Source organism: Xyrauchen texanus, chromosome 27, assembly GCF_025860055.1.
Source record: "Xyrauchen texanus isolate HMW12.3.18 chromosome 27, RBS_HiC_50CHRs, whole genome shotgun sequence".
NCBI lineage: Eukaryota > Metazoa > Chordata > Actinopteri > Cypriniformes > Catostomidae > Xyrauchen > Xyrauchen texanus.
In genome coordinates this window covers 33,432,303-33,504,391 of record NC_068302.1, presented here as the reverse complement: position 1 = coordinate 33,504,391, position 72,089 = coordinate 33,432,303, and the positions used below count along the sequence as shown (strand labels likewise).

General features: G+C 38.8%; 2 protein-coding genes across 2 annotated transcripts; one reads left to right on the top strand and one right to left on the bottom strand.

Annotated features, from left to right (window-relative positions):
• Positions 1-22,717: 22,717 nt before the first annotated feature.
• lonrf1l (LON peptidase N-terminal domain and ring finger 1, like) lies at positions 22,718-37,611 on the top strand. The gene is made up of 12 exons (XM_052094930.1): positions 22,718-23,479; positions 24,901-25,016; positions 26,722-26,844; positions 30,008-30,193; positions 30,903-31,128; positions 31,570-31,678; positions 32,904-33,018; positions 33,208-33,329; positions 34,231-34,389; positions 34,488-34,650; positions 34,887-35,039; positions 35,860-37,611. The coding sequence occupies exons 1-12, from the start codon at positions 22,867-22,869 to the stop codon at positions 36,016-36,018; spliced, it is 2,244 nt and encodes a 747-aa protein (XP_051950890.1). The 5' UTR covers positions 22,718-22,866; the 3' UTR covers positions 36,019-37,611.
• Positions 37,612-40,094: 2,483 nt separating this feature from the next.
• cabp4 (calcium binding protein 4) lies at positions 40,095-56,979 on the bottom strand. The gene is made up of 8 exons (XM_052094931.1): positions 56,856-56,979; positions 48,954-48,989; positions 48,641-48,839; positions 46,350-46,380; positions 45,422-45,565; positions 45,023-45,132; positions 44,702-44,849; positions 40,095-40,495 (listed from the first exon to the last, which is right to left on the bottom strand). Exons 2-8 carry the CDS (start codon positions 48,986-48,988, stop codon positions 40,467-40,469), a joined length of 696 nt encoding a protein of 231 aa, XP_051950891.1. The 5' UTR covers position 48,989; positions 56,856-56,979; the 3' UTR covers positions 40,095-40,466.
• Positions 56,980-72,089: the final 15,110 nt, after the last annotated feature.

Here is a 72,089-nt window from a genome sequence, read left to right as displayed (position 1 = left end):
ATTCTAGGAACTATTAACAGGCCAGACTTTTGCGATCGTAATGAGTGTGATGGAATATAGCATGGTAGAAGGTCACTTAAGTACTGCGGAGCTAGACCATTCAAAGCTTTGTACGTAGTTAACAGAATTTTAAAATTAATACAGAAGATCTCTTTTTGACATTTAATGGAGCAATAATATTTAAAACAGATGGCAAAGTATTGATAAAAGTTTCAGCCACTGTATTTAAAGAACAGACATTACTATAGTTATCAGACAATCTTACTATATCAATAAAAGTTACCACAGCCTCATCTTTTAAGATTCACTGATTCCTCTATAGCCTGTATTAAAATTGCATTAACACTAAAGAACACAAAATAATTATCTGAAATGGGTAACCGAGAAACAGATATATTCTCGATATTTAATCATGTTGTTATTTCAATGTCTAATGTGTTACCATGTTGATGAGTGGCTCAATGATCAATGTCATTACATACAAACTGCGAGGAAAAAATAAGAACTAACCCACCACCCTTCCTGTTTTGTCTAGCAGAATGATAAAAATGTAAATTAGGAGGTCAAACTTCATTTAGCGTTGCTGCGCCAGTAGTGTTATTAAGCCACGTTTCAACTAAAAGCATACAATCCAAATTCTTTTAAGTTATCAGATTATAACTGATCGTTATCAGAAAAGATCAGATCGTTAATTAGAAAAGATTTCTAATTAATGTATTAGGCAATGATCGAACATTAAAAAGAGCTAACTTTAATCATAGAGATTTCAAATCAGGAAGAATAACTGAAGATGACTGAACCTTGACATGTTCAAGATTGTTAGTACACAAATGGTGATTTATTGTGCCACCTACTACTTGAAATCAGCAGTATATTTGTGGAGATGCATGGGATCTGCCTCATCTCTGGTGAACTCTCTGTGTCAGGCACAGTAGCAGTGATCCTCGCTCAGTCCCATGGCGGAACATATAGACCAGTGGCATACTTGTCAAAAACTTTAGATGCAGTTGCCAAAGGCCTCCCTGCATGTTTGCGAGCAGTGGCTGCTGCGGCGTTGATGGTACAACATGCAGAATGCATTGTACTCTCACATCCATTAGTTGTGCTCACCTCTCACCAGATAGGAGCAATCATGCACAACATTAACACACAACACATGACAGCACAACGTCGATTGGAGTATGCTATTTTATTGGCTATTGCTAATCTGACCATTAAACCAACCTTCGTTGTACACGGCCCGACTTTATCTTTACACAAATTGTTAACTAAATTTGAATTTTCCAACGATTCACATGATTGTCTCGATCACCTGAAAACATGTACTTCCTGCTGGATGATTCATCATCCGCCCTGGAGGAGTGGGACCATTGGTACATTGATTGGTCCTGTTCCAAGCCAAATGATTCCATATACTGGTGTGGTTATGCTGTAACAGAACATCCAAACCGAATTATTGAAGTTTATTCACTCCCATATAAATCTGCACAAGCTGCTGAATTATTTGCGTTGATCAGAGCATGTCAATTGGCTAAAGTTAAATCAATCAATTTATACACAGACTCGAAGTGTGCTGATGAAGTAGCAAAGTGGGATGCAAAGGAAGTTGTGGTAAGCCCAGATCTGAATCAAGCTGAAGAGACAGTTTCCATGAAGCAATCAAGTCTGGTAAGAGACATTGACATAAAACTGTTGCAGGCAAATCCATCTGAAACTGACATACAACATTGGGCCTCAAACTAAGTGAAAACCGACCAGAATATTTTGTTAAGGGATAAACAAGGGCATCTGGCTCTGCCCAAAACAGCACTAGTAATACTTTGTCGACATTATCACATTATATTGCACGTTTCAAAAGAAAATGTTAATTTTTTAAATGTTAAAGTCAATAAATCAAACTTATTGCATAAATGGGGTACAAAATGCAGTCAAATTAATCCTGGACGCATGTCTAATGTGTGCACAGAATAACAGACACAAGTCTACGAAGCACGACTCATTACCACACCCAGAATTGCCGTTCTAACACCTGCAAATAGATTTGACACATATGCCGCCATGCAGGAATGACAAATGATTGCTCATGACCATTTGTAAATGGACAGAAGCTTTCCCATGTGAGGGACAATATTAAAACAGTGGTAAAAATTCTGGATAAATAAATAATACAGAGATTCGGCATTCCAACTGTTATTGAGATTGACAATGGCGCTCTGATTACATCCAAAGTTATGTAACTACTCATGAAGGAATTGAACATAAATTGTCATTTCAACATTCTGTATCACCTGCAGTCTGAAGGCATGGTTGAACGGACAAATCAAACATTAAAAGAACTCTTAATCAAAGCCTGCACCAAAACCGGAAGAACATGGGTTGATGTTCTACTGGCTGTGTTCTACCATCCTCTGTTGTTAAACTCTCTCCACTTGGAATACAAATAGTTAGGCCTTTCCCGACCCCTTGGGTCAAAGGCTGATATTATTGTCTTAACCCAACAGTGGGTGAAGCCAGCCCAGCTGATGAAACAGAACCAAGTGTATGAGACACCTGAAGTATGCTGCCATTGTGTTTGTCTGCACTACAAGTAGAGTTGGCTAATTGGTCACAGTACACCCGACTCTGCAAAAGAACATAGCTGACTTCAACTGACCAAAACTTAATAGCAGTCCAAAAAATCTGACTGAAAGGCAGATTCATGGATCTTGTCTGACATCAGCTCAGCTAGACTTACCATTTGAAATAATACGTTTCAGAGGTAAATTTTGTCTTGTTAATGTTACACAAAATCTCTTGATAAAAGGGGTAGTTCACCCAAAAATACTCACCCTCATGCCATTCTACATGTATATGATTTTCATTCTTCTGCTGAACACAAAAAGATTTTTAGAAGAATGGCTGTGTCTCATTTGGAAGGCTGCGTCCCCCAGAGGTCGCATTTTCAGCCGCATAGCCTACGTCATTGAGCCCTCGAAATGCAACCTTCTTTCATGGAAAATCGGAGGATGCTTGAGGTGTATCCTTCGTGGGCACTCACAACCCAAAATTCTTTGCTTCAACGAAAATGTCTAAAAAACTATTTGCCCCTAAATATGACGTTCAAATGCACGGAGTGTTAATTCCCAAGTTGAAGTACCTCAGTAGATGGGTGCAGAGTATATAATATGTAAAATATATTAATATATAATGAAAAATACAGTATTAGACTAAAAGTACACCTGTAAAATCTATTTTCTTTTCTCTGTACATCATTATAACTCTACTAAAATGTACCTCATACATTCCCTTCCAGAGGGACTTTGTTCCCTTCTCACTCAAAGTGCTGTTAAAGAGTGGCGTGCTGTCATAGCAACCATGTTGCGTTACATTTCCGTTTGTCCATCGAAGGCCATCTTGATTATTAAGGCTTGTTTAAGGAGGACACTCTGTATACTGCAGCCTTTAAAGGATGCATCCTACCTAGCATAAAGCCTTCCCAACGAGACACAGCCAATATTTGAGCTCTATAGGTTTTCACAACGCAAGTGAATGGTACCAACATTTTGAGAGTTCAAAAAAGGCAGCAAAAAGTAATCCATGCAACTTCAGTGGTTAAATATATGGGTGCTTCTCAATTGGAAGGCTGCAGCCTAGTTAGGCTGTGTCCTTCCTAGACCAGTCGTTCTGAGGCTGCAGGCTAGGCTTCTCCTCAGTATTTAGCGCTAGAAAGAGACGGTCTAGTAAGTGTGCATTGCAAATCATATGCTTAGAACCATGTGATATTTTACTTTTAAAAAACCCATATACTTAATTAGAAAACCATAAACGAGAAAGATGTCCTTAATCTCTCAATTATTAGCAAAAATTTATATTCACAAAGCTAGTCACACAAAAAAAGCCTTTATATACTGTATTTTGCAACACTGATCTTAGAATTTATATTGAAACCCTTTCAAATATGAAAATACAGAACCGTGGATTATAAAAACTATAAACCTTTTAAAGCTTTTACAAATTCTTGTATTTATAATTTTTTGTGCTTTGTATCTTTTAATTTGTTTTGTCTAATTAAACTTACTTACTTACTCTACTTGCTCTTTTTATTTTTCTACATATTGCCATTGCAACAAATGCAAACAAAAAATTTAAGAGAGAAAAAAATGGCTGCATCGTACGCACATTTTTTAAAGAATTTGGGACATGTGCAAGGGATTGTGGGTGATTGAAGGTGACAAAGGATGCACTTGATGCTTCCTCCAAAACATTGGAGATGAAGGCTGCGGAACAACGTTGCCTTCCAAGGGTCCACACAATTGAGATGGCCTTAATGGTGCTTGATGATGTGGCAGCTGAGATATCCAGCCAAACGAGGACGCAGCCTTCCGATTGAAAAGCACAAGCACCGATATCTTCAGAAGCGATAGGATAGGTGTGGGTAAGAAACAGATCATTATTTAAGTCCTTTTCACTATAAATTCTGTTCCCATCTATCTATCTGTCTATCTGAGGGTAAAAATCTATCTAATTCTGTTCCCAGATGAATGTGAAAGTGAAGGTTGATAGTTGATAGTTTATATTTGTATTCTTATTTTAGTAATTTATATATATTTATTAAAAAAATGTATTTTTCGCACATTCCCTTGCACATTTCTTGCACATAACGTCTACCTCCTGATGCTACTTGCACTGTTATGGCCACCGGCCAAATACATATATTTACACATTCACATACTTATACCTCATTCTGTACAATGCACCTTCAGTTTATGCTTCTTCATTTGCACCTTGTACTGTATTATAGATATTTGCATTGAGCTGGTCTCTGCTTCTCTACATCATATCTTTGCACTCAAAAACCCATATTGTCTATACTTACATATTTCTCTCTCTCTCTCTCTCTCTCTCTCTCTCTCTCTCTCTCTATATATATATATATATACTATATAGCCTACATATTGCTATTTGCACTTCTGGTTAGATGCTAACTGCATTTCATTGGCTCTGTACTTATATTTTGCACAATGACAATAAAGTTGAATCTAAAAAATACTTAAATGTTTATCTGTTTTCGAACCCACACATATTACACCCACACACTATTGTTTTATTAAAATTTAAAGATCCATATGGATGAACTAGAATGTGAGCCTCTAGCGCAAGGTGTGAATTAGTTTCCACTAGATGACCCAGTCAGATGCATATTAAAATAACTGATTGATGTACCTCTCCAATGACCAACAATATCTCATGACCGACAGTAGCAGATGTAGAGCTGAATGGACTACTTGCACAACTGTTCCATGTTCCAAGTAGTGTGGCTCATTCATTTCCGGTTACAATGTTCAGCGTGCCTTCATGCAGAGATTTATTCATGAGAAGGCAGATAATTTTTTTTTTTTTAGGGCTGTCAGTAGATTAAATCTCAATTTTATAATTTGCTGAAATTTGCCCTAAATATATTTTTTCCTTTGCAAATGTAGCTATACTCAACTGCTGAATAATAAATCAAACATATATAACCTACAGCAGTCTGGTCGTCTCATTTAAAGGCGTTTCATTCATTGATGATACTTCATACCAGTTGAGATTCAACAATAAATTCCACCATACAATTATTGAAAATTACTTTTCTTTGGATAAATGTCCCAGATGAATGCAGGGGCGTAGCACCAAATTTTGGGCCCTGGGTACAAACCATCTTGCTGGGCCCCCGTACCAAATATGTATGTATAGAAAACTGACTTCTAAGGGGCCCCCCCTGCCTCGGGCCCTGGGTACTCGGTACCCTTTACCCCCCCAGTCCGACGCCCCTGGATGAATGTATTTATAAAAACTTCAGAATCAGAATGAGCTTTTTTGCCAAGTGTGCTTACACATACAAGGAATTTGTCTTGGTGACAGAAGCTTCCAGTGCACAAACAATACAAAAAGACAGAGATAATAAAAAAATAGAATACAAATAAAATGTGAATGTATAAGTATATATAGAAATACACAATAAGACAAAACATATAGCAAAAACTTTATACACTGATCAGCCACAACATTATAACTACCTGCCTTATATTGTGTAGGTCCCCCACATGCTGCCAAAACAGCACCAATCTGCATCTCAGAATAGCATTCTGAGATGATATTGTTCTCGCCACAATTGTACAGAGTGGTTATCTGAGTTACCATAGACTTTGTCAGTTCTAACCAGTCTGGCCATTCTCTGTTGACCTCTCTCATAAAACAAGGCATTTCCATCTGCAGAACTGCCGCTTACTGGATGTTTTTTTTTTTTTTTTTTACACCATTCTGAGTACATTTTAGAGACTGTATTAGGCAGGTGGTTTTAATGTTGTGGCTAATCGGTGTATATATGTATATATATGTATGTACAAATACATATCTGTTATATACAGATAGTGCAAGGGAATGTAATGGTAGAAGAGGTAGGATATGTTGGATAAATATAAATAGACTAAGCTGTGTATTGCACATAATTATTGCTCAAAGGGACAGTTTTAACTGTTCATGAGATGGATAGCCTGAGGGGAAAAAACTGTTCTTGTGCCTGTTGATTCTGGTGCTCCGTGCTATGTAGTGCCAGCCAGAAGGCAACAGTTCAAAAAGGTAATGGGCTGGGTGAGTGGGGTCCAGAGTGATTGTTCCTGCACTTTTCCTCACTCTGCAAGTGTACAGTTCTTGAAGGGTGTGCAAGGGGCAACCAATAATCCGCTCAGCAGTCCGAACTGTCCTTTGTAGTCTTCTGATGTCCGATTTCGTAGCTGAACCAAACCAGACAGTTACTGAAGTGCAGAGGAGAGACTCAATAACTGCTGAGTAGGACTGCATCAGCAGTGCCTGTGGCAGGTTGATCTTCCTCAGCTGCCGAAGGAAGTACAACCTTTGTTGGGCCTTTTTCACAATGGAGTCAATGTGGGTCTGCTGTTCAGAATGGTGAGCTGGGTCAGTGATGAGGTGTTCCTCCTAAAGCTCATATCCACTGTTTTGAGAGTGTTCTTCTCCAGGTTGTTTTGACTGCACCATACAACCAGCTTTTCATCCTCCCTTTTGTATGCAGAATGATACATTAGCTGTTATCTTACACTGACCATGCTTTAGAAATCAACCAAAACTGAATGAAGCAGTTGTATTATCAAATTAAATAAACATATTAAAATAAAATATATTTAACCACACCAAATATATTTAATCTATATCAAAAGTTACAGCTCATTATCATTAGCAGCTCTTACTTATGAATTTACGTTTGAACTTTTATCGAAAAATTTATCGGAAATTAGTTTCGTCATGGTTTTTTCATCTGTCATTAGCTGCTTTTGCATTATTCCTGTATTGAAAAGTGCCCGTTCTCATAGACACGGGTCGCTCTCTCTACTGTGCACACACAAACATACATCAGAAAGAGTGAAGCTACATACAGTAAAGATGTTTTACATCTGTCATAAAGTTGCTAACATCATCTCACCTGTGATTGTTTAAGCGATTGTACTATAATTATAAAGTAGCTGCTATTTTAAACATACAATTATGTCTAATGTAATCGCCTATCCACCTTTTTGCCTATCCATAAAGGCTCTATCCATGTTTTGATTATGAATTACAGCAACGTGCTGGCCTACAGATTTGTTCTCCGCAGATCCATCAGGTAAGCTCTGAAAACTGTTTGTTAGGCACCTCAGATGGCTACTTTGTTGTGGAGCTCTCTAGCAATTTTGTTACTTTCGTTTGTATGTCATGTTTTTTTGTAACTCCTTCCCGATCAGTTTCACAAGGGATAAACTGCTAAATATTTGGTAGGGTATGTGTGGAGACCCAGCTGTACTCTAGAAGCGATCAAAAAGACACATGTGAGGGAAGTGAGACGGCGCGCTTGTGAAGTTTCATCAACACGGCTTCAGGACTCTGCTGCCGAGTATTCATCTGGCGAATGTCCACACCCTCGCCAACAAAAAGGACTAACTGCTTCTGTTCACTCAAACAAATAAGGACTTTTCTAATTCCGCTGCTCTGTGTTTCACAGAAACCTGGCTGAATGAAGCCATCATGGACAGTGAGTTTCATCTGCCGGACTTCCAGATGTTCAGAGCAGATCATCAGGGAAAATGAGAGGTGGTGGAACATGCTTTTACATCAACGAATGTTGGTGTACATGTAACGGGGGTGTGTGATCAGGTTATGTGAAGGACGACTCATAAGATGACTTCTTTCCTTTTCACAATTTATTGGCTCCTGTAGAACACAATGCATATTAATTGCCTTCTGGCTTCCTTTTACTGCACCTCTGCTTCCCTCAGCAGTGTAAAACGAGACTGCGCACTTATGTATTTAAAATACATTACAAATGCATTAATTCAACATTACGTGAGGTATTTTGCACATTACTCATAGAAAGCCATTAACACTGTACAGAAAATATTAAACATTAAATGCAACAAATACATAAACACAGTACATGTTTCCTTAAAGAAAATAACAGCAACACATGTTAGGCTGAATAAAAAGTGTGTGTAAAGTCATAGAGAAACGAAAATTACACTAATAAACAAAAAGAGAAAAACGCATACCTGTAGAACACAATGCACACTAATTGCCTTCTGGCTTCCTTTTACTGCACCTCTGCTTCCTAAACATACAAAAATACAGCGTTTACTCTACACAAAAGGGGCGCTGAAATCTCCGACGAGCTACATTGTTCACATGGCGACCCGCCTGTCGCGGGTAAAATGGCGGCTAGAAAGTGGATATGAAAACACTGCTAAAACGTATTTGTGCGATTAAACTAACACAAGACTGCTACATAGCATTATTGTATTAACATAAGACATTAAAAGTAACTTAAATTATTCAATTTCCGAAGAAAACAATACTTTAGCCCAGCAGCACATTTCCACACAACTTAACTTCATCAGTGTAAAACGAGACTGAGGGAGATAGAGCACTATGGAAGCTTAGGAGGTACAGAAGGGATAGTGTGCAGGTAGGGTCATTTCCACAGGCACAATCGCAAAAATAAAGATAAATAAAAATAACTCAATGAGATAAAATTCACAGATATTCAATAAAATCATTAAATGGTAAATAAAATTCACAGATGCTAATTTAAAAATAAGAATTATTAAAGTGCATTTTTAACTCCGTTACACCCACCCCCACTGAATTTTATCGAACTTGGGCACCTAGTACACATCCACTGAAGAAAACACTACAAAATTACAAATTTACCGAGGGTCATCATCAAGAAAACCAACACCAAATGTATCCCGTAAGGATGAAGTGGTATGAGGGCAGCGCTAAACCCTCAATCCAGCAACTGGCAACAGGGGTGCCTTGTACACCCCACAAGACCCTCATGCAGTGCAATGTAGGCCTGTGATAGTAAAAAAAAACTTTTACAGTTTAAAAGGATACCAAACTCCAATACAAAGAAACTACAGCCAAAAACATAAGCTATATGGTAATACTTTAGTCAGTAAAAGCCCGGAACATGGACTTGCAAATAGTCTTAACATTAAACTTTTCCTGAACAACGTCCTGCCTGGACATAGTTTGTATAAGTCTGTTTACAGGTTTGACTAAGCGTCCAAATCTTGATCTAACCTGTGTGAGTGCACTAGAGTCACTAGAGTGCATGGATGAGGTCTGAACAGTAGTGTGTAAAGTGTCTGACAAATTGTCTGTCTGTGTCACAGTGTCATGAATGTGGTCTGATTGTCTCAGGATGTCCACAGCAGTCACAGGTCTAGAGTCATAAGTTTGGTTGTCCTCAGACAAGACTAGGGAATCGTGAGGGTCACGGGTCACACTTGTTACATCAGCAACATCCACTTCTGACTGACTAGGTGCAGACAACTGCGTGATCCATTCTATGGTTCTTTTCTCAGCGTCCACAGGCTCTGGAACCGTCAAGGGGCTCTGTCCCTCTACCACAGTCATAGCTGAGTGTCCATCACTGCCATCAACAAGGCTGTCACTAGCAGTGCAAAGAGTCCTGCTCGCTGTCTCAGAAGAGGTCTCTCCTGCCTCTCTCACATCATCAGGTATTGGGGCTGAGGATACTGCAACAGACACAGATGAAGCGTGGTCAGACAGTCCAGATGAGTCACCCACAGGGAGGAAATTGACAAGCATCAGCAGGTTCCTGTGAATCACTTTCTCCTGTCCAGTGATTGTGTCGCGGATCCTGTATTTGTGAGTCTCTGCGTTCATGTCCACCACAGTGTAGATTGTTGATTCCCAGCGGTCAGCAAGTTTCTTTTTACCCCTCTCTTTCCTGTTGGCCATAAGCACCCTGTCACCAATGTCAATTTTGGAGCCCTTCACTCTCTTGTTGTACAGCTGAGCATGTCTACACTGCTTTTTTGCAGCATGGTCTTGTGCAATAACCATTGCTTCTTTCAGATCATCGGCGAGACATGCCACGTACTTGTCGTAGTTTGTCACAGCAGGGTCATGAAGGACACTCCGGAAGAGGATGTCAACAGGTAGGCGAGGGATATGACCAAACATGAGGTAAAAAGGGGGGTAGCCAGTCGTCTCATGGGCTGTGCAGTTGTACATAAAAGTCAGAGTCTGTAAGCGTTGCGGCCAGTCAGCTTTATCTTCAGGAGAAAGTGCGCGAATCATGCCACCCAAGGTTCTATTGAAACGTTCCACACTGCCGTTTCCCATAGGGTGGTAAGGGGTTGTGTGTGACTTCCTCACACCTGAGACTTTTAGGAGCTCACTGATCAGCGGACTCTCAAAATTTGCACCCTGATCACTGTGGATCCTCTCTGGGAATCCAAAGACACAGAAGTACCGGTTCCAGAGAACTCTTGCCACCTGCTTAGCCATCTGGTCTTTACATGGAAACGCCTGAGCCATCCATGTAAAATGGTCTGTTATTACCAAGACATCAATAGACTTGTTTCTGGAATCTTCTGCTGACCAAAAATCTATACAGACAAGCTCCAGTGGCCTGGTCGACATTATACTTTCCAAGGGGGCCCGTCCCTCAGGCTCAACAGTCTTGCTGACAATGCATCGCTGACAATGACGAACATAGTCTCTCACATCTCTGTCGAGGTTTGGCCAGAAAAATCTCTGTTTTGCCAAGCTGAGGCTCCTTGACTGAGCTTGATGTCCAGCTCTATCATGAACTCCTCACAGAATATCAGTCTTTAGTGAGTCAGGAACCACATATTGGAAACGCTTTGCCTTGGTTTTCTGGTCTCTTGAAACCCTGTACAGCACGCCATTGCTCACAGTGAGCCTGTCCCAATGCTTCAAGTACCTAGTGACATACACTGACTCTTTGAACCTTTCTCTCCTAGAAGGCCTCCTACGTCTCTCAACATAGGACAGAACACGAGAGAGAGTTCCATCCTCCAACTGCTTATCACGGAGTTCCTTTTCAGTGTAAGCTGGTAAGCTATATTGTCCAGGTGGAACCAACTGAGGTAGGTGTTGCAACATTGAAACAGCACGAGCCCTCGGGCCAGCATCCCACTCAATGTGCGACTGTAGCACAGCGGACACATCCTCCACTTCAACAGATTGGGCGTGCATGCGAAGTGGGCTGCATGCGGACTGGGAGTTGTTACTGACTGGATAAGGTTTCCTGTGACCACTGGATGACCGGAAGGCATTTTGGACAGAAGTACTTGACATGTCTTTGACCTCGTTCAAGAGGCTAGCATAAGGTTCAGCAAGCAGCCTGCAGCCAACATTCTCCTTGACAAATGGCACACGGCTCAGGGCATCAGCAACAATGTTCTGCTGACCAGGGACATACTTGATATCGAAGTCGTAACTCGCCAACTTGGCAACCCAGCATTGCTCACAGCAGTCTAGCTTTGGCTTAGTCAGAATATGAGTCAGTAGGTTATTATCTGTCCAGATTGTGAATTTGTGGCCTTTTAGCCAGTGGCTGACCTTGTCACAGACTGACCATTTCAAAGCCAGAAACTCCAACCGGTGGGCTGGATAGTTCTTTTGGGACTGAGATAACGACTTGCTGGCGAAAGCGATGGGCCTGGCACGTGTTTCACCTTCTTGAACTTGAGACAGAACAGCACCTATTCCCTCCAGAGATGCATCAGTCGACAGCATAAAGGGACGGGTGAAGTCAGGATGAGCCAAAACAACACTGTGAACTAGTGAAGCCTTCAGGCTTGCAAAAGCCTCTTCTTGCTCCTGTGTCCAGTCAGATGCACACAACTTCCTGCTTGAAAGTTTGTTTTTATGCTGCTTGCCTTTCCTTTTTTCACCTTTCAGTAGTTGAAACAGAGGTTGGGCGATGGCAGAATATTTGGGCACGAAATGCTGATAGTAATTAATCATCCCCAAAAATGATCTTATCCGCTTCTGTGACGGAGTAACACCATCAGTCTCCATGAGGTCAGAGCTCATCATTTTTGTGATGTTCTCAACCTTACTGGGGTCCGTTGACACTCCAGTCTCATCAATTATGTGACCGAGAAACTTAACAGACCTCCTGAGGAAAAAGCACTTCTTGGGGGCCAACTTTAAGTTGTGGCTGCACAGTCTGTCAAACACCATCTTCAGGCGCAACAAGGCAGTCTCCTCATCAGGAGCAAACACCAACAGATCATCCAAGTAGCACAGTAGACTTAGGTAGTTTTGGTCTCCAAAGATGCTGGTCATCATTCGCATGAAACTGCCAGGGCTGTTGCAAAGGCCCTGTGGCAGACGATTATACTCATACAGGCCTATGGGAGTGGTGAAGGCAGAGTATTTCCTGTTGTCCTCATGCAGTAGCATGTTATAGAAACCAGAAGTCAAATCCATTGTGCTGAAGAAACAGTTGCCTCCCAGCGCTGCCAAACAATTTGCCTGGTGAGGGAGGGGATGAGCATCCTTGAAGGTCCTCTTGTTCAACCAGTGAAAGTTTGTACAGATGCGGAGATCTCCGTTCTTTTTCCACACAAGCACCAATGGTGATGCATATTCACTTGTCGATTTCCTGATGATTTCTTTCTCCTCCATCTCGCTCAGTACCTGGCGAAGTTTCTGGTACTGGCCAGGGGTCACTCTCCTGTATGGAAGCCTGAATGGTCTGCTGTCAGACAGGTGTATGCGGTGTATAAAGCCCTTCGCCTCCCCACAGTCCAGGTGGTGGCGTGAAAAGACATCTTCATACTGTAAAACAAGGTTTGACATCCTCCTCTTACAGTCCTCTGAAACTTCACATGATTCAGTGTCGACAGTACTGAGCCCAACCGACCTGAGCTTGTCTATGGCGGCGTTTCCATCAGCATTACATGATGCAGCTGATTGGGTGCAGCTGACCAGTGGAGCCTCTGAACGCTCAGCAACGTCCAGGTCTTCAATAGACACACAGGAATAGACATCTGCCAGCTTAGCCTTGCGTCTCAACAGCACCGGCCTGTCAGATGTGTTGATGAGCTTTAGAGGGACCCACCTGTCTCCCCACAGGGAAGTCACAATCTTCGCAACCAAAACACCTCTTGGAGCTGAGCGGGATAACGTGAGCTCTGTCACGATGGTACTGCCTGGGGAAACAGCGGTGTTTTTGGGTAGTTTGCCCCAGATGAGATACTCACGGCCAGGCTCAAGGCATGTAGCTGAGTTACACCTAACTGTCCCGATTTTGACCGGAGCATCCTCACCTCTCCAGGGGTGCAGGCCAGACAGCATAGACAGGAAATGTTCAGCTTCTGGGACTCTGGCAGAGCAGGGGCCGGACACTGTCTCCCAATAGGACTCACATAGCTTAGACTGATGCAGGATGTGCTTTATAACATTGGTTCCTAGTATTAACTTATCGTGTTGTCCTGGAACTACAAGCGTGGGGACTAACACTTTACAGCCATACACTTCCATTTCCACTTCAAAAGCACACTTTGGCATAACACGAAGTCCACCACATCCAACAAGTACAACATTCACATCCATCAGCTTTTTGTCTGTTATCACCCCGGCATCTCTCAGTTTTGTCTCAGCTGCCTCACTAATGCTGCAAGCCATTGAACCGCTGTCCAACATTCTGCCCATTTTCACTGAATCACCCATTATCACAGATGTGTAGAAAAGACTGTCACTGTTGCCAACTCTGTGAATGTGCTGATAAATAACAACAACTTCAGATTCATTACATGAGTCTTTCACAGACGTGTAAATTATCTCAGCATCAAACATCATCGGTGTGGGAGTCTAAAGAATGACCTGTACTAACTCCCTCTGGATACAGGTCCTCTAGTTTCCCTCAGACTGGGATTGGGCGGAGTTGTTAGCGGGGCAATTCTGTCTGGTATGGCCTGGAGCAAGGCATACAAAACACAGTCTCTCCGACATGCAGTGGGAAATGGTGGTGTGACTGGACCCATTACAAACTCTACAAGCAGCTTCTCTGGGATGCCTGTCTCGCGCTGTGCGCTGAAATCTCCCACCTCGGATGGGCTGGGAAATATTGCGCTGCTGAATTTTATCCATCATCTCCTGAAATATGTCGACCATTCGAGTGAGAAGTCTATCCTCTGACTGTTAGAGGTTTTGAGCAACAACTGGTACAGAGGCATGGCTTGGAGTACGTTGGGACTCACCTTGAAATGGGACAGGTGCTGAAGAAGAACAAGGAGGGTGACACCCAGGGTGCTGAGCATGGAGAGAGGAAAGTGAGGGGCTTGAATCGGTGCGCTGCCCTGGCAACGTCAGACTTGAAGGTGGTAGAGAGGCCTGCTCAGAGGTGATGGTAGTGATGTGGCTTTTCAGCTGAGCAGTGCCAGTTGATCTGTAATTAGCCCTCAGCTCTCTCTGATAATCATCTATCCTCAGCTGACCATCACGTGAGGTCCACTCATGAATTGGCTTACACTTTAAGGTGCAGGACAGCTCTGGGTCGGGGCAGTGTTTGACAAACATGAGGGCCACGTCATCATTCATATTCTCTGTCTGTTTCCCTTGTCTGTGTAACCCTTCAAGAGCTAGGTCTGCTGCCTTGTTCAGTCTAATCCAGTAGTCGACTGGGTTTTCCTTGTGTTTAGGTAGAGTTGCATAAAAGTCTGCGAGTGGGAGACACGAGGGAGCCTCACTGAAATAGTGGAGAAGCACATTGTATATCAGTTCAGGTTTTCATTTAACATCAAGTGCAGGATCACTACGCAGGGCAATCTTCACAACATCTCTGGCCTTGCCCATTAAATGGCTCATAATTTCTTCTGCTTGGTCATGCACAGGAATCTCTTGTTTTCTGAGATGATTTTTAGTCATGTCAATCCAGTCCTGGACTGAGTTTTTGTCAGTGTCGTCACCTCTATAAGACTGAAGTCCTTTATCAGATTTAAGATGTAATGTCACATGTGGGAGGTCACGTCTATTAACATCACAGTGTGTTTTCTGGTCGGGAGAATTAGTCTGATGGTCACCAGTCATGTTCACAACACCAGCTGATATCAGCTTTGCAACAATGGATTCACCTATTTGAGCACCTAGCTGCCCTACCATATCTGTGAGATGGTGAATGACATCAGCATCACTGCCAGGTGTGGAAGTGTGGGGAACATCCCTAAAATACCCACTAACAGGAGTACATCACAGGCTCTGACCTAGCCCTGTATCTGCATTATCAACATTTATACACTTGGAATGTCCCACATCCCTACTGATAGTACTATCATTGAGCCAAGCACCCCTACCTTTTGGCAAACTAGGACTAGCAAATGTATACATAGTTATTTTAGCATCTGCTTACAATTTATCAATATACTTGCGTTGTGTGTATTCATAAAGAAACAGAATAGTAATAGCAGATTAATCTGAAGAACAAAATGATGTATACAACATTAACAAAAGTCACCAAAAACTGATTCGGAGCACTACACCCTAACCCACAGTTTTGTCGTTTTTTTGTTTGTCCGTTTCACTTTGTCGTTTCAACCTGACCACACAGTAATCTTGATTGCAGAACAGGACGACAGCATCCACGGCAATGAGCATCAAGCTGATCTGTAGATCCGACAGGTCACGGCACCAGTGTAACGGGGGTGTGTGATCAGGTTATGTGAAGGACGACTCATAAGATGACTTCTTTCCTTTTCACAATTTATTGGCTCCTGTAGAACACAATGCACATTAATTGCCTTCTGGCTTCCTCTTACTGCACCTCTGCTTCCCTCAGCAGTGTAAAACGAGACTGCGCACTTATGTATTTAAAATACATTACAAATGCATTAATTCAACATTACATGAGGTATTTTGCACATTACACATAGAAAGCCATTAACACTGTACAGAAAATATTAAACATTAAATGCAACAAATACATAAACACAGTACATGTTTCCTTAAAGAAAATAACAGCAACACATGTTAGGCTGAATAAAAAGTGTGTGTAAAGTCATAGAGAAACGAAAATTACATTAATAAACAAAAAGAGAAAAACGCATACCTGTAGAACACAATGCACATTAATTGCCTTCTGGCTTCCTTTTACTGCACCTCTGCTTCCTAAACATACAAAAATACAGCGTTTACTCTACACAAAAGAGGCGCTGAAATCTCCGACGAGCTACATTGTTCACATGGCGACCCGCCTGTCGCGGGTAAAATGGCGACTAGAAAGTGGATATGAAAACACTGCTAAAACGTATTTGTGCAATTAAACTAACACAAGACTGCTACATAGCATTATTGTATTAACATAAGATGTTAAAAGTAACTTAAATTATTCAATTTCCGAAGAAAACAATACTTTAGCCCAGCAGCACATTTCCACACAACTTAACCTCAGCAGTGTAAAACGAGACTGAGGGAGATAGAGCACTATGGAAGCTTAGGAGGTACAGAAGGGATAGTGTGCAGGTAGGGTCATTTCCACAGGCACAATCGCAAAAATAAAGATAAATAAAAATAACTCAATGAGATAAAATTCACAGATATTCAATAAAATCATTAAATGGTAAATAAAATTCACAGATGCTAATTTAAAAATAAGAATTATTAAAGTGCATTTTTAACTCCGTTACATACAGATGTAACAGCGTTGAAGAAGATGTGCTGTCCTAATTTAAAAGCTGCAAGCCTTTCTACTTGCTACAAGCATGCGTGAAAGCAATATTGCAACCACTGACTGATCACATCACAGACACGGAGCAACAACACCCAGACTCACTTATTATTATTCTGGGAGATTTTAATAAATCTAACCTCACCTGTGAACTGCCAAAATACAAAATACAAACAACACATCACATGCTCCACCAGAGACAGAAATATACTGAACCACTGGTACACCACTGTAAAGGATGCATATCACTCATGTCTCATGAGAGTTTTGGACTCTCTGATCACTGTCTGGTTCATCTTCTCCTGACCTACAAGCAGAAACTAAAATCAGCTGAGCCTGTAGTAAGGACTGTAAAGTGACTAATGAAGCAGAGCTTGAACTACAAGCCTGCTTTGTCTGCACTGACTAGAGTGTTTTTGAAGCTGCAGCCACAGACCTGGACGAGCTCACAGATGCTGTGACATCATATTTCAGTATCTGTGAAGATATGTGCATCCCTACTAGGACATTTTTATCATTCAATAATGATAAACCATTGTTTACAGGAAAACTCAAGACAGCTTTGTCATGCCAAAGAGGATGCTTACAGAAATGGGAATAAAATATTGTACAACCAGGCCAGAAACACACTGACTAAGGAAATAAAAGTGGCTAAAAGAAGCTACTCTGAAAAGCTGAAAAACAGTTTTCAGCCAACGATCCTGCATCTGTGTGGAAAGGCCTGAAAACATCACCAAGTACAAGACGTCTCCCCCTGGCTCTGTAGAAAGTAATCTAATGGCTGATGAACTGAATGTGTTTTAATGCAAATTTGAAAAGCCCAGTCCCTCCCCTCCCCCGCTATGATCTTCACATCACACAAAACACCAATACCTCCTGAAACCCCCCTCCTGCTACTCAATCTGCACTTATGATCTGTGAGGAAGATATGTGCCAGGTCTTTCGGAAACAAAAGGCTAGGAAAGATTCAGGCCCAAACGGTGTTTCACCTGCCTGTCGGAATGTCTGCATTGACCAACTGGCCCCCATCTTCACACAGATCTTCAATAGATCAATGGAGTAGTGTGAAGTTCCCTGCTGCTTCAAACACTCCACCGTCATTCTAGTCCCCAAAAAACCCAAATCACAGGACTTAATGACTGCAGACCTGTTGCTTTCACGTCTGTGGTCATGAAGAGGGACTGGTTTTGGCCTACCTGAAGGTAATCACTGGACCCCCTTCAGTTTGATTACTGAGCAAACAGGTCTGTGGATGATGCTGTCAATATGGGACTGCATTATATCCTGCAACACCTCCACAGACCTGGGACTTATGCAAGGATCCTATTTGTGGAATTCAGTTCAGCCTTCAATACCATCATGCCTGATCTTCTCTCAATCAAACTTACCCAGCTCTCCGTGCCCACCCCAATCTGTTGATGAATCACCAGCTTTTTGATAGATAGGCAGCAGCTAGTGAGCCTGGGTAAACTCACATCCGGGACCCTCACGGTTAGCACTGGTGCTCCTCAGGGATGTGTTCTCTCTCCACTGCTCTTCTTCCTGTACACGAATAACTGCGCTGCAAAGGACCCCACTGTCAAGCTCCAGAAGTTTGGAGATGACACCACGATCATCGGCCTCATCTATGATGGTGATGAGTCTGCATACAGATGGGAGGCTCAACCATCTCTCAGGACCTGAAGTAGGACTCCATTGTGAAGAAGGCTCAGCAGAGGTTGTACTTCCTTAGCCAGTTGAGGAATTTCCTTAGCCAGTTGAGGAATTTCATCTTCACAGGAGATGCTGACACAGTTCTACTCGGCCGTCATGGAGTCTGTTCTGTGTACATCTATAACTGTCTGATTTGGTAGAGCCACCAAATTCAGCAGCTTTGCAGCGTTTAGCATCAGGTCTGTGTGAATAGGACTCTCTCTCCCTCACTGGCATTCTCAGCGGCCTTTTCAAGTCTGTCTCCTGTCACTGTAACGAGACAAAGGTGTTATGTATCTTTAATCACCAGGTGATGGCCCTTACTTCTTCCTCTCTCCCCTGTGACAGACACATGACCATGTCCCGCTCCACAATGTCCCAGCTGGTATGATGCCATTCATTCATAATTTAATACATCACGTTATAAAACAATAAGATGGAGAGTTTTGATTTCTAAAGCAGGAGATTCGGGTTGATGATAAGCTATTGAGGGAGATTGATTTTTTTTTTGATAAGATGTCCTTTGATTTTGTTTCGAAATATAGGATAAGTTATATAAGAAAAACGATCGTAATGAACACATATGAAAATGGTGGTCTTAATTTCCTGAACTTCGCTACATTAAACAATACATTTAAAATCAACTGGATTAAACAAATTGTTAAGTATCCAATATCTATTTGGAATATTATTCCCCTCCATATTTTATCTAGTTTGGGTGCCATAAATTTCTTCCTTGTTTGCAATTTTGATATTAACAAAATACCTGTGAAACTTAACTTTAATTGAAAAACATTGAAACTTTTCACCTCACCAATACTTTATCTGGAATAATAAGGACATTCTTTTTAAACTAAAGTCTATTTTCTTTGAAAATTGGTTTCGAAATAATATTGTTTTGGTGGACCAATTATTTAACACAGATGGCATTCTTTTTACTTATATGGAATTCATGGCAAAATACAATATTCCCATACCACCAAGGGAATTCTCAACTATCTTTGGTGCGATTTCTCCTAAAATATGTATGTTGTTTAAACAGCAAAAAAGATTAGATTACCAGCAACTCCCAACCCTCTCACCAAATAACTCCCTTGTTGGTAAAATATGTTTCTCATGTCATTACAATAATTATAACAGATCAATAAGAGACCTTTTCCAGCAGTATGTTGTTTCAAGACCAAATGTAATTGCATATTGGAGTCAATTTTTGAGGGATGTTGACTGGAAAAATGTCTGGCTTCTGCCCAATCGCTATCTCTTAACAAACAAGGTTAAAGAAGTGTCTTTTAAACTCCTTCACAGAATATACCCTATTACAAATTATTTAACCAAGTTTAAAAAAGATATAGATGAAAGTTTTAGCTTTTGCCAGCAGAAGCCAGAGACAGCTGTTAGTTTATTTTGGCATTGCCCTTATGTGTTATATTTATTGGCAAATTGTACTTGATTTTATTGTTGGAAATGTTGATGAAAATGTTACATTACAGTGGAAAGATGTTCTTTAAGGTATTATTGTAAACTCCAAAGATAAACAAACCCACACTTATTTTATAACTTGTTTTATTTTAATGGCTAAATGGCTAAAAAAAAATTTATAGTATTTAAAAATGAAGTGAAGCTTTATATTTAGTCAATATTGCCCTCGAAGAAACAAAAAGCTATTAGAATTTTACATTATGTACACTTTTTAAAATATTCTTATAATATTATTTATACCTCCCCTTAGCATTTGAATGTTGCATTGTATTTGTATTGTTTGTTTTGAAATTTTCTTCAATAAAAAAACATTATTAAACAATATTTTGATAATTGGTTATTTTCTGTTGATTAATTATTTGATTAACCAAATGAGAAAGACAAATTTAATTTCCTGTATTAAAAAATAAAAGATTCCACATCTTGCCAAATATTGTCCTCAAACAATATGCAAATTAAAGGCTACAAATATCGAATGCAAAATCTTTTCACGTTATAAAAACAAAATTCCTCCACATTTTTAATGTAGAAGGATGATTTAAATCACAAAATGAAATGATAATAAAACAAACTGTTGTAATCCCATTACAACTACATGTAAAATTTGATGTTTAACATATCAACAATATTTTATTGTAGTAGCCTACTCAATTTGGTTAAGTGGCATTGGCGTGCACTCCATGAAGTAAGCCTATTTTTATTGTTTTATTTTATTTTGTATTTTATTTTTTGGCCTATTTGGAATAATAATGACTTGCTTGCTGTTTTGGAAAATGGATATGGAAACTTGCATGACTGAGTTTATATTATTTACAAATAAGAATATATCAGTAAAATGTAAGTTATGAGCTGGGGTTAAGCGTCTCACAAGCACATTAAACTGCAGAAGGAATCTGTCAAAGCACCTGACACTCCACACAAATCTATGAGCTTATGAAGTGTTTTAAAAAGTGTTTGGTTTTGGGCTTTTTTCAGATGCAGCTCTGCACCATTTTTTTAATATCTTTTTTCACTACTGTAAAATGGTGTCAATGATGGAGGTTACAGTGCAAAAATATTCAACTAATCATAATTGAATTTATTTTTGATTATTTTCATCATTGTATTTTATGATTTAATTGAAATTTAGTTTTTTTTAATTAGTTGTTGCAGCCCAGTTAAAGTTTAGGCCCATGGCATTTTTCAAATGCTAAATTCACAATGAGTTTCAATGTATTAATTCAATGAAAAAATGTGCTGCAATTAAAAAAAATGATATTGATGGATTTATTTTTCCTCAACTTCAAAACACATTTGCCCAAATTCCTATATATAAGTGCAACATGTTTCTTTGTTGTAGAGTGTGTTGTCTCCGCAGACAATAGTCACTGTGCAACTCCTATCTAGGTTAGGATACCTCTTTAGCACTCTTAAACAATCTAGGAGCTGAGACTAAGTCTAAACACTTATGAACCTTTACGAATCACACTCATTCGTAAGTCTAGGAATAAGAGTAAAATTATGTAATTCTTAGAATTTTGTCACACTTAAAACTTAAATTTTACTCTTAAGTGGCTTTATGCATACGGCCCCTGGTTTAGCTACTGCCTCTCTTATATAGTTTGTTTCCATCTTGGTGGCCTGAATTGTTTTTCAGCTTTCTTTTGATATGTAACTATTACAAAACAGAACATTCTGGTCACTGATCATGTGACACCATTGTGTAATAATGTGATACAATATATGCATTGTGAATACAGCAAAATAAAAAAGTCCCCTTAGTGCATGAGGTGTTATATATACATATATGTACTACAATAATTCCTGCATTCAAATCTACTTTTGCACATATATATTTGATAAGAATATACATCACAACAGTGTCAAAAGTCTGTCAGTTATATTTAGGCTATATTTATTTATGTTTATTGAATAGCACCACATTATGATAAACCACATTGCACGGTTTCATATCATTCATTTGTGGATCTAGGCTATTAATGTTGTGCAAATAATAATAAAAAATTCTATCACACTTATTGCTTGTGTAAGATGTAATTACGTATGTGCGTTGACCTATATGTTACATGACTACAGACATTCCATCGAGTAAATTTAACCCAGGAATTCAGCCCATAGAGACTGTAGCATTACACCTATCAATACAAAAGGACGTGTATTGGTAGAGTGACTGACGAAAAGTTTAATATTTGACGAAGGAATTATTATTTCCCCTTAACTCATAACAATTACACAACAATCAAACAGCAGAATCATTTCAATTTCAGACAAGGAATCTCACTCAATTCCTACCACATGCATCATAAAAGTACACAATATATGACAGTTTTATCTGACGGATGACACACGGGCATATTTGGTTTAAAAATCCATCCATTCGTTTATATCATTGCTTTATCGTTGTCCCAGACCCATGTTACGAAACCCTGACGGGTTTGTGTTTTGTAATGCGTCTCACCGGCCAATAGACGCGCTAGCTTATAGTCACGTGATGGTATTTTTATATAACACATGGGCAAAAAGACCGGATCTGCTGGAGCGCGAAACACTACGTTGACTTGTACTGTGAATTTTGAAAATGCTTTGACGTTAAAAAAAAGATATATATATATATATATATATATATATATATATATATATATTTGTATAAATTGGTGGCTTATCTGCCATTCGTAAGCATGGCGATGCAAAGGCTAGAACAAGAATATGCTTTGAATGAAAGAGGAAGGTTTTTCATAGCATCTGAAACGCAAGACGACTGGGACGAGAATGATCATGTGGATCACCATCAACTTATTTTATTCAAAGCTGAAGCTTTAGCGTCAGAAAACCGTCTCAAAGAGGCTGTCGATATGTTTGCCATGGCTCTCCGGTATGGCCCTGTTCGACCGGACCAACTGAGCACTTTAGTGGGATGCGTTCTGCGCAACTTCAAGACGAAATCTGGGGAAGAGTCTCCTAGAAAGAGTGAGCCAGAATGGACAAAAGAGGGGGAATTCGACTGCCCCGGTTGTCATAGTTTTATAGGCGAGCCTGTGACGGTGACCTGTGGACATTCGTATTGTAGAAGATGTTTACAACAAAACCATTTCTCCAAATGTAAACTTTGCAGTGAGGACATCACGATGAGGCCCGGGGAACTCCGAGTCAACGTGATCTTATGTGGACTTATAGAGAAGTGGTTTCCCGAAGACGTTAAAAGAACGAGATGCGTAGGGGAAGCCGAAAGCCTATTGAGGAGTAAACAGTACGACAAGGCTATTGCACTAACGAGTAAATTATTAGAATCTGGTAAGTTCCCATTTCTAAATCGGATATGTCAGTTGTGTAAATGTTATTTATTTTCTCTTGCATGAAAATACTGCCATGCCATACATGCAAGGATACTGGATGTCAACGCCTTCGCCAAGTCTTATTATTCATTGAAAAGATTACCAGGTGGACAGAGATCTATGGACCAACATTTGTTTTGGGAATTCACGCATTACTGAATTAACCCCGCCCACCACATCATGTGACCGACCAGCGACGTTACAAAAGGCATGTGAAGGGCGCGTGCGCAGTCTGCGCACTCAGCTCATGTTGCGTAATGGAGGTCGTGACACAATTTATTTTAGAATCTCAGGGGAAGTGAGTTTTACACTAACAAAGTGTACGCAATAATAATCATGTTTAAGAGTATATGCAATATGAGGGATGTCTGGCCGAGTCTTGTAGCCAAAATGTTCAATATTAATTTGTTCAGAAATTATCAAGTAATATTAATGGAATAAAAAGAGATTACAACGTCAAGTTGATATTTGGAAATAATATTGTGTTGCGACCAAATAAATGGTCACTTTAATATATGTGTAATTAGTTTAAGTAACTATTATAACTAACTTAGAATATATTTATAAATTATATATCAGTTTGCCTTTCAGCAAATATAAGCAGTGGTTCTTGGTCCACTAAGGATACACATAAGATATATGGGAACAATATTCGAAAAAAACTTAATACAAATTCAAAAAGCAACTAAAAATCAAGATGGAAACCTACAGCGAACTAATATAAGTAACTTGCATCACTGTGACTGAACAATGTTTTGCTTATTTGTGTGGCTTAAAGCCATTAGGCCATCTGCATATGGAAGTGTACTCCTCAAAGTTAAAGAATATTCCGGGTTTAATACAAGATAAGCTTTTTTGACAGTTTTTGTGGTATAATGTTAATCACACAAAAAAGAAGCAATAACCGGATTCAACACTGTTGAATCCGCTTCAACAGTGTTCTTCTTTAGTAATCTTTGCCACACTGTGTTCAGGACATATATCTTGATAAAACTGTCGGCTTCAGAGTTGTAACGTCACTTAACATATCACAGACAGCGTAAGCAGAGTGCTTCAGTCTGGCCTCATTTTGTGTGTCCTTAATTGCTCTTGTGAAGAGCTAGCAGTTCTGCTGGTTACATTGAGCTTTGTCAATTACACACTCACTCTCTCTCTCTCCCCCCTATTTATTCATGCAGCATTTCAATGCACATTTGCCCTCTCTTTTAAGAAGAAAACACTCTTCTGATCTTACAGATTTAATGTGTGGTATCAGAAGTATTGTGATAATTGTTTTAAGGCCTGTTATTCAGACAAAACTGCATTGTAAAAAATTATTTGCAATGTGAATAATCCAGTATTCCAGTGATTCATTGATATTTTGCTTTTTCTCTTTCTAAGACATTAGTAATGTGTGGGCGCGGGCGTGCCATGCTGAGGCTCACAGAGGACTGAAGCATTACCCTCAGGCTTTGAAAGACTGGGAGTCTTGCCTCAGTGCTGCTCCATCCCCAGAGGTATGTCTGTGCATGTTCCTAACACGGACATCCTTGGTGTATCAGCATGCTTGTACAAATATTATAATAGTTTGATTGCTGCTTTTAAAAACAGTTACCAAACTCCATAACTAAGAGGTTAGATGCTTTCTGTTGCTGCTTGACTTTTTGTAGATTCTTGCCCATAAAGAATATTGAAGTTTTTGTGGTTATATGATACTGGTTATTGCTATTAATTTGAAATGGGATTTTCAGCATTGCTGCATCCAAATAATATTGGCTGAAGTAACTGAAGTTTCTTGAAATTTGGTACAGATTGGTAAACATATAACACGTCAATTAACTTTTTCACATAGAAAGGACATTCACATAGTTGTCCCTAAGCTACTTGCGTTGTCTCGTCTGTGTGCTTGGGGTCATTGTCCCGTTGGAAGTTGAACCTTCAGTCTGAGGTCTTGAGCACTGTGGACCATGTTTTCATTAAGGACATATCTGTATTTTGCTGCATTCAGCTTTCTTTCGACCCTGACTAGTCCCCCAGTCCCTGCTGTAGAAAAACACCTCATCATTGGGATGGTATTGTGCAGATGATGAGTGGTGCCTGGCTTCCTCCAAATATGACACTTGCAATTGAGGCCAAACAGTTCAGTCTTCATTTCATCATACCAGAGAATTTTGGTTTCTCACTGTCTGAGAGTCCTTTAGGTGCTTTTTTGCAAGTTCTTGCACTGAGGAGATGCTTCCATCTGGCCACTCTGCCATAAAGCCCAGATCAGTGGAGTGTTGCAGTGATGGTTGTCCTTCTGCAATTTCTCCCATCTCCACACATGATCTCCGGAGCTCAAATAGAGTGACCAGCGGGTTCTTGGTCACCTCTCTTACAAGGCCTTTATCCCTAGATTTCTGAGTTTGGCCGGTTTTTCCAAACTTTAAAAAAAAAAATTATGGACACTTCTGTGCTCTTGGGAACCTTCAATGCATTTATTTAGTTTTTGCTCTGATATATACTTTCATCTGTGAAACCTTATATAGACAGGTGTGTGCCTTTCCAAATCATGTCCAATCAATTGAATTTGCCACAGGTGGACTCCAATCAAAGTGTAGAAACATCTCAAAGATGATCCAGAGAAATGGGATGCACCGGAGCTAAATTTCAAGTGCCATAGAAAAAGGGTCTGAATACTAATGTCAATGTGATATATCTGTTTTTTCTTTTGAATAAATTTGCGAAGTTATCAAAAATCTGGTTTTTGCATTGTCATTATGGGGTCTGGAGTGTAGATTGATGTGAATTTTTAATTTTTTATTATTTAAAGCATTTTAGCATAAGGCTGCAACATAACAAAATGTGAAAAAATTAAGGGGTTTGAAATAGTTCTTAGATTATATTAACCACATGTGGAGGGCACTACTGAAACTGCTTGACATTTTAAAGCCCTGTAAAGGCATGCTGTTGTGTTAATCACATAATTAAGCAATTTGTCAAGCTGACAAGTGATATAAGGAGATACAGACAGCCAGGTGGGGATAAGGAGATAAAATGTGGGTCACTTGTGTGGTTGTCTATTTATATGCCTGCTGTGTGTTACAGAGGACGTAAGAGTGTCTAGTTCTGTCATTAGAGTCAGGCCAGTTTACAGGGCTAAACTTTCAAGAATCAGATCAACCCAGAAAACCCTCGGCTCACTTTTTTTTTTTTTTTTTTTTTTTCCCCTCTTTCTTGCAGGGATATTTCCGCAAAGCAAAGATTCTCCAAGAGATGGGTCATGTAGATGAATCTTTGCAAGTCTTCCTTCAGTGTTTGGCTATGGATGAAAACTTTCACCAGGCCAAACAAGAGGTGGAATTGGTAAGATTAATTTCTCTCTTTTGGTTATATAATCTATAGTTTTTAGAGGCTGATTATATTTTGATTCAGTAAAGCCATGCATTGTGATTTTTATAATTAGATATGGATTGAAATTTTTAATATCATGGTATAGTCTGCACACTGTCTATTTAAGGCAGGGGTGGGGAACGTCAGGCCTCAGGGCCGTATTAGGGCCTCAAGACCATTTTACCTGGCCCGCGATGTCATTTGAGAAATAATTTTGAAAAGAAAAAATGGCCTAAATTCAATTGTCCTGAAAAGAAAATTCCTTTCAAATAATGTTTAAAAACAATTTTATATTATAACTACACAAAATATTGTATTGTAGACAGATCTTTTAGTGTTTTTGGTGTGTGAGCGCGTATCAGAATGCATACATTAATTTCAACCCGCAATCAGAAAATGCAAGCAATTGTATGGCCCGCGAATAATTTCGTAAATTCTCAAATGGCCCTTAATGGAAAAAATGTTCCCCACCTCTGCTTTAAGGGGTGCATAGTGGTATTGATTACATTGATGTGTAGTCTTTGACTATAGCACTAAAGTGTTTAATTGCCACAGCCAACTCCATAGACGAGGCTTTGCGATAAATAATAAAATTTACTTTTTGATAATATTTGGACAAAAATTGATTAAGTTAAATGTCATTAACCACTTCAGCCCATTTAACCATCAATTTCCACTTTGCAGATATTTTCTATATAGAATTTCTTAATTTTTTGGAGCTTGCACCTAACCCAGACTTTCTTAATTGCACACACTAATGCTATATTATCGACTGTATTTGTAGAATTTGTAATTATTATGTTGCTGATTTAGACTATTAATTTTCAAAAGGGAGAAGCTATTTAAACTCTGTGTCACATGCTCATGCTGTACTGCCCTGCAAAGTCAAAACTCTGTAACTGCACATTTAGCCAAAATAGAGCTAAATATCGGTTCTTGTTGACTGTGCTCTGTCCTGCGACAGATCGGTTTGGCTTAACTATTATCAGTTTTAGAGAAAACCGAGTGAGGCTATTTAATACTGTATATTTTGTACACCAGGGTAGTTTTAGCTCAGCGGTTGAGGCTCGGGGTTACTGATGCAAGCCAGAAGGTCAGGGGTTCAAGCCCCAGCACTGCCAAGATGCTATGTTGGGCCCTTGAGCAAGGCCCTTGACCCTATCTGCTCCAGGGGTGCCGTATCATGGCTGACCACACACTCTGACCCCAGATTACATTTTATGTAATTTGTTTCTATTTTATGGCTTTGTAGGGCAGGGTACTGCTCCAGTGAAAGTCATCTACATGAGAGCATGCAAGTGTACAGGCTCCACGTATTGTAGTGTGAGGCTTGGTAGCTCATGCATGAGGCAGCCCAGTGATTGGATGGAGGTTCCATCTAATGAACAATGTGGAGAAACACGTTTCGTTGTCGTATTAGTGTACTTCACTACCAACCACCACTCAAGTTTTGTTTTGAAACCAGAAAAAATGGTTAAAAATGTTTTTAAATATCCACTTTGTCCTTAACAGTAAACATAATGAGTGCTAATATTGTACATATGTTAACATCTCAACCAAAAAAAAACAACTTAAACATGTCAATAATAAAGGTTTAAAGCACTTATTTCACATATGCTCTTGTGCAATTATATTAGGTGATTTTACTTTTACTGGAATTTGCCGGTCAGACAGAGAAACTTTAACAAAACTTTAACTTTGTTATGCAGAGGAATACAAAATGTATTTGCATGAGCCTGCATTTTCAGTCTCCCGTGTTCTTATGTGTATGTATCTGAGTGAATAGAGTGCGAAGTCTGGTGTGACCGCAACTTAAAAAAAGCTTTGCTTGATCAAATTGACAAAGATTGTTGTTTCAACATTTCTGAAGCATAAACGCTAGTAGAATCATATTTCTGATTCGACATTTTTCTGAATTCATGTATATTTTTAATTCATAGCAAAAAAGATGCAAGCAAGATTAGGTTGTGCTTACATTACATGTAGAGACTTGAATGGATGTTTTGATGTTTTGTTGGATTTGGTGATGTATTAGGCCATACCCTTTGTACGTTGATGGCTCTACAAAACTATACCATTTCAAACAATAGCAGGCCTGCTTTTACATGTTAGTTGGTTAGTTTATGTAATCAGACAGGCACAGGCTAAATAATCCTTGACAAATATATTTATTTTGAGGAGTCTTTTAAGGCCTTTGGATTTGTGTTTTAAAGACTTGAGTCAGACATTCCTAGTACTGACAGGGCTGTTTAACCTGTTCTGAACATCACTCCAGTTTGTAAATCAAGAATGGTATAGGCCAACATACATGGCATAGTCTGGCTTCCGGGCAGAATGACCTCCTTTAGTTTTGCACCCTGCTTACAACAGAGCTGTCAATAATAATTTAGACATCCATGAACAATGTGACTACTGCCGTCAAGGTCAACTTTTATGAGAAAGTCAGAGATGGAGTTATAATGTTTGAAATTATCATCACAGTGGCCCATGTTTGCAATCATACTGAAGACCTTGAAATATAGTGTGGTATAATGAGATTAGGCTACACTGTAAATTCTTTGTCAGGGAATTGCAAGTTAATAATGTACTTCATGTGGTAACATCTAAATTAACTGGTGTTATTTAAATTAAAAACTTTTTATTAGGGCTTATATCTGGTAAAAATAGATCAGTTTATATATTTGATCCATTTTAATAAACACAAACAGAATAATTGTTTGCTCTACCTTAAAAGATTTGCGCATTCATTGAATTTTATGAGTGTTCTACATTATGAAATTACATTTAAGCTGTTTGGTTGACACCAATTGTTTTGAAAATTCATTTAAATGTTGATGGGGATGACATAGTACTTTTTAATGATTATCATATTCATAAATCATGATTTTTACATCATACTCAAAAGGAATACTATGGTGTTACAATGGTACATGTCCAAAAAAAAAAAAAAAAAACGTTTTGATTGATGTTGAAGATTTTTGCCAGAACTAACAGATATGAAACTGTTAACAATCGGATATTAATTAAATGAAAGAAACGGATCACCTATATTCTTAGCTACATTGTGTACTAAACCTCAAAATGTCCCAGTGTCCTAAATTGTTCTGTTCCACATTCTTTGTTCTCAATTTCTTAGATTTTGCATGACCTGTTATCTCCAGCCTATGAAAATGTGAAGGTGGGTTTGAAAGAGTCAGCCCAGAACACCTCCCCTCACATGCGCTGTAAAACCCTGGCAACCGAGGGCCAAGACCAAAACCAGCGCACCCAAATGCAAGCCCAACGAGCGGTATCCGCCCATCTACCCCCTGAAACCTCAGAGGTAAGCTGCTCATCCTTCATCATCCTGAATTGGAAATAGTTTTGTTCTAAATTATTACACGGTGTCCTAACTAGCTGTGACCACGACAAGCAACAAGCGACAGTCCATTCTGTAGATCACTTGATTTCTGTTTCTGCGGTGTCATCCGGGATAGCCCCACCCACTATGAAATCTCATTGGTCCAAAATCTTCTCCTCATAATGATACATTAAACATAAAATATGTTCTGATTGGCTGTGATTGTGCCACATCGCACAGAATTATCACGTTCATGGTGTACAGACAAATTGCTTGTTGCTTGAATCTTATCGCTTTGTGTCTAGATGGGACACAGTGTATCAATATTGTCTTTATATTTAATTCTTTTTTTATTAGCAATAGTATTTGTTTTATAACTAGATACCAAGTCAGTGACATTAGCAGCTCTTAATAGTCAATTGTTCTGTAATTACATTTACATTTAGTAATTTATCAGATGCTTTTATCCACAGCGGCTTACAAATGAGGAACATAGTAAGCAGTTTGTCATACAAAAGTCACTGTCAAGTTTTCAAAGTGGCTAGGTAGTATAGGAGCAAGAAGAAAGCATAGGAGAAAGAGAGAGATTTTTTTAATTATTGTTAAATAGTAAGTGCATTTAGTAAGGATTCATTAAGTGCTCTTGGTTAAAAATACCTTTAACACCTGATTTTCTTTTCCATGTTTGCAGAAACCAGGTCAAAGTGGAAGTATAGAGCGGTCTGGCCTGAGCAGAGCTCACTCCATTTGTGCTCACCGGATGGTCGGGGCTGTAGAGGAGGGTCTTAAAAGAGTTAGCTCCGCCCCTCAGTTGGGTGACCCTGAAAAGGGGGCGCTACTTAAAAGGAAGCTTTCTGTGTCTGAAGCTGGGTCTGGCGTGGCTTACAGCCATGGCAGTAAATGTAAAAAGCATGTAGGTAAGTGGTCTCGCCTAACAAATAGGTGTGTAATGCCAAAACACAGTTATACCACATGACAGTGTTTAGCGTGATCATTTAACTTCATGTTCATTTGAAAGGCCATGCAAATTATTTATTGACCGAACATTTGCATGACAACCAAACCTAAATGGCCTGTAGTTTTTTAATGACCCCTTTCAACCTTGCAATCAGCGTTGGTGCTGGTCATATTCTACAACTGTCTAAAGCATTTTGACAATTAAGCATGATGTATGATTGTCATTGGATTAAATAATAACATATCAAACCAACTTAGCACAAGCACACTTTTCAAACTAAACATTTCACAAAAATAAAGTTTGAAGTTTTTTTTAAAATGCTAAAATAATAGATTTTGTCCTATATAAAGTAGTGTCCTCATCTCTCCTTTCCATCCTCCCTTTGGCCTTTCATCTTCAGTGACTGGCAGCACTGCTACTCCTGTGGTTACCAAGGATACCAAGACCCATCGAACCCTGCCAAAAGACCTGCTGGACCCAAATGATTTTGAATGCTCCCTCTGCATGAGGTGAGAGACAAGTGTGTTTTAGAAGTGAGAGGCAAGTGTGTTTTAGAAGAAGTCATACACTAGAAAGAGAACATTTAGAACTGAACCCAGTCATTCTTCAGAAGAATCTTAGAATAGCTTATGTTACAAATTACTTGAACAGTGCACAAAGGGTTTGACATTAAAGATTGTCATGTGCTTGTCCTTTTGGACAAGTAAATTGGTCATTCACGTGTCAGAATAAAAAAGTTACTTGTCCGGAGAGAAATAATTTTGTATATGTTGTAATTATAATTTTTTTTGAAGCAATATTCCCATCAATATTCTTATTCAATCACTTATTTCCCAGCAAGACCTTACAAAATTATGTACCAGCTTACATTTACATTGTTGTTCTTACACACATACTTGGAGACCGCTTTTGTTCACATCATATGTTTATTTTAAAAAATATATAATTTGGATGTGTCTCGATGAGGAGGGCGTGGCCAGGCTGTGAGGATGCACACCTGGCACTGATTGGGGCAACTCTCGGCCCGGCCATCCCCTCCTCCTCGTCACAGGGGGTTACTTTATGGCAGGGCTCTTCTACTACTTTCTTCAGAGGCAGATTATCCAGATAAACTCAATAGGGGACAAACATATTTCCAGATTTTTCTTAACACTTTCATTGTAACTAACATGTTAACATGAAAAACAAAACACTGTTAATAATGTATATTTGGTTATATTAATATAATCAGAGGTATTAAATATTTTTTTAAGGTCTGGACATTAAGATCTGGCTAAAGAACAAAACTGACCTAACACCCTCGAATAACCAATAGGTTTCGATTAACTTTACTTTGAAGATAAAAATGTTCAATGTAGCGTTATTGTTATTGATAGCGTTATTGAGCCCTGGCACATTGGGTTTGGAACAACATAAGGGTGTGTAAATGATGACAGAATCTTCATTTTTGGGTGAACTATCCCTTACTCAAAAGAGGAGTGACAATTGTATTAACTTTATGGTGTGTTTATGTGGCCACAAAGAAGACAAACTAATGTTGTCTTAGACAGCATCCCTCAGAAAACAAAAACACCTGGGCTGTCAGACAGCAAATTCATTATTTAAGTGTCAGTCTAAGTGTGCTTGATGTCACACTATCTTATTTTGCACCACTCTAAAATTGAAAGTGCCAGTCAGCTTGGTGTTTTTTTTATTTTTATTATTTTTCTTACTTCATCTACTTCTCTTTTCTAGATTATTCTATCAGCCTGTCACAACACCCTGTGGTCATACCTTTTGTAAAAACTGTCTGGAGCGTTGTCTAGACCATAACCCACAGTGCCCTCTCTGCAAAGAAAGCCTCAAAGAGGTAGTTTGTCTTAAATCTCTTTGTGAAATATTTTCCAGTTAAACGCATAGCAGATTCATTGCGTACCTTGAATATGCCTTTTTTCAGACTTTAAATTAGTTTTTAAGCAATTTGAAGATGTGCAAGCGCTCCAATGTATTTCTTTTTTCTTTCTCTGTCTCTTGCTGTTCTCTTGGGTTCTCTGTAAAGTATCTTGCCTTTAGAAAGTACACAATCACACGAGTGCTGGATAACATCATTATGCAGTATCTATCCAAGGAGCATTCAGAGAGATTAAAACTGCACACGGAGGAAACAAAAGAGCTCTCTGAGTAAGCATGCACACACACACACCAGTATTTTTAATTTTTTATTTATTTTTTACTTGTATACTATGCATTTATAACAAAAAAAAAAATTATAATTATTATTCAGGGATGCAAACTACCCACCTTTCGGCTTAACTCACCTTCTTTAAGCTAATAAGCCAAATTATTAGGTGACATTTTTGACATTTTCTTTATTAAAATCACTTTAAAGGGTTACTTTAAGCTTAAACATTTAAAGCTTTATATACAACAAACAAACCAACCGAAATTATACAGCTGGAACAACCTCCCTGGTTATAAGATGAACAAGCAGATGGCAATAATACTGATATTAAGCTTTATAAACTACATTTTCGGGGAACAGCCGCTGTCCGAGAGGCGAGTGGGGACTGGACTTCCTGCGGCTGCGACTGCTTCGCTCCAGGCGGTCGGGAAGTCCAGTCCCCACTCGCCCCGTGGACGGTGGCTGTTCTGTTACTGTTCAATTCAGTAACGGCTCTGACAGATTCAGTAAATTATTCGTTAAAATGATTCAAAACATTCAAATGCTTACTCAAGAAATGTAGTTTTTTTTAACTGATTAATTAAAAGAATCGGCTCATGAAAGTGTTTCATGTATCAAACATTTGGTACAGCCAGCAAAGGCAAAGTAATAGAAAAATATATCACTTTTGTTTTATTTTTCATTACCTGGCCCTTTTTTTTAACTCATTACTCATTTAATTCAGACTGAAAGCTCCGAACTCGTAAAAACAACTTTGCCTTGTTGCTGTAGATTTGTTTGATTCTCAAACACACCTTTTACACATTGTTAGCATAACCAGTACCTATCCATATATAATATACAAATCAGACTGAATTGAATGTGAAACTTTATCTTTTTTTGGTTTTTGTCTCTTACTAGTTTAACAAAGAATGTGCCCATCTTTGTCTGTACCATGGCGTACCCCACTGTGCCTTGCCCCCTCCATGTGTTTGAGCCACGATACCGTCTCATGATCCGACGCTGCATGGAAACGGGCACACGTCAGTTCGGCATGTGCATCAACGACCCTCAGAAAGGGTAAATGTGCTTAAATGTGTTCTGATTGAACTGTGAGATTTATATCTTTTGGGTTGTGTATATGGTTGATTTTATATTTTTCTATATTACTTTTGAAGGTTTGTGGACTATGGCTGCATGCTCCAGATTCGCAGTGTACATTTTCTCCCAGACGGGCGCTCTGTCGTGGATACAATTGGCGGGAAGAGATTTCGCGTTCTCTTGCGCGGAATGAGAGATGGATATTGTATCGCCAACATTGAGTATCTGAAGGATATGAAGGTAGACACAACTAGTGGAATGTTAGATTACAATAATTACCGAAATCTAGAGAATTGCATATAAAAGGTATAAAATGCCTTAAAAACCATATGTCCTTCACCAATTTGTTACAAAAAGATAAGTTTTAAATATAACAGTTTTTTATGGTCCTTATTTGTCAAGTCACTTTAGATAAAAGCTTCTGCTAAATGACATGTCAAAAAAAGATTCAGAATTGATTAGTTTTTGTGTTGCAGGTAAATGGCGTGGAAGAATTAGAGAATCTACAAGTGTTGCATGATCATGTTTACGACCAGGCCCGCAAATGGTTCCAAAACCTGGAGAACCGTTTCAGGAACCAGATCCTGCAGCATTTTGGCCCAATGCCTGAGAGAGAGGCTGATATCCAGGTAATTCCTGCTTTATTAATCCCCACTACACAGAGAATCCCCTCCCACTTTTCTTCTACAACAGACTGGGCAGGAAGTAGGTCAAAGTGCAGTCAAGATTGTGCTTCGATAAGACCAGAAAAGCAGTTACATCATAAGTATGTCAGAAAGAGTGGAAGTGAATTTGACAGCTTGCACAACTACAAACACACACACAAAGTCCGGTAAACATATTAGTGGGTTGTCCTGAAGCGGGAAGGATTGCTCTGAATGATAACAGAGGTTATGGTTGTGTAAGAGAGGGATAGCCTGTCCTTATATGGTGACTAAGATTTGATGGGCCAAAACATCCCATGATTTCTTGGTAAGAACAAAGGTTGATTTTAGGAACATGCTCAAGGTAGTTTGTCAAAATTAAGTTCAGCTGACTGTTTCTCTTTTATGAAACCAAGTTAGATTCATATCATGAGGAATAAAAATGTCCTTGATCTTGGACCAAGAGGAAAACTCACAGCATGTATCTTAGGAGAGCAAAATGCAGTTTCTCGTTTCACATGCAAAGAGCATTTCTTAAAGGCACAGCAGCAAAAATTTAAAAATGTAAATTCTAAGGGTCATATAGAGGGTGGAAAATGGTCATGGATAACGAAATTACTGGCTGTTAATTTTGGTGCAAAAAAAATATATAAAAAAAGACTATACTCAAAATGGGAAAAAGATTATATAATAGAACAATGCATGATATGATCACCTTAATGTATCTTTACTACAAGCCTGTTATGAACTTTCAAGCATTTCAAGACTACGCAAAGACTGAACGCACTGTTGCTCTGTTTTGCAGGCCACACCTAATGGGCCAGCGTGCTGTTGGTGGCTGCTAGCTGTTCTACCTGTCGATCCTCGTTACCAGCTGTCTGTCCTTTCCATGACAACTTTAAAAGAACGACTAGTTAAGATCCAACACATCCTCACCTACCTGCAGAACCTCCCTAGTGACTAGTGCTTCCTTACACACATTGGATTCTGATGAAGAACTGTTAAGATTCCAAGGAGACTCGACTGAAACCCCTGAACAGACTTTCGTCTGATCTGGGGTCAGATGTAACTCATGCCAAGAGTTTTAAGAATGAAGTAATTTTCATGGTGTCATACTGATCTGTTCATCACCATCTTACCTCAGAGAGCATTGTTGTAAAGGAAGTCTGTCATGTCTATGTGGATTTTATTAGCACTAAATCCTCTTCACTTTCATTGAATGGAAAATAGCGACCAGGACACTCGCACAACACTACTTTTGTGTTAGGCTGTAGAAAAATTTCATAAGTTTGAAATGACAATACAGTGAGCAAATGATTAAATATTCCTTTAAGAGTTTTTCTGTTTTTTGAACACTGATTTAAGTAGAAGATGAATGTTAGACAAAATCCCCTCATGTGCAATTTATTAAGTCCGTCGAACAATCTGTCAGATTTCCTTTAGACAAAACAGTCAACTTAAAATATTCTTCTGGTGCCCAAAGCCTCCATACAGTGCTTTGCGTGCAGAAATATTGCTGGAGAGCTTTCCAACATTTAAGACATGATCATGTCATGCTTTTGTGTGTGTGCATTGAAATAGACAGACAACATCTTTCATGCTGCAAGACATTTTTGACATCTTCATATATCTTTTCCATGTCATTTAACTTAAACCTCTGGATAAACGAAAGGCAGATTTCTCACTTCAGAGCCTCCATCCAAGCTTTCCGTCACCATAACTGCCAAGCATGCACAAGAGGTTGTTGTTGCACAGCAGCTGAGTTGCGTAAGACTGAAAGAACCCAATCGAAGATGAGCTTGTATTAATTGTGCATTACTTTTGCAGTACTGGACAATGTTGAAGCTTGCACAGTCCTGTTCTGTCTATAACTTTTTGCTTAAAAATGCTGACAATATTCTTTATCATATCTATTTATTTCTGCCGAGGACATGCACTCATGATAAGGACTTCCAAATGTACTTATAGGTCTCAGTAGTTTAGCCTCAAATTTATTGTAGGTTTGCTGTTGGTTTGCTTTGGTTCTCGGCCAATCAAAAAAGATAAAAATGTGTCTCTTAGGTACAATCTACACTCTGTCAGATCCACTTCAACTTGTCAGTTTAAAGGCCTAGTTGTCATATCAATGTATTTTAACTATGTTTGTACTAGATAAATTGTAAAGGGGAACTTGCAATAATTGGACTGATGGATCAGAACAGTCTATGGTTGCTACTTGCATTATACTGTAAGGAGATCCAACAAGCATTCTGAATATTGACTCTTGAATGCAAACACTTTAGCTCATAGCTGTGTGGTGCTTGTGTGCAGACAAACTTTTGCCTTATAATGTTGCATTCGGCTACCATGGTATAATGCATCGGCTTAGGGTTTTGCATTCCAGAGAAATAATTTTGTGGTATAATTTACTTAATTCGCCTCTTGGCCAAAATTCATTTCGGTGTGTAAAATATGTCAAATAATAGCTTTGTTGCATGTAAATCTTTTGTTTTGAAAATATTTTTTTTTTTTTTACATTTCTTTGCTCAAATATTTAAGTTGTCAATTTTCAAATAAAATGCACATTTTTTCATTTTATCTGTGCTTTGTTTTGATTAATTATAATTCTTACATATTTTACCCATAAATGCATGGGTGTTTTGCCACACGTACTGTGTATGTATCTCACAAATAGATCTACAAAGTGCCCAGATAATTTTGAAGACCATTAGAAAATAATAGAAGAATAGAATAAATTGTGATAGACATTGATGCTTTATTTTTCAGATACTGAAGAGATTATGCAATCAATCTAGAACAGGATTCATTACTTCACTGAAATTTCATGAGACTCAACTGGCTGTGAAACACATACTGAGCTACACATAACACATAAGATACACATATGTTTTTTCTCAGGCAATTTTGAGTAAATAGATGTGCATCTTGCATAATTTCAGTAGTATAGCCAAATCATACTGTTCATGTGTTGTACTTGCTATAGTTTACTTCAATGTTGTTTCTTCCTGAAATAGCAATGTCAAATGACTATCACTGACACGTCAGTGCCACCTTGATTAAGAAATAGCATGTATAATATGTATATACACGCATATGGGATACTGATCATTCACCATTTTCATGTAGAAATTAAATGTGATATAGTCATTTGTATGAATATATTACTAATTTCACTATAGGTTCTCTATATGGTACAAATAAAACATAGATATCCTTTGATAGTAAACTTATCTAGATATGAAATAATCATAAAAATTATTCGATTTAAGAAAGCGCAAAAAACCTGACACTATCACAAATATCTAGGTTCTTTATTGAGCCTATACACTGTTGGTAATTAAGCAGTTATTACAAATAATAATAATAATAATTTGCAACAATTGATTTTTCTTGTTACACTATTCAGAAGAGAAATTCTGAGGAATACTAAAGCGTTGTGGACGTAACTCCAAAACATTGATAAGGTACAGGGGGTGGAATTAGGTCCTGGGCCACTAAAGACCCGAGATGCATTCTTAAAGGGTTGATACATAATACAGGTGAAACTCGAAAAATTAGAATATTGTGCAAAAGTTCATTAATTTCAGTAATTCAACTTAAAAGGTGAAACTAATATATTATATAGACTCATTACAAGCAAAGTAAGATATTTCAAGCCTTTATTTGATATAATTTTGATGATTATGGCTTACAGCTTATGAAAACCCCAAATTCAGAATCTCAGAAAATTAGAATATTGTGAAAAGGTTCAGTATTGTAGGCTCAAAGTGTCACACTCTAATCAGCTAAACACCTGCAAAGGGTTCCTGAGCCTTTAAATGGTCTCTCAGTCTGGTTCAGTTGAATTCACAATCATGGGGAAGACTGCTGACCTGACAGTTGTGCAGAAAACCATCATTGACACCCTCCACAAGGAGGGAAAGCCTCAAAAGGTAATTGCAAAAGAAGTTGGATGTTCTCAAAGTGCTGTATCAAAGCACATTAATAGAAAGTTAAGTGGAAGGGAAAAGTGTGGAAGAAAAAGGTGCACAAGCAGCAGGGATGACCGTAGCCTGGAGAGGATTGTCAGGAAAAGGCCATTCAAATGTGTGGGGGAGCTTCACAAGGAGTGGACTGAGGCTGGAGTTACTGCATCAAGAGCCACCACACACAGACGGGTCCTGGACATGGGCTTCAAATGTCAAACGTCTTACCTGGGCTAAAGAAAAAAAGAACTGGTCTGTTGCTCAGTGGTCCAAAGTCCTCTTTTCAGATGAGAGCAAATTTTGCATCTCATTTGGAAACTAAGGTCCCAGAGTCTGGAGGAAGAATGGAGAGGCATACAATCCAAGATGCTTGAAGTCCAGTGTTAAGTTTCCACAGTCTGTGTTGGTTTGGGCAGCCATGTCATCGGCTGGTGTTGGTCCACTGTGCTTTATTAAGTCCAGAGTCAACGCAGCCGTCTACCGGGACATTTTAGAGCACTTCATGCTTCCTTCAGCAGACAAACTTTATGGAGATGCTGACTTCATTTTCCAGCAGGACTTGGCACCTGCCCACACTGCCAAAAGTACCAAAACCTGGTTCAATGACCATGGTATTACTGTGCTTGATTGGCCAGCAAACTCGCTTGACCTGAACCCCATAGAGAATCTATGGGGCATTGCCAAGAGAAAGATGAGAGACATGAGACCAAACAATGCAGAAGAGCTGAAGGCCGCTATTGAAGCATCTTGGTCTTCCATAACACCTCAGCAGTGCCACAGGCTGATAGCATCCATGCCACGCCGCATTGAGGCAGTAATTAATGCAAAAGGGGCCCAAACCAAGTACTGAGTACATATGCATGATTATACTTTTCAGAGGGCCGACATTTCTGTATTTAAAATCCTTTTTTTTTATTGATTTCATGTAATATTCTAATTTTCTGAGATTCTGAATTTGGGGTTTTCATAAGCTGTAAGCCATAATCATCAAAATTATATCAAGTAAAGGCTTGAAATATCTTACTTTGCTTGTAATGAATCTATATAATACATTAGTTTCACCTTTTAAGTTGAATTACTGAAAATAATGAACTTTTGCACGAAATTCGAATTTTTCGAGTTTCACCTGTATGTATAAGTAGTCTACGTGTAAATCTCCAATAGGTGGCAGCACAGTGTCACTGATTGTGCAACAGCAGATGTTTTATAACTCAGATTTGTTCTCGTTCTGATTAGATAATCCGCCATTCAGGCTCTAAAAGACCAGGAAGTTATTTTCCAGTCACATCGAATGTTAGTTTATTTAATACAAATCTCTACTCTGTACATCTGCCACATAAATATACTCATGGTAGTTTATACACAAAGTATTTAACAACTTGGGAGTGACAGCATAGGTGGTTTGATGATCCAAGCTTGAGTTGACAGTTATGGAAAAACCATTCAGCTACCGAATAGACAGCATCCTAACAAACTCTGGAAGACAAAAAGAGACAACACTTTTAATTAATAAAGCAATAACCCACGAGAGTCTGTGTGTTGCAGTGATTTTAACCAGGCAAATGAACGAGTCTGTGGCCAAGCAACCTAACAACTTGATGTATTGTCCAATTAGAATGTAGAGTGGAGGTCTGTTTTATAATTGTCTGTTTATGTAGCCTAAGTACTTTGTCCTCATCTAGTTAAGTGGATTTCTCTGTACTCTACGGAGATTTTTGGAAGAATATAAGCTGTCCATACAATGCAAGTGAACGGTGCCCCAAACTTTGAAGCTCCAAAAAGCACATAAAGGCAGCATAATAGTAATACATAAAGCTCCAGTGTTTTAATTTGGGTGAGAACAGCCCAAAATATAGAACTTTTTCACTATAAATCTCGACATCTGTAGTCTCCTTGGCTATCATGATTTCAAGCTCGATTACACTTCCTAGCACCATCTAGTGCACTGCGCATGCATCAAGCACTAGAAAGTGTAATCGAGCTAGAGATCATGACCGTGACTAGAGACTGCAATGGCAAGATGCACTGTGAAAAATGATTTGGGTCATTTCTACAATTTGGTGACATTTAAGTTCTCAGTACAAGTATTGTTTAATTTCACCTGATTACAATTTGAATTGACTTGGTGAAAAGAACTAAGATCATTTATAATGTTACACACTTCAGTGGGCCCAAAGTTAACTGAAATCATTTTCAACTATCTCACTGTGTCATTTCCACATGTCCCCAGAGCTGCACGTCAAAGACATTTGACAAAAATAATTGCTAAATCATTGGATTTCGATTTTATTCCCCCATGCATACAATAAAGAGTTGAGTATTACATTCTGTCACTAACATGTATTCATTTATGGTAAATGTGTCATTTTAACACTGATCGTGGAAGTTGTTTGTGTGCCTCTTGATTTATTGTCCACCCTTTTATGTCATGATACTATGACCTTTAATTAAAGATGTATGCTATGAAATGAAAATCACACACATTGAAGGTGGACATTAGCCATTCAGCAAAATAATTTTTAGTTATTTCTAGTTAGTAACTCTTTAGTTTTATTTATGTTTTCCTTTATTTTCTGATGTTATTCATATGTGGCCAAGCATAACATGTCCAACCTGTTATGGGAAGATATATGGGAAATTAATGTAATTTTACAAATTCAATATATTACTGTAAACAGAAATAAATCACCAATATAAGTTTCCAAATTTGTTAGATATCATTCACAGACCATGAAGTGGCTAATTATTCACTGTATGTCCACCGCGTTATTGTCCACTCTGTTATATTCCACCATGAAATGCCTGTTTAACTAGATGGACATCTGCTTTTTTTTGTCTTTTAGATTGATAGGTATTTTAAGAGCTTCTTGAGTATGACTAATAAAATTTTTAACAATATATGTCCCTTTAATGTTGAAACATAAAGATATTTGTAAAAGTACATTTTATTTTTCAAAAGTTGCAATACCGTAATGTCACCGAATTGAAGGAATGACCTAGTTACATTTTGGTCTGTTCTCACCCAAAATCGAAAAGATCACTGCAGAAGACATGGATTAAACCCCTCGAGACCTATAGATTACTTCTCTGCTGCTTTTATGTGCTATTTGGAGTTTAAAAATGTTGGTCACCTTTTCTGTCTCTGGACCTACAGAGCTGAAATATTAATCTAAAATCTTCATTGTGTTCTGCAGAAGAAAGAAAGTCATACATATCTGGGATGACAAGAGGGTGAGTAAATAATAAGAGAATTTTCATTTTGGGGTGAACTATTCCTTTAAGGTCAGGGAAAAGTCTTGGACAGCTTAGAGTTAAAATTACACAGTTACAGAGAGCAATGTTAACCAAGTTTTAAAAAATGTGGGTGAGTATAAAGAAGGAATTAAAATGTAGTCAGTCCACCTTCAGAACAAGATCCAGCATTGGTATAAGTGTGTTCAAAGGGGGAAAACTCCAGATATAAACCCAATCTTATTTTTGAAACCTTTTGGCTACACAAATTACCATACCCGTGGGAAGTAGGGGTGCTGGGGGTGCTCCAGCACACCCTGTTAAGTGCAGGAATGCATCAAAGAGTTAATGACTAATGCTATTTGAAAACCATCCTATTCTGTTAATCGCGTTAACGAAAGTAATGACAAAAATGTTAAGGGGTATTTTTATTTAATCAACAATAACGAGGACGACAAGAAAAAGAAGATTATTTTGGTAATGAAATTATTTGAGTTAAAACGTACTCTTTACGAAAATGTGAGCTAAAAAAATAATGCTGCAAGACATTAACAGTGCACTAACAATGTTTTCAAGAAGAACAATCAAGAAAGAATGTAGTAAAATAATCTCGGCATAGTGTTGGCTGTTTCCTCGAGAGTTGCCGGTAAATGTATCTGTTTTTACGGGTTAATCACCTCTCTCATAACTAAACATAACATTAATAACTTACATCTGCACAAACAATGCAGCAAATAGTCAGGTGAACTTGAGCCAGAATGCGTTGTGAATGCTGTTGTCCTAAAAAATATATTTCCAATAGCCAATAATATATTTTATGATCATAACTCTAAATTTGATAATTGTAAAAACTGTTCAATAAATGTTATATTTTTTCAAAATGTGTGAATTGTGTCACTTCTTTTTCTTTCTTTTTTTTTTTTTATATAGGTTTATACTTATTCTGAGTTTATGGTTCACACTGAATTTTTTTTTTTTTATGTATTAATATCTATATAAGTGTGTGTATATATATAATATATATATATAGATAGATAGATAGATAGATAGATAGATAGATAGATAGATAGATAGATAGATAGATAACTTTTATATAGATATTTAAAGTTTTACTACTTTCATTTAAAGATTTCCATAAAATTTCATTTTTATGATATGTTATGAAATTGAAATGCATGAATCTTAAAAATAGGCTTTGTGTGTGTGTGTGTGTGTGTGTGTGTGTGTGTGTGTGTGTGTGTGTGTGTGATACTATGAACCTTATAGATCTTACACCTCGTAATAACCAGACGCGACATGATAAGAGTTCAGCGTCACGCAATCAGTCTGTCCACACCAGGTGCGACGCGACACCGCGATACACTAAAATGAGGATAACTGACAATAAAATGTAGAAAAAAAGAGCAATCATAGACGAAAAATGTGATTTATGAGGACATCTCTAGTGTCCCCATAATTCAAATCGCTTAAAAATCATACTAAACAATGTTTTATTGAAAATGTAAAAATGCAGAAGGTTTTCTGTGAGGGTTAGGTTTAGGGGTTGTGTTAGGTTTAGAGGATAGAATCTATAGTTTGTACAGTATAAAAGTCATTATGTCTATGGAAAGTCCTCATAATGATAGGTAGACCAACATGTGTGTGTGTGTGTGTGTGTGTGTGTGTGTGTGTGTGTGTGTGTGTGTGTGTGAGTGAGTGAGTAAGCGTGTATTTATCATCTGACCAAATGTGCCCATAAGGGTAGTAAAACCTGAAAATGTTGACGTTGTGGGGACATTTTGTCGGTCCCCATGAGGAAAACAGCTTATAAATCATACAAAATTATGTTTTTTGAAAATGTAAAAATGCAGAAAGATTTCTGTGAGGGTTAGGGTTAGGGGATAGAATTGTAAAGTAGAAAAGCCATTATGTCTATGGAAAGTCCCCATAAAACATGGAAACCCAAAAATGTGTTTGTGTGTGTGTGTGTGTGTGTGTGTGTGTGTGTGTGTGTGTGTGTGTGTGTGTGTGTGTGTGTGTGTGTGTGTGTGTGCCTCTCAATCATCCGAACAAACCAGTTCACTAAAATTAATCAGATTTTGTTATGATTCATGTGAGAATCCTCCATGCATAGTGTCCTTATAAACAAGGGTTCATATGTGTGAACCCGTGAACTACCGGAATTGAATTACATTTTTCCAGGACAGATGGATAGAAACTGAGACTATCCTGGAAAATCCTGGGCAGGTGTCTTCACTATATGGAATAAGATGCAGTGAAAGTGAATGGTGCCTCAGGCTAACATTGTGCCTAAAATCTCATTTTGTGTTTCACAGAAGAAGAAGAAAAGTCTTATGGGTTTAGGAACAAGATGAGGGTGAGTAAACGATGACAGAATTTACATTTTTAGGTCAACTATCCTTCAGAAGCCTGGCGAGCTATGCTGTTTTTGAGCTGTGCTGCCTTCCTCACCATCAAAGTCCACATTCCCATCTCCGTTGAGGTCAATGTCCATCAGAATCTCTTCCAGTTCTCCCTTCTTCAGTTTCTCCCCGAGCAGCGTCTTTGTGGACTCCTTTAACTCTTCAAAGGTGATCTGTCCATCACCGTCAGTGTCAAACTGAGAGAGAGACGTAAGGAGAGGTTTCTTATTAAGATGAGCAAATATTAGTAATGGGTTGGGGATACGTGCAATATACGGAAGATTTTATATGTGTGGGCTTTTTTGTTCTCTATTTAATGTACAATTTAAAGTAGGCTCCCTTTGAAGGGAACTTGAGAGTGCATACTCACCTGTTTGAAAGCGCAGTGCAGCTCCCTTAGACCGACCATATGTGCCGTCTCAGCCAGCATCCTGGGCCCCATTAATTCACAGAAATCATCAAAGTCCACATGACCTCCCCCTACACACACACACACACACACACATATATGCCATTATCTGAAAATGTAAATCTATTTTGAACACACACACACACACACACACACACACATATGCCATTATCTGAAAATGTAAATCTATTTTGAACACATGCACGCACACACACACACACACACACACACACACACACACACACACACACACACACACACACACACACACACACATATGCCATTATCTGAAAATGTAAATCTATTTTGAACACATGCACGCACACACACACACACACACACACACACACACACACTCACATTTCATTTTGATCTGCTGGATGATCTCAATCAGTTCCATCTCTGTTGGCATGTATCCCATAGTTCTCATGCAGTCTGCAACATCTTTATAATGCAAATACCCATCCTGATCATAGTCAAACTCTTTAAATGCTATAAGCAGCTCTTTAGGGAGGAGAAAGAAATAAAGATTTAATGATATTTTTTTTTTTTTTCATTTATAGAGCATTCTGATGTCTACAATGGACCAGATAAAAAAAAAAAAAAAACATGACTGCTTTCTTATGTAACTATTGTAGCTATTCTAAAAAGTATTTCCCCCCTCTAGAAGTGGGGATAGTTCACTCAAAATGTAAATTCTGTCATTTACTCATTCTCATGTACAGTGGAACACAAAAGCTGATGTTCATCATTCACGTTCACTCATTGCATCTTTTTTCCATACAGTGAAAGTGCCTGACATTCTGCCTAACATCTCCATCTCTTTTCCATGGAAGAACTGCATTTATACGGATATGGAACAACATGAAGCTGGGTAAATTAAGACCACATTTTTGGGTGAACTATCCCTTTAAATAATATTATATATATACAGTATATATAGCCATTTATTATGTTTAATAAATATGTATAAGTGTTACATTAAGATATGTCTTATATTGTGCCATTTATGTAATCTATATGACTGTTGTTCTAGTTTTACTGACTTATCTTGTAGGACACACTGCATACTGCTTACTGCTTCATCCATTATACGCTTCCCCATTCATGAAAATACCAACTCTTGATATCAAATTAATTTGGATCACATTGCTGGTTATGGGTTGTTATTAATCTTATGCTAAATAAGACGTATAGTGTTTGCATTGTGTTTATCGATGCACTGTGCACTTGCTCGGATATTAAATATGCATGTTCCCTATTGAATATATGTACAGACAGTACATACCATCTAGTTCCTCTGGCAGTAAATCTCTGTCCTGAGGAAAGAGAGCGTGAGAAAGGAAGAGCGAGAGAGTGATAAAAGGACAGGGAGATGAGAGAGAGCAAAATGACAACGAGAAAAAGAAATATGACACAATAAACAGCTAAATATGGACATTTTTACAGCATGAGAGCTGAACGTCCTTAGAGACATCGCCCATTTTTAATCACTATTAACTGATGGTTATGGTAGCATGCTTATGAAAGCTGCTCAGTAGCACAGTGATGCATAGAGTGAGGAGGGGATCGAGATTGTCTAATTGGATTATACCTTTACATGCCCTACCATGCTTCACGTCAATGCTCATACAAACACAAACAGCTGCAGAAAGGTGCAGGGGAAAAAATGAATCGTTTTGCAAATATAAACTGTGAACATGGTTAGGGGGATATGCATGATAGATGAAAAAGAGAGCGACTACCAAGGTTATGAGAAACAAGGTTTAAAAATAAATGTTATTGCTGTATTTTATCCACACATGCGCTTTGATTCTGATTTTTACATGTATGCATACTTTAATTACAATTAAATATAAAAATAAAAATTATAAAAATCACTGGCTGGATGCATATCAGTCTGGCATATACAGATGCACATACAAACATGCACACATGTTTATTACCTATTATTAAGTTAAATGTCATTCTATTTTCATATTATCTATTATTAAGTCACATACTATTCTTTTTTTATTTTGTGGAATTTTTTTAACACTATAAATGTTTAGTGGCTTTCCGCTCACAACAAGCAAACCTGGCTTGTCTTACAAAGTACTCTTTGAAGTAGTGAATAATCTACCTAATATCATCTAAGGAGGCTGTTCTTGTGCTTAACTAACTAGAAAATTCCATTCTAAAACCACAGGTATGAAATAACAGAATTCAGGATGTGTTACCGAACCCCTAATGTCTTATGAAACATTACATTTACATTCATGCATTTTGTAAATGCTTTTATTTAAAACAACTTACAGTGCATTTATCCATTCTGTCCCCGTGAATTGGACCCAAGACATGCTCTACTGTAATATATTCATGGAGTTCAATTAGAATTTATGGACTGTTGCAATACTATAAATCTAATTTGTTAAATTAAAACTTTAAAGTAGTAGTTTGCCCCCCCAGAAAAAATCCTTCATCATTTACAATTTACTTCCTCATGTTTTTTCAAACTCATATGACTTTCTTCTGTGGAACACAAAAGAAGCTGTTAGGCAGAATGATAGCCTCAGTCACCATGAACTTTCATTGTATGGAAAAAGATGCAATAAAAGTGACTGCCTAACATCTCTTTTTGTGTTCTACAGAAGAAAACAGGTAATATGGGTTTTGAACAACATGAGAGTGAGTTAATAATAACAGCATGGTCATTTTTTTGTGATCTTTCCCTTAATAACTGATTTGTAAGGCTGATCTATCTGAGGAATACTTGCAGTTATGGTGCTTAAGGCCATTTTCTAAAGGCCAAATGTTTTGTTCTTTGCGCTCTTTGGACTTTTGAACTTCAAATCTATATTCATTATTAAAAATAATGTATTACTCATAGACCTCTCTGGCAGAGGTAGCGGTTATGCAACTTTGTGAGTTGCTTCGGGCTATTTACCCTTAGATATGTGCAAATTGGCTCCCTTGTCTATCACTTTCTTTTCATTTATCTCCCCATCCTGCAAAGTAGAAGCAGTCAAATGGAGCTTTAGCTATGTATACTTTAGATTGTTCTCCATTTTGTGCCAAAGTACCTTTGTCTTGTTTATCTCTCAGACTCTCTCCATTAAATCTCTGTTTTACTGACTCTCTCCATCTCTGAGAGTTATACTGTCTCTCTCTATATCTTTCTATCTCTATATCCTCTTTTTCTTTGCTTGCTGGCTCTCTCTGTTCTCCCAGATTGTCTCGTGAAAATTTAATACAGGGTCTCTGACTTTGGATAACTATGATTCAATAAATCAAGACAGATCCATAGCAGTTGAAATCGTCAGACGGAATCCTCCACACACGGTACTGAAACATTACCATATTTATGTACCATGGTAATCAGATTTAAATGGTACTCCAAGGTACTTGTCCAAAAAACATGGTATTGCCATTGTATTATTTGGTACATTTTTGTTGGTAACTAAAGATTGCAATGTTTATGCACTTAATTGGACTGTCCTTACTTGACAAAGGGGCTGTTCACACACAACAAAAAGAAGTTAAACTTTTAAAAACACAACTGTTCAATGCAACAACATTGTGTGAATGGCCCTAACTTACTTGTCCAAAGAGAGCATTGAGATACTGTGTATATGCTGCAGCAATGGCTGAATTCTGGCTGAAAGATCTACTGCCACGGCTTCCTTGGTGACCTGGAGAGCCCTTGTGACCTGCTGAGTTTTTCGACTCTTTGGAGGAGCTGCGAAGAGCAGAGCGTGGAGGAGGGCCTTCTGATGAGGATGATGGACCATGAGAGGTGCTACATGGGAGAGAAGATCGTTAGTGACTACACAAAACATTAACTCAACAAAAGCAAGTATTGATTACGTCCCCTTATATTGTCATTGTTGTGGTTGTGAAACCAAATGCATACCTTTCTTTTGAGGATGCTTTACTCCTCTGAGACATCCTAATAAAGAGAGAGTGGAAAAATAGTACATAAAATTTTAGATTTTCAGAGATATCAGAAGTGTATTCATGTAAAATCCATGGTCGTGCGCTATTCAGAATTTAATTGAGAATGACTTTTAAATTCAAATTTGAATTGAAGTCACTATTAGGATGAAGAAATTTAATTTAAATTTAAGGAAGTAGAATTGAAATGGAATGCAATTCAAATAAATTCATGCTGAAACTGCTGTTAGTGTAGTTTTTTAATACATTTCTGTTTCAGTATGAATTACCCATAAGCATGTTATCATACACATAACATATGGGGTATATCCAAAACCTTTAATGATATTAATAATTAAAATGTTAAATTCTACCTATAGAAAAATGTATTTAGTTAAGATACATTTATTTATATTTAATGAATGTTAATGTAATTAACGTTCATTTTATGGACCATGGTGGAACAACATTTAATTTAACTGAATGCTCAAATACTGTTTAAAGGGGTAGTTCACCCCAAAATGAAAATTCTCTCATCATTTAATCACACTTATGCCATCCCAGATGTGTATGACTTTCTTTTTTCTACTGAACACAAACATATTTAGAAGCATATTTCAGCTCTGCAGGTCCTCACAATGCAAGTGAATGGGTACCAACATTTGAAGCTCTGAAAAGCACATAATGGCAGCATAAAGGTAATCCATAAGACTCCAGTGGTCCAATCCATGTCTGTAGAAGTGATATGATAGGTGTTTGAGAAACAGACCAATATTTAAGTCATTTTTTACTATCAATCTCCACACTTTCACATTCTTCTTCTTTTGTTTTTGGCGAGTCACATTCTTTGTACATATCGACACTTACTGAATAGGAAGGAGAATTTACAGTAAAAAATACTTCGATATTGATCTGTTTCTCACCCACACATATCGTATTACTTCTGAAGAAATATATTTAACCACTGGTGTCTTATGGATAACTTTTATGCTGCCTTTATGTGCTTTTCTGAGCTTCGGATTTTGGTACCCATTCACTTTCATTGTGAGGACCTACAGAGCTGAAGTATTCTTCTAAAAATCTTTGTGTTCAGCAGAAGAAAGTCATACACATCTGAGATGGCATAGGGGTGAGTAAATGATGAGAGAAATTTCCTTTTTGGGTGAACTATTACTTTAAGTCTTCAAAATGGAGACAAAGAGCATAATGGGAAAGTGGAGCAAACAAAAACAGCCATGTGCACAACACTTGCACACATTGGACAAGTCGGTTAAATGTAAGATGTTTACATGCAGAGTGAAATCAGAGTAATTGGCAAAAATCAACCTTACACATTGGATTGTGCATGTAAAACCCCACAATGTTTTTTGTTGTTCTTCCTTATTTTTCCATTCACCAATCCTCCACATTGATATTGCAGCATAATTCTGCATTTCCCAGTCCATCGACACTGACATGCATAAAACATAGCAGTACATTTCTCGCCAAGTTAACCTGCCTTGTCCAGGAGTTCAGTGGTTGGGCAGAGGCCAGATTCCAGTTGAGAGAATGCCCATTGGGTTGGTTCCTGGCATTGTAATATTCAGAAAGGTCATACGCTAAAATTGCAATGACTGTTGAAATGGCAGCTGTTTGATGCTATTGTTTTTCCTTTGTAGAAAGTGTACGTTTGAAGACACACCATAATAAAATATATGCTAGCACCAGAACCAAGAGGCTAGACCATTCCTCCAAGCACTGAATTTGATTACAATGGAGGGCGACAGGTACACCAGACAGCCTATAAATTACCATCAACAGTTTAATATGCCCAAGCAAGGCACAAGCCTCTGTCTGTCCTCCTCTGCCCATCAAACAAGTCATTAGAACTGAAATTTTCAATGGCTTCTTACAAGCAACAAGCATGAATTTAAAATTAGGCAATTTTCACACTGAAAACATCTATTTCTTCATGCCCCAAGCATTTTTTATCCTGTATAAATTCATTGTCCTCTATCCTATGGATCACAAATGAGATCTTTTTAATATCGCAGTTGTTTCTCCTAGTCGCAATGGTATTACAAGGATATCCAATGGAGACATTTGCTCTCAGTATCCTGCTTCTCAGACTTCTCTCCTAGTATTCTCACATGTTTCACTTCTAGAGTTTCTAGAGTCTCAGAACAGAATCTCAACATTTCCTCTAACTTGAATCAGATTTTCAAGGAAACCAAAATCAAAAGTTTGAGATTTCAGTATGAGCTCAAACATTCATTCAAGTTTCATGCTTTTTTGCATAGAAAGTCGGTTTGAGTGTGAGTACATGATAATACGATTTTCACTTCTGGATCCCTTTAATTTTATAGCTATCATTTTATAACGATAATAGCTTTTATTTTATTTTATGTTATGAGAAACATCAGAGACAAAGTTGATCCTAGGCATAACTGTGATCTCCATTAGTATCCTGGGCTTTTAAATGGCAAACTCTGAGCAATAACATTTTCCTCTGAGCTGATTCTAATCCTATTTGGTGTTAATTGGAATATGTTGGCCCAAGAAATTAGATATCAAGAAAATGTAATAAAAAAAAGAGCTTATTTTAAAAATCACTCCTTTTACTTAGAGCCTTCATGGCACAAATTTGTAGCAAACCGATTATTTATATATCATTTTGGATGAAATAAGCTAAAAGACGCAGTATGTGTGCTCCACCTATTTTGAAGAGGACAAGTGACACTCACAGAGAGGAGAAACCTGCCTCGCTAATTTACGAGAGTTATTAAACTAAGTGACCAGTTGCTGTCAATCAGCACATTGACACAAGCAATTTTGGATCTAATTCCTCTAATTGGAATAATCTAACAGAGGAGTGTGGGGATAATTATGGAAAAAACTGATATAATCGTCTAAAAGAAGCAATGCCATTCAGGGGAAGAGTAGTCTAGGTTGCTCCTTTTTTTCTGATTCTGATAAGATAGCAAACATTTTTGATTTGAGTCCTGATACACTAAAAGTAATTACTTCTAAAAATAATGTAAGAGATGGAATTTGATTGGTTAGATGACAAAGATAGAGCACTAAGTCCTGCACCTTGATTTTAGAATCACAAAGTAAAATTCTGTGTGATGGCACATTTCAGAGCTGGCCTTCAAAAAATGTCAGCATCTGAGAGATGCAGATTAGATCAGATTAGATTAGATCAAACGTGAACCTTCAGAGAGGTGTTTTGCACCCTGAAAGATTGAATCACATTGAGAAGTCCATCCATGCCAAGGGCATCAGTGACAGACCTTCAAAAGACTTTGTCTTGCTGATGGGTAAGTGCTAAATAAATATATCAAAGTTAGACTTTTAGTTGATGTGATGGTGCTGTGAGAACTTAGATAAAGTTTTGTTACCTTTATAATTAGGGCTATCACTAAAATTTGTGCAGGCCTGGACCATTTATATTGGTGGCCCCCCCATTCCTCAGGCCTAATAAGTGGACTATACCATAGACGTCCCTAGTGGGGCCCTCTCGTCTCAGGGTCCGGTACATCATCCGATGACAGCCCTGTCTAATAATATCTAATATATTATATGATTTACGATTTATGCAGGGTTGTGCCCCAATCAGAATTGCACTGAGAATGCCTTTTAAATTTCCAATTCAATTGTATTTTAATTAAGTTAACAAACAGGATGCAGAATTAAAATGGAATGGAAAGAAAACTCCTATAACTTCTGGAAATGTAGTTTCAAATAATACATATGTATTTATATAAATACATATATGTATATATATGTATTTATATATACATATATTAGAACTGTCAGAATTAACGCGATAACGCAAGTGATTAATTTAAAAAGATTAACATGCACATTTTTTTTAATCACGATTAAGGCGTTAATACAGCATAAACAATTGTTGGAAGGGTGGACCCTTTGCGATGTGTCCACCTGAATTGGTTGCGTTCCACTTCAAATTTTTATGCCCTTCCCTCGCTAACTTCCCTCCGTCTCATGGACTCGGGTGTACGTCACTGCCTACGTTGCGTGAGTGTCCACTACTGGCAGAACCTGTGAAGTGGAATTAACTGGAACACCAGTTAACCCTTGATCACTTGGAGCGTGTTGAAGGCTTTCAATTTGTGGAATTATTTAGTGATTTTTGCACATGAGAAAACAATGTTTTTGGAGATTGATTTCAGAGGCTTATGTATAAATCTCGTATCTTAATTTTTTTTTCATTAGAATGAATTGTTAGAAAAGATTAATCACGATTTACACAAATGAAAATGTTAACAGAACAATGAAGACACAGGCTATAACTGTGTGATAAACAGTTTAAGGTAGACACAAGTATTATGCTATTAAATGTCAATATAACTGTTCTAACTCCATTATTATACATTAGAGTTGTGTGGGGGTGGGGTTGATGAAGCGCGATATGCTGTCACATCACAATCGAGTTGCATTGTGGGATATGGAGCTGTCTGAAGCATACATCAGAGTAGACTTGCTCCTTCGGTCAAAATGATGGGGTTAAGGGACTGTCAACAGAAACTTCCCTTGCTCACTTAACAAAGTCTAATGGAATTCCAAAATGGCAGCGGGGATTACCCCGAGGGGAAGTGCTTAGGGGAGTAAGCGAGTGGACGTTAAAAGTGAAGTGGAACGCAGCCCTGGAGTCAATACACTGATGCACATTTCACAACAGACACACACACACACACACACACACACACACACACACACACACACACACACACACACACACACAAACAAACATAACAGCACGTCCATGTCAGTGATAAAATGATGGAGAAAGGAGCTTTTTATGCTATTTGTCAACCTGGTCTCATAGTGAAAGCGTGTCACTATATACATTTTTGCAAAACTTATTATACGTGTCTCCAGGTACAATATTCTGCAGTTTCCAGGAGAAATTAACACTAGAGGCACTACAACAACTGTGTATTTTATTCACTTTCTCTCGAATCATGACATGAATGACTGATTATGACTTTACATACACTTATTTTTCTCTCTATTACTCAGACCATGCTATTTTATGATATTTACACACTTTTGCTCAAACACATCTTTTGAAAAACAACACATTTTAATGCTTTCATTACAGACTCACCTACATATATACACATTCCAACACTGACAGCTTATGCAGTGCACCTGATAGAGTGTTGGACAGAGTCGGAGGACCGCAGTTCAAGTCCAGCCATGAACTCAAGCTGACACGTGACATTACAGAGTCATAGAAGCAGCACGAAATTGCTTCAGAAAATGTGCTTTTTCATTTCGCTTCTGAATTTAAAACACTTTTGGCATTGATAAGGTCTCTTTTAAACTTCTCATTCATATTTTAAAACACTATTGGTTAGGTTCAGGCAAAATGTTAGGTTAGGGAGGTAGGTTTCAAAAAAATGAATATGACACCGTTTTATTTGCTTTTGATGCCCCAAGCTGGACATTTCACATAAAACCTGCTGCCAAATGTGATATACGTACATTTTGAATTGCAAAAACCATGCCCAGATGGGACTTAATAGGAATCAAGTATTTTGTAAGGCTTACTTACGTAAGGCATATTTTAATGACCTCAGAAGCACGTCAAGTCTTAACTATCACCAAAATGCAGAATAACACGTTTTTGTCTACAAGCACTTTTCATGTGGAGGTCAAAGCAGCCCTTGAAGCTAGTGTTGACGCCCTAACATGAATCATAAAAGGAATCATGATTTATGATGTAGGAAATCGGATATCCACATTGCACCAGCAGATTAATATTGTGGAGAATAAGAGTTGCAAATGAACATGCAAGTTCTATGGGGACTAGTTCTTCCAATAAATCAAACTCCCACTTTGACTTTGGGAAATGTTTAATGTTACTTGAATTGATACTATTTTAGTGCATTTCTTTATGTGGAAGGTTTTGTTTGGAGAATGTTAATAAAGCATTATATTTGTACATATTTTTTTACATGCATTTTGACAGGATAAGAAGTACATAGGGCCTATAGTGTCAAATTTTAGCACTTTCATAATCTGTGATTAATCACGTTTAACTACAAAAAATTATGTGATTAATTGTGATAAAAAAAATGATTAAGTGAGAGCACTAATATATATATATATATACCAAATATACACCTGTAAAATCTATTTTCTTTTCTCTTTACATCATTATAACTTTCCTAAAATTTACCTCATACATACATACATACTTTGTTACCGTCTCACTCAAAGCATTTGCACTTGTTAAAGAGTGGCGTGATGTCATAGCAACCATGTTACCTTCCTGTGGAGTGGAGGGGGGCGGGGCCAGGTCCGTCATGTATGTTTGTTTATGTGTTTTTGAGTTTTCATTAAATTATTATTTATATTGACAAGCCGGTTCTCGCCTCCTCCTTGCCCATCCTTTAACTGTTTTACACTTCCGTTTACATTTGGCCTACAAAGGCCATCTCATTTAAACAAGGCTTGTTTAAAGGAGGACACTCAGTATACTGCAGCCTTCAAAGAACGCATCCTACCTAGCATGCATCCTTTGAAACGAGACACAGCCACACGCTAAACAAGACTGCTCATCTCTAAGCATTGCCCGATAATACTCACCCAAAGTCATATACCAAAAGTGAAACCCAGAGTGTGCGATTGAGTTAGTTTTGATATTTTAAACTTAAATTAAACTTCAGCATTTGTTTTATATCTGTATGTATAGTGTATAGTAATGCATTGTCAATGTACACTTAAGTTTATCTTGCCAATAATACTTGATATGAAGTGAATCTGACCATTTGATCCTTAAAAAAGTCCACTGGAAAACCGCATAAGATTAAGCCAAACGTTTAATTACAGCATGTTAACTGATTTTATGGCATGTCTATATTTGTATAAAAGATTTATACCTGTAAAAATGTGTTTGTATTATATTAGTAAACATTTTATTTAAATTATTAAGAATGAATTAAATAGTTATATTTATAATATATTTTATATTTGGATTATATTAATAAAAATGTATATTACTTTATTTTACATTAATTTAAAGAAGCAAAGTAAAGAGATGCAAAGAAATTCTACATGCTACAGCTTGCCTTGACCAAAATCTGCAGCCAATTTTAACACACAAGTTATCCTCTAGTTCATGCAGGAGTTGGGTGGAAATTAAATGGCCGTCATATAAAATGTAAGGATAGCTTGTGAGCCAATGCACTAAAGATGTAAACGGTTCGATGAATCCCCTTGTTCACTGTATCTGCCTTGTCTTGTGATCTTCTCTTGAGATCCATCACTGAGCCTTTGGCACTAGATCAATCACAGATTGCAAGAACTTTCCTGGGTTACATTTGAAAACAAGCCATGGAACAATACCCATGGAAAGCTCAGACTGACCCGATCGATCCCCATTACTGATTTTGTGTCATGGCGTTGTAATGTGGCCGGCCCCCTCCTTTGCCATAACGGACACGCAGCAATGGTAGCCCTTGAAAATACTAAATCGGCTGCTGTGTTTAGGATTGCCAGTATTTACACAAATGTTACATTTAACCAGCATTCACAGCATTCCGAGGGCTGTCATTTCTCTGTGGCTGCCATTCATGTAAACTTCACTGTAATATTTCCCACGTCTGTTTCAGTAATTATAGTTTGATAGCTTTTTTCCCAGTTCCTGCACTACTACAGCTATGCTTTTGAAATTGATCAGAGCTGATTGCCACTGTGGCTGTCACTATGTGACTGATACAGTATGTTATTGTTGACATAGTTACTGTTATTTGTTGTTGACATTTGTAGTGAGTTAGACCCTTTTGCAACCACAAAAGTGCTTTCTGTGTTCAAAAAGAGCTTCCACAAGATCCCTCTAAGATCTTACTGTATAATTTTTGTAGCTTACCTTTAGAAGGAGGAGAGCAGAAAGTAGAGTCCAGAACCACCTTATTCAATCCTTTTAAATCAATTCTTTCTCCTCTGAGAGAATGTGTCTATTGACTGTACAGAATGACCCTTCACTCTCCTTTGATAATCTAAGCAGGTGATAATCTGTCTAAATATCTTGGGATAAGCATGTGAGATGTGCATGTTGATGATGTTTTTGGATTAAGCCATGTAAATGTTCCTGTCAATGTGATGGTCTGGAGCAACTGTATGTGCTTATGTTAGGGGTTTTTTCTAACATTTTAGCATATTTTTACTATTACAAAACTAGCTTATATTTTAGATGCTTCAAACTAGCTAGTACATTTACATTTATGCATTTGGCAGACGCTTTTATCCAAAGCGACTTACAGTGCACTTTTTACAGGGACAATCCCCCCAGAGCAACCTGGAGTTAAGGGCCCAACAGTGGCATCTTGGTAGTGCTGGGGCTCGAACCCCCGACCTTCTGGTCAGTAACCCTGACCGTACGTTCACACCAGAGGCGGCGAGAGCGTCAAATCGACCGGAAGTCATTCTTTTTCAATGACAGCCAGCGTCTCTCTGCGGCGAGAAGCGGCGCGGCGAGTCTTGGGCAGCGTGGGCGTCAGATGGAAGTTCAAGTGCAGTCAACATTATGGTAATGAGCTGTGACGCGGTTCGGCGGTAACCAATTGGAATATAGAAGTGCTCCGCTCTAGCGAAGTCGAGAACACAACCGTGTAAACTTTGGTTCCCACCAAACATTACGTTCGAAGATAAAATGTAGAAGCAATTATTGCCGTGACGGGTTTCCCTGTAATATATGACCAAGACCACAGTTATTATTACAAATGTATTTTATTTTGATAACAAACAACTATAATTTTAATTACGTTCTGCCATCGATCGATTTCTTATTTTCACATTTTAAAGAGTTCATGAGGATATACGCTACTTGTGATCGGTCGGCAAAAAGTAAATGGTCGACATGTCTGGATGTTTAAATTGTGGCCCCTTTAAATATAGTTCACAAAACAAAGCATTCTGAACAAACGTTGCCGCTTATTTCAACTACGTCAGAGCGTCCACGAGCGTCCTTGAGCGTCGAAGGCAGGGCAGCCAGAGCGAATTTTGACGCTCTCGCCGCTTCTGGTGTGAACGTATAGTAAGCCTCAACCACTGAGCCACCACTGACACTGACTAGTATTTGCCGAGATTATAGCAAACTCCTCAACCAACTTCATGAGGGAAAACCTGGTATGCTTTTTTAAAAAGTATTGAATGAGTTTCCATGCATGCTGGTCACTTGTTGGCTGCTTTTCCTTCAATATTTTGGAAATCATGATCTAAAATGTATTTATGTAAAACATTCCTAGGCTCATGTAGGGACAATTTATTCTGCCTACTAAACTAATTTGAAGTATTTAAGCATAAGCCCCCCAAAAAAATAAGCCCCCCCCCCCCATCTTTTTTCTATTCCACTGTCAATTTTGACCCAGCATCAATTGTGGCTTTTCACATGATATTATGAAGATTTTCTTAAAAATACTTTACTTACATTTAGCCTCTTGCCCATACTCTCACACACACATTTTTTTGTCTCAAAATGGGAATGCATCTTGTGTACAAAAAGTTTAAGCATACATAGTCAAAATAAGTGTTGATGGAAGAAAAGTCCACATTTTATTCTACAGACTGATCTGAAAATGAACCGGCTTGCAACCTAATCACACATTAACATTCAGCAGTTCATGCAATAAACAGAATACATTTTGTTTAAAACATTATATACACAAGTACAGGTGTTTTGTAGTTGTGTTGTGTAGTTGTTTTGATGTTGTTTGGTTGGAAAAAAACATAATTTGGCTGTGTAGATTTTGACTACTGAGTTGTTTTTCAGAAGAAATGAGCAATTCATTAATTGCTAATTAATGAATATGGAAGTTAATGAGAATTATTAGAAATTCTCAATTTAGTGATACAAATTTAATGCAATGTTATATTCAAATGAAATTCCACATAAACATTGATAAAACATATATCTTCACACGTATCACACTGGTTTAGCTGTAGTTAGTGTATATTTTTTATGATAAAGAATTAAAATTTTTTTATTTAACATGCCAAAAATATGAATCTTTCTGCATGCATGAACAGCTAAGACGTTAACAATGAGTTATAATATGTTTTTTTATGAAAACAATTGGATTATGAATGTTTTATAAGCTTTTATTTCTCCACCGGGTCAAAACTGACCCACAAATGCAAAAGGTGTATGCAGATTTTGGAGGCAATAGAAGGGTTAAGATGGTGAGAAGCATAAATTCTGTCACGTTTATGCAAGCTTTTGACTGGTAGTGTTTCTGTGATTATCTGCACATGCATTTTAAAGATGTCAATATGGATTAAAAAAAATTATTGATACTGTAGGAATGTGCACTGTGTCTATCTGTGCATGAAATAGATTCAGCCTGACTGGGTCAACTGTACTGCAGAGAACAAGTTCATCTGATAGATTGATTCAAACTTTGTTCATAAAGTGTGAATGAACTCTTAACAGGTCAACAGCAGTTGATTGCACATTTCATGAATGTAATTACAGCTCTAAATTGAGACATAAATAAGCTCAGACTATTTCTGATAATAAGATCCTAATGAAGGTCTATCCTAAAGACAAAGATTTAGAGAATATTCTTAGAAACAGTTGAAGCTACAGTTAAACCATACAACTTAACCCTAGACGAAGTCTCATTTTGTTACTAGAATATTTCTCAAGGAAAATCATTAAAATTTGTAATTAATATATATATATATATATATATAAATGGATAGTAATGCATGCAGGGTAAATCTTTTTTTCATAATAAAGCTTGATAATGAAAAGTTTGATAATTACATTTTAAACTTGTTATAGTGCTTACAGCAAAATATACAGATGGCCGAGGAACACTGCTCATCACGCTGCATTTAGCTCCAAGTATAGGAAAATTCTTTAAAACGGTCTTTCTAAAGACAGGGGCGAATTGGCGAACAGTTTCGCCAATGCTGCATGCTGCGTTTCAGATAAAAAATCTGCATCTGTCACTAACCATTCACAACCAAATTATAAGTTACTTAAATCAAATCATTGCATACTTTGTTTGTGGATTAGGCTTATTATTTATTGTTCTTTATTCACAAATTCAGAATTATTTGCCTGGTGCAATTAACATTACACTATATGCACCCACGGAAAGAAGTATGTTACTTTTTCTGTGTTAAAATACTTCTATCCCAGCTAAATATGCAGAGACAACTATAAGTAAGCCATTCATAGGGTAATTTTCTCGAAAACTGTAAGCAATGTGTCTCCATGTCACTATTAAAATTCCTGTGTTTGTTTTGAGTGACCTTCTTAGACCCGCCCCAACAATATAACGCAACCAATGGCGTGAGTTGGAGGCAGTACTGTTTGACTGTTTGAACACCTGCATATGAGGGGCATATTCAGGAAAGCTGTTTTGAAAGCGTTTATTTTTGCAGTTCCGTTCGGTGGCACCAGTGTCACAGAAATTACATACTTCAGCTTTAAAGCCTACTTCCTGCATAAGTCAGTATTACTGTAAAAGGATAGTTTTTAAAATTCTGTCATTTATTCAAACTTGTGTTTTGCAAACCTGTATGACTTTGTTTCTTCTGTGGAGCACAAAAGGAGATGCTTGGCAGAATTTTAGCCTCAGTCACCATTCAATTTCATTGTATGAAAAAGATGCAATGGTGGTGGTGTACTGGTAAACTGGTAGTCAGAAGGTTGTTGGTTCGATCCCCACAGCCACCACCATTGTGTCCTTGAGCAAGCACTTAACTCCAGGTTGCTCCGGGGGAATTGTCCCTGTAATAAGTGCACTGTAAGTTGCTTTGGATAAAAGCGTCTGCCAAATGCATAAATGTAAATGTAAAGTGAATGGTGACTAGGGGATACAATTATGCCTAACATCATCTTGTGTTCTACCAAAGAAGTCCTACGTGGTTGGAACGACATGGGGGTGAGTAAATGATGACATATTCTTTATTTTGTCGAATTATCCCTACTTTACATTGTGTCTAAAAGAAATTTGCATAATTTTGCCAGTTGGTTTTTAATGCATTTATTGTGCTTACAGAGGTCATGAGTTCTCATTATTTCAAGATTATACATGCCAACAGTCCTCAATGGTTTATTCACTTCTGTTTACAGTATGAAAGCTGTAATTATCATAAGAACGTACTTTATTGTGCGGCCTACTAGTATATTAGCCGTAAATGTAAATGGACTCAGTGGGGGGAAAAATGTGTCATTTATGGACAAAATGTTGTCCATGAACTGTCAGGCCTGAGACAAAAGAGCAAGAGTCATTATTGATGTTTTCTTGGCCTCTGTCCTTCATGGCTTTCATCAAAAGGAAGTGAGGCAACTGCCCTCAGCTTTTTTCTCCATTCTCTTTCCTAATCGCTGCTTGGCAGGGCAAGGGTAATGTTGAGGTGAGTAGGCCTGGAGAGATGCCGTCATAATCTATTACACAAGATTATGCTTACTGCGCTCTAAAAAAGGTCTGATTTAGCACTGCACATTTGCCTTAACTTTTTTTTTTCTGAGAAAGAACCAAAAGGCATAAAAAGCAATAATGATATTCTACTGTGAGTTCCCAGTAGACGTCAGGCCATTTACAACTGCGCAACAAAACTAGATTCAGCATATTGAACTGCCAGAGCCGATACAAACTCCATATTCAGAAAAATGACAATGTACAGTTACTGTGTACATGTGCACATTCTTAAAGGTGCTGTAAGCGATTTTAGTCATTCTTGAACATCCACCAGAATAGCAGTTGCTAGCTGTTGAGTTAGTAATGCCCCCTCTTTCCAAAACCCTGCACTCCAAAAATGCACACACAAACACAAACACAATAGAGACTGTTATGTTGGAGCAGATAAAGGGGAAGGGGTTTTGTGTTTCACCGTCTGACCGTGAGCATTCAGCGGGAGCAGGACACTGTACCGGCAGTTATAAGAGCATATATGAGCATATATATCAAGCACACAGTGATTGAGAGGCGGAAGGTGATTTGATTGGCAAAATAAATTATCTGACCATGGCCCGTGGACATCTTTTTCCCCTGCTATTTTCTGAGCATAGGGCTTCAGAGACAGCTACCTATGATATTTAATGACACCTGTTTCAGTGACATCTGACAGGTAATAAAGGCGTTTTCATCAAGAAAATCACTTACAGCACCTTCAGGTTCTCAGAATTTGCAGAATGTAAATTAAAAGTACTTTAAGCAATGTTAGCCATTCTGGATCTTCTGCCAGATTTATCCACTAAATTTGTCTTGCCCTCTATCTCCAAAACCCTTCCCTATGAATACTGTTGTAATAGAGCCCCTTAGAGGACAAGAAGGGGATTTATTTTTTGAATAGTTTTGCATTCCCATATACAAACATACACAAACCATAATTATTATGTTAAAAAAAGACATGGGTCTTAAAAACCTCTGGTCTTACCACAAAAAATGGTAACATGGTTACTGCTGATGCTGATTAACAGTTGTGAGCTATATTCTTAAGGGCATTTTTGGGTGGAAACAAATTAACCATGTATTAACAATGGTATTACTAAAGGAAAACTGTAGAAACCATGTTTTTTGGAATGATTGAGATTTTTATTACAATAGTTTTGTTTTTTCTGTATTATGGTTTTACTACGAATATCATGGTTAAAATCTGTTTTTATTTAATTTTATAATTTTTTTATGATATTTGATATCTGATATTTACATTTAAATTTACATTTATTCATTTGGCAGACGCTATTATCCAAAACGACTTACAAAAGAGGACAACATAAGCGAGTCATCTTAAGGAGACAGTGGTATGAAAAGTGCCATACCTTAAAGTTTCACTAGCATCAGAATAGAATTCAAAACAGATTAAAGCGCAACAAGAACTTTTTCTTTTTTTTAGTGACTGGTTAAGCACTCATGGAAAAGATGTGTTTAAGTTGTTTTTTGAAGACACAAGTCTTATGGAGTTGGTAAGGTCATTCCACCAACGTGGTATGATGAAACTGAAAGTCTGGGAAAGGGTTCTGGTGCTTCTATGTGTTGGTAAATCAAGACTTTCCTTAGCTGACCGCAGGCTTCTGTTGGGTGTGTAGCTCTGCAGAAATCATTTTAGATATGCTGGAGTAGACCCCGTGACTGTTCTGTATGCCAGCATCAGAGCCTTGAATTTGATACATGCATCAACCGGCAGCCAGTGGAGAGAGACAAAGAGTGGTGTAACATGTGCTCTCTTTGGTTCATTAAAGACCAGACATGCTGCTGCATTCTGGCTCATTTGCAGGGGCAGGGAGGCCTGCAATGAGAGAGTTACAGTAGTCCAGTCTAGATATGACAATTGACTAAACAAGCAGTTGTGTGGCATGTTCAGAGAGGAAGGGTTTTATCTTCCTGATATTGTAGAGTGTAAATCTACATGATCTTGCAGTCTTTGAGATGTGGTCTGTGAAATGTAGCTTGTTATTGATGGTTACCACTAGATTTCTGACCATTTTGGAAGGAGATACTGTAGTTGTACAGAGCTGCACAGTGATGTTGTGTTCAACAGCAGGGTTGGCTGGAAAGACAAGTTGTTCTGTCTTGGCTCGGTTGAGTTGCAGGTGGTGTTCCTTCATCCATGCTGAGATGTCTGCTAGGCAGGCAGAGATTCGAGCAGTCACTGTGATGTCATTGGGCTGGAAAGACAAGTAGAGTTGCATGTCATCAGCGTAGCAGTGGTAATATATGCCATGTGACTGAATGATGGGTCCCAGTGATGTTGTGTATATAGAGAAGAGAAGTGTCCCAAGCACTGATCACTGAGGTACACCAGTAAGTAGCTGATGTGGCTTGGATACCTCACCTCTCCAGGCTACCTCTAAGGACCTAACTGAGAGATAGGAATTAAACCAGTCAAACACAGTTCCTGTGATGCCCAGTGAGGAGAGGGTGGAGAGTAAGATCTGATGGTTGACTGTGTCAAAGGCTGCAGAAAGGTCCAGCAAAATCAGGACGGATGATCTGGATTCAGCTTTCATCTGTCTCAGCGACTCAGTGGCAGACAACAGGGCAGTCTCGGTGGAGTGTCCACTTTTGAAGCCTGACTGATTTTCATTCTTGTTCTGTGAGAGTTTTTATTGAAAACTGCCCTTTCAAGTGTTTTTGCCATTAATGGGATGAGAGAGACTGGTCTGTAGTGTTCTATTTGTGTGGGGTTAAGTGCGGGTTTCTTCAGCAGCGGGGTTACTCGAGCCTGCTGAAATGTAGTTGGAAAAGTGCCTGTAAGTAGAGACGTGTTAATTATGTGTGTGAGTCTGGGTAGGATGGACTGAGAGATGGCCTGGTGAAGTTGAGAAGGAATGGGGTCAAAGGAACAGGTGGTGGGGTGGTTTGAGAGGAGATGTTTAGAGACCTCAGTGTCAGTCAGAGGCGAGAACATAGAGGCAGAACAGTTGCATACAGGAGATGGGTGTTTGACAGGGTGTGGTGCTGAGAATGTATTGCTGATCATTGTAACCTTATTAGTAAAAAATGTGGCGAAGACATCTCCTGTCTGTGATGTGTCTGGTGGTGGAGGTGGAGGGAAGAGAACTGTGTTGAATGTTCTAAACAAGCTGCGAGTGTCTGTGGTGATGTTGATCTTGGTCTATTAATAGGAGGTTTTTGCAGATTTAACGTTTCAGATTCAGCAGAAGCTGATACTTACCTAGATCTGCTGGATCTTTAGATTTCCACCATCTCCTCTCAGCTGCCCTGAGGTCAGTCCGATGTTCACAAAGGACGTCAGACAGCCAGGGGCTGGTTGGTGTAGTACGCTCTGGCCTAAAGGAGAGATGACAGATGTTGTATAGACAGGTTGTTAAAGTTTAGTGCTTAGTGTGTCTGTGGCAGTGTTTACATCAAGCATAGAAAATACATTTATTGTGGGAAAAAAGGTAGAGACAGCAGTGGAAAGGCAAGAGGGTGAAAGAGAAAGGAGGTTAGGTCGAAAGGAAACCAAAGGTGAAATCTGTTTTAATGTAGATTGGGGAGTCAATTTGAATTGAACAAAGTAGTTATTAGAGACATGTAAATATGTTACAAGAATATTTGAGTTGGTACAGTTACTTGTGAAAATAAGGTCCAGCTGGTTGCCCGATCTGTGAGTTGCTGTGGTGTGTAGTCTTTCCAAGTCAAATGAGGCCAGAAGAGTATTCAGTTTAGTGGCCTGAGGCTTGCCTTGGTGTATGGTGAAATCACCAAGAACCACAAGTGGCCTACCATCCTCTAGCAAGGAGGACAGCATGACATCCAACTCCTCAAGAAAGTTTGTCAGCTGACCTGGAGGGCGATAGATGACAACAACATGTTTTTTTTGGGGGGTTGAATTGTAGTAATTGCATGGAATTCAAAAGATGTATTGTTAGTGAATACTGGTGAAAAGTCCAGTTGTTATGAATGAGCAAACCTGTTCCCCCACCCCTACGGGTGTTTCGAGGTGTGTGAGAGAAGAAGTTGTTGTTGGAGAGAGCAGCAGGTGTTGCTGTATCCTCTTTATGAATCCATGTCTCTGTCAGTGCCAGGATGCTGAGGGTGGACTGTGTGGCAAAGGCTGGAATGAAGTCAGCTTTGTTCAAAGCTCCAGAGTCCCACTGAGAATGACAGCGGAGCAGGTGCAGAAGTGCAAAGTGGTAGGTTGTGTGGGTTACGTTTGGTCTTGCATCTATATCGTGTATACGGTCAAAAAGAGATAACAGGGAAATGCTTGAAGGCATGTGTTATTCGTGAAGAAGACATGTTAGTTTGTAGAAGGAAAATAAGTAAAGAGATAAAAGTATAAGATACTTAAGTGTAATGGTGAGGGGTGCCTTGTCAGTGTCCTTGCTCGGTGGATTCGCACAGGTAGACTCCCTGGTCTTTACTCAAAAAGGTCTTCACGAGGAGTGCTTTACACAAGGGCTACCACTTCTGCTTTTGCGTCATCAGTCAAGTCAAATATATATACAAATATAATAAGCCGTTTAGTGGAAAAAAGCAGGACACATCTTAATGCTACTTAGCACAACAAAGCTAGTCACATGGTCAACCAAAACTAAGGGTCGCACGAGGTGACAAGCGTGGGAACAAACGTGACTTCCGTACACTGCAAATAAATTATGCTGCACTTTAGCAATAAATAATGCTCTAAAACTAGTGAAGCACTGTTTACCGACACTAAAGAAAAAAAACAAAAAACAACAATGATAGTTTTACACACACTGGATAACCAACTCTAAATCTAGCAGTGAATACTCTGGGACAAGTCAAAACAATATAGCACACATACAACAACACACGTTTAAGTGACATGAGTTCAAGACAGTAAACAAACAGCACAAATCTATCAATGAATACCACTCTGTAACAATGTAAATCAATGAAATAAACACACTTACTGTACATACAACTGCAGATTCCTGTAGAGAGATAGCTTAATAGTTCTTAATATACAGTGCATCTGGAAAGTATTCACAGCGCTTCACTTTTTCCAAATTTTTGTTATGTTACAGCCTTATTCCAAAATGGATTAAATTCATTATTTTCCTCAAAATTCTAAAAAAACAATACCCCATAATAACAACGTGAAAAAAGTTTGTTTGAAATTTTTGCAAATTTATAAAAAAAATTAAAATCACATGTACATAAGTATTCTCAGCCTTTGCCATGACACTCAAAATTGAGCTCAGGTGCATCCTGTTTCCACTGATCATCCTTGAGATGTTTCTACAACTTGATTGGAGTCAACCTGTGGTAAATTCAGTTGATTGGACATGATTAGGAATGGCACACACATGTCTATATAAGGTCCCACAGTTAACAGTGCATGTCAGAGCACAAACCAAGCCATGAAGTCCAAGGAATTGTCTGTAGACCTCTGAGACAGGATTGAATCGAGGCACTGATATGAGGAAGGGTACAGAAACATTTCTGCATCATTGAAGGTCCCAATGAGCACAGTGGCCTCCATCATCCATAAATGGAAGAAGTTTGGAACCACCAGGACTCTTCCTAGAGCTGGCTGCCCGGCCAAACTGAGCGATCGGGGGAGAAGGGCCTTAGTCAGGGAGGTGACCAAGAACCCGATGGTCACTCTGACAGAGCTCCAGCGTCTCTCTGTGGAGACAGGAGAACCTTCCAGAAGAACCACCATCTCTGCAGTACTCCACCAATCAGGCCTGTATGGTAGAGTTGCCAGACGGAAGCCACTCCTCAGTAAAAGGCACATGAGAGCCCGCCTGGAGTTTGCCAAAAGGCACCTGAAGGACTCTCAGACCATGAGAAACAAAATTCTCTGGTCTGATGAAACAAAGATTGAACTCTTTTGCCTGAATGGCAAGCATATCTGGAGGAAACCAGGTACCGCTCATCACCTGGCCAATACCATCCCTACAGTGAAGCATGGTGGTGGCAGCATCATGCGGTGGGGATATTTTTCTGTGGAAGGAACTGGGAGACTAGTCAGGATCGAGGGAAAGATGAATGCAGCAATGTACAGAGATATCCTTGATGAAAACCTGCTCCAGAGTGCTCTGGACCTCAGACTGGGGTGAAGGTTCATCTTCCAACAGGACAACGACCCTAAACACACAGCCAAGATAACAAAGGAGTGGATACGGGACAACTCTGCAAATGTCCTTGAGTGGCCCAGCCAGAGCCCAGAATTGAAACCGATTGAACATTTCTGAAGAGATCTGAAAATGGCTGTGCACCGACTCACCCCATCCAACCTGATGGAGCTTGAGAGGTCCTGCAAAGAAGAATGGGAGAAACTGCCCAAAAATAGGTGTGCCTGAGCAGCCCACTTTAGGATCCACTCTGCTCACCCCACCTAGGGAAGGGGCTAGAAAAGGTGCCCTAAAAATAGCCTGACTCAATCCTTCCGACTGGATTATAGTAACCAGAGGAATCACCATTCACGGTCAGAAACACAGAGCAATGAACTTTGGAGCATGGAATGTGTGCACACTGATGGATAGGGTAACCAGTGACAGACTTGAGAGGAGAACTTAGGAAAGAATTAATAAATTCTTAAAAATATAGGCCCCCAGCAGTTTGTGTCACGTTTTTGGACAGCTGGGGGTTACAGTGAGTTTGACCTCTGGGATTCATCCCCAGACAAATGGGCAAGCAGATTGAGCTAACCAATAACTGAAAAAGACTCTGCGATATATGGCGATATATGAAAAAGACTCTAACCCTTCTTCTTGGAGCAAAAGTTTAGTTTGGGTTGAGTATGCCCATAACTTGTTGCTGTCATCGTCTACAGGGTTGTCACTGTTCCAGTGTAGCCTCGACTACCATCCCCCTCTGTTTCCCACCCAAGAGCCCAGCAATGATCAGGTCCCATCCTTTCGCACATTTCTACAGAGGTGGCGATGCACCTGGAAAGCCACCAGAGAATCCCTCTTACGGACTGTCGTTAGTGCTAAGAGGTCAGCGGACCGACACCTGTCTAAGCCCCTGACCCACCACCTCCTGCATCTGTTTGAGGGCTCTCCATCGTATTTGGTCAGGAGATTGATCGACACTATGCGGAGGGGCAGAGGGTACCAGTATCTGGTTGACTGGGAGTGTTATGGACCTGATGTGTTGGGTTCCGGCACAGGATATCCTTGACCGTGCCCTCATCGATCGCTTCCACCGTTAGCAAGGTAACTCTGCTGGGGATGCTCTTAGGGGTACTGTCACGGTTCCGGCATTTGTGCCGGCTCATACTATTGTTTTAATTTCTCTCTCCCTTGTGTCTCACAGGTAGAGCCAGTACACATTTCTATGGGAACACTGAACTTTCCTGGGGAGGCGCTGATCATGGCAATGATTTGCTTGTCCTTTCCACCTGCTTCTCACTGATTGCACTCCCTACTTATTCCATGTGTTTTCCTTCTTTCTTTGCCAGTTTATTGTTTGCTGTCAAGTGTTAACAGTGCTCTATTGTTTAGTTGGTGATTGCTTGTGTGTCTGTTGGTTGGCTGTCTTCCCTTGGAGGAGGATTCCTCAGTCTCTGCCAGTGTGTCAGGGGAGAAACTCGCTTTGCTTCACACCACACCAGCTTCAACAGATTCTTCAGATTGCTCCTGACTTCCACAACACATGCACTCATCCTCATACCTCATACCATACCCTCATACCTTATCGTGGTGGAGAGGCTTGTGTGGTCCTGAGATCCAGAGAGCAATGCTGCCTGGAGCTATGCACCTGATAGGGCCACCCATGGCAGTAAGGTCGAGGGGGAGGTCCCTGACAAAGAGCAATCCAACCAAAGGCCTCAACGGTGGAACATGTGGAGGATGGAGGATGGGTGGATGATGATGACGGTGGAGGATAATGGCTGGCTTTAGCGGAACATCACAATGGCTGGGACGGTGGATGAAGGCTGCAGCAGAAAAGGGCCGCCAGTCATCTTGGACTCCATGCCACTGTATCCTGACCCTGATCTGTCAAGGACAGTGTGGTGGCTGTCGGTGCACCAGTCTCCACATGTTAAACAAAATTATGCACAGAGTCCTCATTAAAAGGAATCCACCCTAACATTCTGGTTTAAGTCATATGGCGACCAGCAAGTGGCGACAGGGACAGGATTTTGAGATCTGGAAGCCCCTAGTCATGAACTGGCACAATAGGCAGTGGGTGCTAGCTACACCCACGACTGAGCAGCCCACTTTAGGATCCACTCTGCTCACCCCACCTGGGGAAGGGGCTAGAAAAGGTGCCCTAAAAATAGCCTGACTCAATCCTTCCGACTGGATTATAGCATCCAGAGGAATCACCATTCACGGTCAGAAATACAGAGCAATGAACTTTGGAGCCTGGAATGTGTGCACACTGATGGATAGGGCAACCAGTGACAGACTGGAGAGGAGAACCGTGATCATCGCTAGAGAACTGAGGAAATACCAGATTGACCTAACTGCCCTTTCTTAAACCTGACTAGCAGACAATGGACAAATGAAGGAGGAGAAGGGTGGCTACACTTTCTCCTGGAAGGAAAAGCTGCTGATGAGCCCAAGATACTTGGTCAGCCACCTCTCTGAACTTCCTGTGTGGATCAGTGAGCATCTCATGACCATCCATCTGGTGCCTACCAACAACCATATAGCAACAGTTGTGAGTGCCTATGCCCCTACTTTAGACTCTGAAGAGTAATTAAAAGAGACCTTCTACGCCTGATTAGACAATTATTCTCCTAGGAAACTTCAATGCCAGGGTTGGCTGGGACCAACACCTCTGGAAGGGCACTATAGGAAAGGAAGGCATCGGGAAGATCAGCTCCAATGGAGTTATACTTCTCAGCAGGTGAGCTCAAAATGACCTCACCATAACTAACACATCTCATTGATTAGGTCACTGTACGAGCCAGGGCATGACGTGATCATCACAAGGGCCATGATCAATGCAGATGACTGGACAGTTCATCGCCTCATCCGCTCCATAATGTCAGTCAAACTCAAGAGGAAGAGAAGAGTTCAAAAGAAGTAGATCCAACCAAGACTGAACCGTGAAAGCTTGTATGAAACTTTCATCCAGCAGCAACTTCAGGCCTCTCTTGGGGAAAGCCTCCAACAAGAATACCCTGATGACATCGAAGAGCACTGGAGCCTGCTCAAATCCATCATCCTCGCTACTTGCAAAACCATTCTAGGGTACAAGTCCAGAAAACACCAGGACTGGTTTAATGAGAATGACAGAGATTGAACAACTCATCTCCAAGAAAAGGAAAGCATTTCGTGCCTGGCAAAATTATGTAACCTGCAAGGCCAAAAGGGTAGCTTACTCCATAGCCAAGGCGGATGTCCAGAGATGGGTGAGGGAGCTAAAGAACTCTTGGTGGACAGAAAATTCTCTGGAAATCCAGAGAAATGGAGAGTCATTGTCCTCCCCACCCTACTGTATGGAGCCGAGTCATGGACCACCTACAGCAGGCACCTGAGTGCCCTGGAACAACACAACCAAAGATCATTACGAAAGATTCTGAGGATCAACTGGGAGGACAGACTTACCAACATCAGTGTCTTGGAGAAAGCCAACATGACCAGCATCACCACCACAATAATGCAGTACCAACTACGATGGACAGGCCATGTCATCCGCATGTCTCTTCAAACAGATCCTGTACTTCCAGCTGAAGGAAGCCACTGGCGCTCAAAAGAAATATTACAAGGACAATATCAAATTCTGAAGAAATTCCACATCTCATCAAGCAACTGGGAACACATTGCACTGGACAGGCGCTCCTGGAAGAAATCCATGCAGGAAGGAGTTGCATGTCATGAAATAGATCTCCGCCATTCCACAGAGACAAAGTGACAGCTTCACAAGGAGAAAGAAAAAAGGCTCAACCACCACCACTCTCCCCTGCCCACACTGCACCAAAGTATGTGAATCGTGGATTGGGCTCTACAGCCATTTGAAGACTCACAAGTAGATTATCCAATGGAGAGGACAGACATACCCGCCTCGAATGACCGCCGATGATGATGATGATGATAGCTTTTGACTCTACTCATCACTGCAGCCTGTGCCGGGTGTGCCTGTCCTTGTTTACAAACGTTGTTGTTTATAAACTCATTGACTGTTTCCCTCTGCGTTTGGGTACCTTTGTCTCCCCTCACCTTCTGACAGATTTTGATTTATTTAGTTATTTATTTTATTTGTCACAGAAACAGCAACTTGCAGTGAAATGTAAACCTGGTCAGCTTCATAAACTCTGCATTTAAATATATGAATAGTACAATAAAAATAGAATGATAAAAAAATAAAAAAGTTATAATATGAATATAAAAACAAGGAATGTACAAAGATGCAGAGTATGTTACGTGGCAGTAACAATACAAAGTTCATCTGCTACATGGGGATTGTATTAATGTCTAAGTATGCAGCAGCATGTCATCCATGCTGATGCAGCATGTCTTGTGTTTTTCTAATTATGTAGCAGCAGCAGCAGTATGTCCATATGCTTCACTCAGTATGTCTGTGTATGTTCTAGTAGTAGCAAGTTTCTGAACTTGCTCTGCAGCAGTAGCAGAAATAGTCCTCCAATACCAATATTCTACCAATATGTCATACCCACATCAACATGCTAAATCTTTAAATCTAAATATTCATGAGAGTTGTCATGACTATAGTTACTGTTATAGTTATAGTTGTAGTAAAACCAT

Bases quoted from the DNA above. Each gene is read 5' to 3' on its own strand.
- lonrf1l (XM_052094930.1), top strand. From the start codon at position 22,867: ATGGCGATGCAAAGGCTAGAACAAGAATATGCTTTGAATGAAAGAGGA. The intron at 31,679-32,903 runs GTGAGAGACAAG...TCTCTTTTCTAG, and splicing joins GAATGCTCCCTCTGCATGAG to ATTATTCTATCAGCCTGTCA. The intron at 34,651-34,886 runs GTAGACACAACT...TTTGTGTTGCAG, and splicing joins AGTATCTGAAGGATATGAAG to GTAAATGGCGTGGAAGAATT.
- cabp4 (XM_052094931.1), bottom strand. From the start codon at position 48,988: ATGTCTCAGAGGAGTAAAGCATCCTCAAAAGAAAG. The intron at 45,133-45,421 runs GTGAGTGTGTGT...GTGTGTGTGTAG, and splicing joins CCAGCAGATCAAAATGAAAT to GGGGAGGTCATGTGGACTTT. The intron at 44,850-45,022 runs GTGAGTATGCAC...TCTCTCTCTCAG, and splicing joins TGCACTGCGCTTTCAAACAG to TTTGACACTGACGGTGATGG.